Below are 70220 nucleotides of genomic sequence, written 5' to 3'. Positions count from 1 at the left end.
TTTTATACAAGAGATTTAGATAGAATATAAGACATGTAAAAAGTCTTATAAGTGAAGTTGAGAGTAATTAAAGAATGATATCACTAGTTCGCTCTTAAAGAGGGCATTTTGGATTTCTAAGGTATCAATATCTTTTTATTGATTTTAAGAGCTCTTTCTTTTCTTTTCTTGATTTTTTTAATATACTCCTTTCTTAGACATGGCTTTAAATAAAGATAAAGGTTTGAAAGTGATTGAAAAATTTAGAGGTAACAACTTCGATCATTGGAAAAAAAAAATGAAGCTTTTGTTGGCTTTATTGGACCTTTGAAACATTGTATATGAAAAAGAAGAGCCTCGAAGTAACAATGTTGATGTCATGGTGAAGAAAGAGTACAAACATTATGAAAGAAAGACTTTTGGCATAATTTCATCAAATTTGGATGATGCCAGCTTTTCACATGTAATTGCTTGCAATAGACCAATGGAAGTATGAAAGACTTTTTATAATATCTATGAGAGTAGAAACCTTACCAACATTCTATGGACAAAGAGGAAGTACTCAATGGTAAAGATGGAAGAAGAAGATGACCTCATGGCTTATGTCAACAAGATAAAAGTACTTGCAAATCAATTAGTAGATGTTGACAAGCTAGTTGATATTAAGGACATTGTTTTGACATTACTTATGAGCCTCTAAGAGTCTTATAACTACTTTATTTTGGCATTGGATTCTATCAACATGAAAGATCTTACCATGAATTATATCACATGAAGGCTTCTCTATGAAGTGACTAAAAAGAAAGAAAAAGAGCTCTAAAGTGATGATTTAGTTCTATTTTCAAGAGAAGGCAAAGGTAGTTATTTTCATCAATATGATAATTCAAAAAAAAACTTGAGAAATTATAATATTTATGAAAAATCAGGTCACTTTGCTAGAAATTATTATAAAGCTAAGAAATAAAATAGAGAGAATACAAATAATGCTTGCGATAACTGTTAGGGACATAGTCCTTAGAACCTTCTAGAGACAAGTTTCTAGAACCTTCTAGAAGTAAGTCTCTGGAACCTTCTAGAAGCTTTCTAGTTGGTAGAAGTTACTTGAGAAGCTTCCTAGTTGGTGGAAGTTGCTTGAGAAGCTTCCTAGTTGGTAGAAGTTGCTTGAGAAGCTTCTTAATTGGTAGAAGTTGCTTGAGAAGCTTCTTAGTTGGTGGAAGTCGCTTGAGAAGCTTCCTAGTTGGTAGAAGTTGTTTGAGAAGCTTCCTAAATAGGAGTATATATTGGAATCGAGGCTGAAGAGTTCTTCAGTCTCGACAACACATCTTTTGGAGCTCTAGCTCACCTCTCTGGTGTTCTTGTATTTATCTGATTAATCTAGTTCTTGTCAGTTCTTCTTGAACTTCTTGTTAGATCTAGAGCATATATTTCTGTGTCCGTGACAGTTTGTTGAGACTGAACTCACCTCAGATATCAGAGCTAGTTTCTTCTTCATTAGAGTGTGGATTACCCCTCTACTTGAAGGTGTACTAGCATTTTAGAGGTTGCGGATTACCCTCCTCTAAATTGATACTTCTTTTGTTACAATATTGGAGTCTTATTCTTCTTGGAGAGAGTGGATTATCCCTTTTCTTGAAGCTCTTAAGGCGTTTTAGAGGTTGCGGAGTACCTTCTTCTAAACCAATATTATTTTCTTGTAGAATCATTTCTGTCCTTCCCTTAGAATGGCTGGAGGCCAAGACATTAGTATGACAGAAAGTTCGGAGTTCAAGTTGGATGCTATCATGAATGCCCTCGATACGTTATCGCAAAGAACTGCAAAAATTGAAGGAGTCATGGAAAGGCTTCATAATGATGGAGCATCTGGGATGGCACAATCTAGGTTGTACGAGCCTCAAACTTCTACACTTGGAGAAGCAACTTTGCCTCAAGTTCGACAAGCACCGTTAGTTCTACAACATAAGGAGCCCCGAGTTAGCCTTCTGGGCAAGTTCGATGGTACGCGTTCCAAGTTTCGGGGATTTGTTAATCAAATCAGGTTGATAACAATTTTATAGCCCGAACGCTATCCAACGGAGGAATCACGTGTTGGGCTTGTTGGAAACTCACTTACAGGGCAAGCTCTATCATGGTTTGCTCCTTTGTTTGAGAAACGATCATCCATACTAAACAACTTTGAAACCTTCTTAGAGGTGTTTGCGAAAGCATTTGGTGAACATGACAAGGTTCAATGGGCTACAACAAAGATCCGGTCACTACGACAAGAGATGCGCTCTACATCAGTCTATCCATCGGATTTCAGGTAACTAGCATGCGACATTAATTGGAACAAAGAAGCATTAATGAGTCAATTCTATTGGGGTCTAAGGGATGATGTGAAGGATTTGCTGCTAACTCTTCCTAATCCACGAACGCTCAACAAAGCTATTAACCAAGCTGTGAAGTACGATAACCGCCTATTCCAACGTCGCCAAGACCAACGCTCAAGACAACATATGGTTCGTCATGCCCCAACTATGTCGGTAAGCAGCATGGATTCACATTCAGAAGTAGAAGACATGCAAATTGATGCGGTACGTATCAAATCCCTTACACTAGAAAAAAAAAAAGTGGCATATGGAGGAAGGTCTATGCTTATATTGCGGTGAAGAAGGTGTCACGGCCATAATCATGTAAGCTAATAATTACATATAGAAATAGGTAGAAGTAAGTAAAAGTACATAAAAGTAAGTTAATTCTATAATATTTAATATAGAAGCTTCCTAGAAACTTCCTAGACGCTGCTTTGACTTCATAGGTGTCTTTAATTGACTTTTTGGATTAGAAACGTGGTCAACAAGTTGGCCATGTGCCACACATGTTGTTAGCTTGAAGATCAAGCTAACTATGTGGCCCACACATAGAAAAACTTGCCTTGTAAGTCAAGGCATGTGTCCTACAAAGTCAACACATATTGGAGGTCCTATAGAACGTCGCCACGTAGCTCCTAATTAGATAGTATATATAGAGACAAGAGTGAAGGCTTCTTCACTCTTGTCAACTCCTTTCTTGCTTCTAGTCTAGTTTCAAGGGTCTCTAGTTTTCTTGTCTTTTGGCAATAGCCATTCCAGTTTCTATTTCAATATATATACTTGTTTATATATATTTTGTTACCTCTCTTTGAGTGAAGGCTCGCTTGTCTGAATTATTTTTCATCGAGTTCTTGTCCTTGACAGATTGACAAGAGTGCATTTACAATATCAGAGCTTTGTTTTTTCTTGCGTAAGAGTGGATTACCCCTTTTTCTTGACAAGACATAAGCGTATTGGAAGTTTGCAGATTACCCACTTCTAAACTGATATTGTTCTTAGTATCTTCTTTGTTATCAAGTCTTTCTTTTCTTTTGTCTTGAGCAATATCAAACAAATTTTTCTTCTTAGTGTTATTATGGCAGAGCTTATTGAAATGAAGAGTGCAATGGCACAAATGCAAGAGCAAATGAAAGAGTTAATGCTTGCGATGCATCAACTCAATTCACCAACACAGGAAAGAACAAGAATGGCAGAAAGTGGGGATATAGAGATGATCGGAGCTGCTTCAACATCTACAACAAATCACGTTCCTTCTCCAATTGTACAACACCTTATAAGCACTAGAGAACCAAGAATTACCTTACCCGAGAAATTTGATGGTACAAGATCAAAGTTTCGAGGGTTCATCAATCAAGTACAATTGGCAATTGAACTTCAACCGCAAAGCTATCCAACTCCAGGATCACAAGTCAGGTTTATTGGCACTCTACTTTCTGGTTCTGCATTATCGTGGTTTTCGTCTTTTCTTGAACAACGAAATCCAATATTGGACAATTTGGAAGCTTTTTTGGCAGAGTTTCGATCTATGTATGGTGAACACGATGCAACTCGTGTTGCAACAAATAAGATCCGAATTTTGCGACAAGAAAATCGCTCAGTAACAGTATATGCTTCATAATTTTGACAACTTGCAATTGACATCAAGTAGGATGATGCTGCACTCATCAGTCAATTTCTTTATGGATTGCAATACGAAGTAAAGAAATTGATGCTCAACTTACCTGATCCTCAAAATTTGAGTCAAGCAATCGATTTTGCGGTAAAATGTGATAATCGACTTTTCAAATTTCGATCCGAGAATCATTCACGAGAACCTCAATGTTATTACTCAATGGCAACATCAACATCTTTGCCAAATGTACATTCGGAAGTAGAAGACATGCAAATTGACGCGGTACGTTTTAAACCCCTAACTGAGCAAGAAAAGATTCGTCGTCGTCAAGAAGGATTATGTTTATATTGCGGAGAACCTAAGCACACTGCTCAACATTGTCCAAAGAAACGACGCAACTATAAAATGAGGGGTACGACGGTCAAAGAAGACAACATGTCGGAAAACGGATTCGTCCAGCTACAATAGGGACCGTGCAGCTGGAACCTTGTACAATTCCTAATGAAGGACCTATCTTCTCCTCAGAACCCTCTCCTTATTTTATAATAGACTTATATTTAGGACCTAAGAATTACAAAGCCTCTGCTTTATTAGATTCGGGAGCCTCAGCATGTTTTTTAGATGAACAATTTGTTAAAAGTCGTAAAATACCCTTTGTACAGAAACCTAAACCAGTACATGTAGAAGTCATAGATGGTCGTCCCTTGTCTTCTGGAGATGTCACTCATGAAACTCATCCTATAAAAGTAACAATAGACGGTCATGATAGCTACATAGCTTTTAACATAATTAAATTCCCGTCCAATCTAGTTATTTTAGGTTTATCCTGGCTAGAAAAATATAACCGTCGAATAGATTGGAATTTGCGTAAACTTGACTTTTTCCAAAGCGTTATTAATAGTTCTACCAACCAAGTAAAAAATTATAAGTCTGGTATAGTAAAACCCGTACTGATAGGTGCAAAAGCATTTATACACGCAGCAAAAGAAGGATCAACTTTTGCTATTTATGCTGCACCTATTTCTGAAAACGTAAAGACTTCAAGTGGCATTCCAAGTCAATATCAGGAGTATCAAGACGTTTTTGAGAAAAAAAATGTAGATATTCTTCCTGAACATCGCCCATATGATTGTTCAATCGATCTCAAGGAAGGAACTCAGCCACCATTTGGACCAATTTACAGTTTATCGCAAGATGAGATGGCTGAACTCAAGACATATATTGACGAGAATTTAGCGAAGAATTTCATACGCCATTCAAAATCTCCAGTAGGAGCTCCAATTCTATTCGTAAAGAAAAAAGATGGATCTTTACGAATGTGTGTTGATTATCGAAGACTCAACAAGATCACAATCAAGAACAGGTATCCATTACCTTTGATATCAAGACTCCTTGACCAGTTGAATCAAGCTAAGATCTATACAAAAATAGATCTAAGAGGAGCATATAATCTAGTATGGATCAAAGAAGGAGATGAATGGAAGACTGCGTTTCGAACCAAGTATGGACATTTCGAATATAATGTCATGCCCTTTGGACTCACAAATGCACCAGCTGCTTTTCAACATCTCATGAATGATGTATTTCATGAATTCTTAGACAATTTTATCGTCTGCTATCTAGACGATATCCTGATCTATTCTAAGAACGTCGAAGCACATGAAATACATGTTCGTCAAGTATTACAAAAACTTAGAGATGCAGGATTGTATGCCAAGATGGAAAAGTGTGTATTTCACACTACTCAAGTTGACTTTTTAGGATACATAATTTCAAATGATGGTCTCATGATGGATTCTAAGAAAGTCCAAACAATCATGGATTGGAAGATTCCAAGGACAGTAAGAGATGTCCAATGTTTCTTGGGATTTGCCAATTACTATCGGATCTTCATCAAAGATTTCTCACGAGTTGCAGCTCCACTTACACGCTTGACTAGTAAAGATAAATTCCAATGGAATCAAGAAGCGGAAGCAGCATTTGAAGCCTTGAAGACATCGTTTGTCTCTGCACCAGTCTTATATCGTGTTGACTTTTCCAAGGCATTTTTTATGGAAACAGATGCATCAGATTTTGCCTTAGGTGCAGTTTTATCACAAATGGGAATAGATGACAAACTTCATCCGATAGCTTTTCATTCAAGAAAATTCTCAACAACCGAGATCAATTATGAGATCCACGATAAAGAACTTCTTGCGATCGTGGATTCCTTTCAAGAATGACATCATTATCTAGAAGGCGCTTCTAGTCCAGTCACTGTGTATACAGATCACAAGAACCTCGAGTATTTCATGTCAGCACGCATGTTGAATCGGCGTCAAGCTCGTTGGAGTATGTCTTTGTCAAGATTCGAGTTCATTATCACTTATCGGCTAGAAAAACAACAAGGTTTGTTTGATGCCCTATCTAGACGTTCTTATTTTGCACCAAAAGAAGGAGATGCAGCTTTTGAGCAACAAAGAATGGTCCTCTTGAAACCGGAGCAATTTCATCTCCGAGCAATGAAATCAACATTGACTGTTGATTCAACTTTTCTCAAGCAAATCCAGTCCAGTATGTCCTCAGACCCTCTTGTTTATGATATCGAGAATAATTCTTCCAAGTCTCATGATCCTTCTAAGTTCGAGTTTAAGAATAATCTATTATATTTTGAAGGACGCCTATATGTTCCAGAAGGAGAAGCACGTTTACGTGTTCTTCAAGCACGTCATGACTTTCCAGCAGTAGGGCACTTTGGATATAATAAGACTTTGGAACTCATATCAAGAGATTTTTGGTGGCCACAAATGTGGAAGTCAGTCAAAGACTTTGTACAATCATGTGATATTTGTTCAAGATCAAAAATTCCTCATCATCGACCTTACGGACTTCTTCAGCCATTACCTATCCCAGAACAACCATGGTCTTCTGTTTCTATGGATTTCATCACAGATCTTCCAAGCTCAAGATCTTATGATTCTATATTTGTGATAGTAGATCGTTTCACCAAGATGGCACATTTTGTGCCATGTACAAAATCTATCACAGGTGAAGAAACAGCTAAGCTTTTCATTGATAATATCTATCGCTATCATGGATTACCTAAAGATATCATATCAAATAGGGGAACTCAATTTGTGTCAAGATTTTGGAGGACCCTTTTCAAGATTTTAAAAGTGGACATAAAGCTATCTTCGGCTTTCCATCCTCAAACTGATGGACAAACAGAGCGCGTAAACCAAGTCTTGGAGCAATATTTAAGGTGTACTATCAACTATCAACAAGATGATTGGACAACCTTTCTGCCATTGGCAGAGTTTGCTTATAATAATACGGTACATTCTTCCACGCAATAAACACCTTTCTTTGCCAATTATGGCTATCATCCACGACTTGATACTTTTGATTTTTCAAAAGTTGATAATCCTGCAGCAGAAGATATGGCAAATCGGTTGTCAGAGTTACATGCAATAATGAAGACGCAATTGAAGGAAGCTCAAGAATGACAAAAGATAAACGCAGATCTATATCGTAAGGAGCAACCACAAATCAACGTGGGTGATAAGGTATGGCTACTTCATCGCAATATCAAGACTACTCGACCTTGTGACAAGTTGGACTATCGTAGGCTTGGCCCCTTTTCTGTTTCTGAACAGATCAACCCAGTTGCATATCGGTTACATCTACCGGAGTCAATGAAGATCCATCATGTATTCCATGTGTCTCTTCTTGAACCATATAAAACAGTGGATATACAAGGAAGAAGACAAATGCCACTGCCTCCTATAGAAGTAGATAATAATGAAGAATTTGAGGTGGAAGAGATATTAGACTCAAGGCGGCGTTGAAATAAGCTGAAATATCTTGTTCATTAGCGCGGATATGATATTAGTGAACGCACATAGGAGCCATCCAGGAATCTAGGAAATGCATCAGCTAAAGTCAAAGTTTTTCATCAACGACATCCATCAAAACCAAGATGAAAATCTCTCTTATAAAAGAAACAAGATTGAGGCAAGATAACATTCAATTTCCTATCCTTGTTTGTAACTTCTTTGCATTTGTGACGCTAATTAGATGGAGAGCCAACAACCAGCGGATTCAACTCAAGAACCTTCGTTTGCTGACCTGCCGGACGAGACATTACGATTGTCACAACCTTCAAGATGACGCAATCGAGATAAAGATCTTCAAGAACGACATGTTCTTCCTCGAACAGATGGTGAGATACAACGCGTTTGGTATCACGATTTGGGAAGGGACTCTCGATTTTTGGTGATTTTGCTAGAGGTAGGAACAACTCCTGATGGTGTTCCGAATATTCTATTCGAAGGAAGTTACGAAGGCCTCAACAATGATCAAATAACTGGGTGGTCTTCCCGCCCTGGTATGGGACACTACCGATGGTTGAGAGGCCCTATCAATCATCTTCGAAGAGAACAGAGATCAGAGTATGTGGCGAATACAATTCGTCGCATCATAGATTTCCTCAACATATGATGACCGCTCCTCGTGGAATTCGTCTCTAGAAGGCGGGGTAATGTCACAGCCATAATCATTTAAGCTAATAATTACATATAGAAATAGGTAGAAGTAAGTAAAAGTAGATAAAAGTAAGTTAATTCTATAATATTTAATATAGAAGCTTCCTAGAAACTTCCTAGACGCTGCTTTGACTTCATAGGTGTCTTTAATTGACTTTTTGGATTAGAAACGTGGTCAACAAGTTGGCCATGTGCCACACATGTTGTTAGCTTGAAGATCAAGCTAACTATGTGGCCCACACATAGAAAAACTTGCCTTGTAAGTCAAGGCATGTGTCCTACAAAGTCAACACATATTGAAGGTCCTATAGAACGTCGCCACGTAGCTCCTAATTAGATAGTATATATAGAGACAAGAGTGAAGGCTTCTTCACTCTTGTCAACTCCTTTCTTGCTTCTAGTCTAGTTTCAAGGGTCTCTAGGTTTCTTGTCTTTTGGCAATAGCCATTCCAGTTTCTATTTCAATATATATACTTGTTTATATATATTTTGTTACCTCTCTTTGAGTGAAGGCTCGCTTGTCTGAATTATTTTTCATCGAGTTCTTGTCCTTGACAGAAGGCCACAAAGTTGAAAACTGCTCCAAGAAGCAAAATCGACGCATTGTCAGGACCAGCGGCATGTTTCTTCAGAAAAACAAGAATGCCCAGCCACAATAGGAACCGTGGGACTGGACAGTGAAATATTGCAACAACAATCAGGATTCTTTCTTTCTGCTCAACCTGCCCTTTGTTTTACAATCCCTTTATTTATTGGCCCTCAAAAACTGAGAACCTTAGTATTATTAGATTCAGGAACATCTGCTTGTTTCTTAGACGAAGAATTTGCGAAGCGTCATAAGATCCCTTTAGTACAAAAATCCAAACCTGTTCATGTTGAGGTCATAGATGGGCAACCTTTATTGTCTGGTAGTGTCACCTATGAATCAGAACCTATAGAAGTGATGTTTAAGGGCCATAGTAGCCATATTATTTTCAATATTATTAGAATCCTATCAAATCCTATTATTCTTGGTCTTTCCTGGTTGAAAAAGCATAACCCATCCATAGATTGGAGGTTGCGGAAGATGACCTTCCCACAAAATTATCCAAGAGCAAGCCTAGTAGAAAACCTCGAATAGAAAAATCCTTATTCATTGAAGCAAGAGCGTTTATAAGATCATCCAAGGAAGGCACACCATTTGACATTTATGCGGCTCCAACTATCGGAGAGAAGATCTCGACAGCAAGTATACTGAAGCAATATAAGGATTTTAAAGACGTGTTTCAAAACAAGAATGCCGACATGCTATCGAAACACCGACCATATGATTGCGCCATAGACTTGAAGGAAGGAGCACAACTGTCTTTTGGCCCAATCTACAATCTATCGCAGACGGAGTTGGCGGAGTTGCGGAAGTACATTGACGAGAATCTAGCCAAGAACTTCATCCATCATTCAAAATCGTCAGCTGGGGCACCCATCTTATTTGTGAAGAAGAAAGATGGTTCGTTGCGGATGTGCGTGGACTATCGAGGCCTCAACAAGATAACAAAGAAGAATCGTTACCCATTAGCCTTGATTTTTGGTCTCTTAGAACAACTTGGACGTGCAAGGATCTTTACAAAAATTGATCTAAAGGGAGCTTACAACCTTGTACGAATCAAAGAAGGAGATGAATAGAAGACAGCGTTCCGTACAAGGTATGGCCATTTTGAATATAATGTCATGCCCTTTGGTCTTACTAATGCTCCAGCAGTCTTCCAATATATGATGAACAATATTTTTCGGGAGTACCTTGATGATTTTGTTGTCATCTACTTAGATGATATTATGATATTCTCCAAAAATGAGGAAGAGCATGAAAAGCACGTTTGTTTGGTCTTAGAGAAACTACGCAAGCGAAGACTATATGCCAAGTTAGAGAAGTGTTTATTTCAATAAATGGGGATGGAATTTTTGGGATTCGTTGCGACTACGGAAGGCTTAAAGATGGACCCTAAGAAAGTGGAAGCAATCATGTCCTGGGAGGTTCCGAAGACGGTTAGAGACGTACAATGCTTTCTTGGCTTTGCTAACTTCTATCGAATCTTCATCAAGAATTACTCTCAAGTTGCTACTCCTCTCACTCGATTAACATGTAAGGATAAGCTGAAATGGGGACCTCTAGTAGAGAAGGCATTTCAAGACCTCAAGACGGCATTTACTATGGCTCCAATCTTGATATATCAAGACTTTACAAAGGCCTTCTATTTAGAAACTGATGCTTCGGATTTTGCTTTGGGAGTTGTACTTTCACAAATGAGAGAAGACAAGAAGCTCCATCCAGTTGCATTTTATTCTCGAAAGTTCTCTGTTGTTGAAATCAATTATGAGATCTACGATAATGAACTTCTTGCTATAGTGGATTCTTTCCAAGAATGGCGTCACTTTCTTGAAGGAGCTGCACACCCAGTGACCATATACACTGATCACAAGAATTTGGAGTATTTCATGTCGGCTCGAGTTCTAAATCGACATCAAGCTCGGTGGAATATGTTGCTATCCAGATTCGATTTTGTTATCACTTATCGACTTGGAAAGCAACAAGGACTATCTGATGCCTTATTGAGGAGATCGTATCTTGTACCAAAGGCTGGATGGGCAGTGTTTGATCAACAATATATGATGTTGTTGAAGCCAGAGCAATTTTGGCTTTGCGCTACTATTGTGCCAATTGATGCTGACTTCCTAAACCAGGTACGTGCCGTAACCATTGAAGATCCAGTAGCCATTGATATCAAGCAGCGTACCAATGACGACAAGTTCAAGGTAGAGGGAGATCTTTTATACTTTAAGGAGCGGTTGTATATTCCAAAAGGACCAGCACGACTCCGAGTTCTTCAATCTCGCCACGATTTTCCAGCTACGGGACATTTTGGATTCAACAAGACCTTGGAGCTTATTTCTCGAGATTTTTGGTGGCCCCAAATGTAGAAGGATGTGAAAGATTTTATCCTCTCCTACGATATTTGTTCAAGATTTAAGAATCCTCAACATCACGCTTATGGACTTTTACAACAATTACTGATTCCACGTCGACTATGGTCTTCAGTTTCCGTGGACTTCATCATGAACCTGCCATCATCAAACTCATTTGACAGCATCTTTGTCGTGGTAGATCGGCTTACAAAGATAGCACACTTTGTTCCTTGCAAGAAGACATCGTCCAGTAAAGTCACAACAAGGCTCTTTCTCGATAATGTGTATCGATATCATGGACTACCAGATGATATCGTATCAGATCGAGGAACCCAATTCATATCAAAGTTTTGGAGATCTCTTTTTGAGATACTGAAGGTGGATATCAAGCTTTCTTCGGCTTTTCATCCTCAAACTGACGGCCAAACGGAACGGGTGAACCAAGTCTTGGAACAATACTTACAATGCAGCATCAACTATGAGCAAGACAATTAGACCACATATCTGCCGCTAGCCGAGTTTGCATATAACAACTCCCTCCATTCGTCGACTCAATATACACCATTCTTTGCTAACTATGGGTATCATCCAAAGCTTGATTTATTGAGTCCGTCAACAAATAACAATCCAGTAGGTGAAGGATTTGCGAAGCAACTATTAGAGCTTCAAACTACGTTGAAGCTTCAATTATAATCCGCTCAAGAATCCTACAAGGCGTCTACAGATAGATTTTGGAATCAAGCACATACTTTCAATATTAGAAATAAAGCATGGCTTCTTCGATGGAATATCAAGACCAAGCGACCATGTGATAAGTTGGACTATCGAAGATTGGGACCATTTATCATCTAGGAGCAAATCAATCCAGTGGCGTATCGTCTGGAATTATCGGCTTCTATGAAGGTACATCCAGTCTTTCATGTTTCTCTGTTGGAGCCTTATCGAGAGTCATCTTTTCTTAGAAGAGTACAATGTCCGCCACCTAGTATTAAGATCGAGAACCACGAGGAATACGAGGTCGAAAAGGTGTTGGATTCACGGCAAAGGTGGGGCAAGTTGGAGTATCTTGTTCATTGGTACGGCTATGATATTAATGAACAAACGTGGGAACCAGATGAAAATCTTGTTAATGTACGACAAAAGGTACAAGAGTTTCATCAACAACATCCTCATAAACCTAAGCCGGTTCGACGATAGCTTCCTTCTGAAGCTTGCTCATCCAAGAATATAAGAAAGGGGGAGAGCATCACCAAAACTCGTAGTTGATAAAGTAGAATTTTTTCAATAGCCTTCTGATATGGATAGCCAAGAGATAGATACTATGCCAGCCAGATTATCTCAATCGACTAGCTCACAAAGGCGACCCCGAGATGAAGAACCGCCTATACCACGACGACGACAGAGGATACCGAGTAACCGATCACTGGTGATTGTATTTGAATTTGAGCCTGCTTACGATGGTCAGCCAAAAGGCATGTTTGCAAGACAATTTCACAATAAAGACACGAAAGTTCATGCTTGGTCAGAAATCGAAGGCATAGGCCTCTACAGTTGGCTTCAAGGGTCGATGAACCACTTACCTCGTGAACAATAGTTGGAGTTCATAGCAAACGTTATACGACAGATCTTCATTTTCTTGCATTGATATTGATTAACAATAATATTGCTTCTCAGAGACCTCAAAGCTAAAGGAGGGAGTGATGTTAGGAACATAGTCCTTAGAACCTTCTAGAGTCAAATTTCTAGAACATTCTAGAAGCTTTCTAGTTAGTGGAAGTTACTTGAAAAGCTTCCTAGTTGGTGGAAGTTATTTGAGAAGCTTCTTAGTTAGTAGAAGTTGCTTGAGAAGCTTCCTAGTTGGTGGAAGTTGCTTGAGAAGCTTCTTAGTTGGTGGAAGTTGCTTAGGAAGCTTCTTAGTTGATGGAAGTCACTTGAGAAGCTTCCTAGTTGGTAGAAGTTGCTTGAGAAGCTTCCTAAATAGGAGTATATATTGGAATCGAGGCTGAAGAGTTCTTCAGTCTCGACAACACATCTCTTGGAGCTCTAGCTCACCTCTCTGGTGTTGTTCTTGTATTCATCTGATTAATCTAGTTCTTGCCAGTTCTTCTTGAACTTCTTGTTAGATCTCGAGCCTGTATTTTTGTGTCCGTGACAATAACTTTGATGGAGATGACTATGCTTTCATGGAAGATGAAGGAGCTTCTATGGCTACTATGTCTAAGTAGATTATAGATTTGGATACTACTAAGTATATGAAACCATACAAATATTTATTTGACACTTATGAAGAAATTCTAACAATCAAAGTTTGGTTGAGAGACAATGGCATTGTATAAGCCATTAGAATTGAATCCATTATTTTGGAGATTATTAAGAAGGATTAAATAAAAAAGATGAGGTTGAAGGAAGTCTTATATGTACCAAAAGTAAAGAAGATCCTCCTTTTGATAAGCAAACTTATATCACATGGTTGTAAGATTCAATTTGATAAGAATGGATGTTTTGTGAAGACATTGGATAGATAATATGTTGCCAAAGGCCTTAGAAATGGCAACCTCTAATTTATCAATTGTAAAAAGGTGGATGAAGTAGAAGTAGCATCATTTGCTGATTTTTCACAAGATCAAGACAAGTTTGAAATTTGGCATCAAAAACTTAATTATTTGAATGCCAAAAGCATGAAAGAGCTCCAATCCATGATAAATGGCTAAGATCTTGGTCAATTCAACCACAATGCCTTGATTTTTACTTCTGAAGGTTGTATACAAGGCAAAAAATAAAGGACTTTATTTCTAAGAAGAATTGCAATACACGCTACTAAATTGTAAAAAATTGTGTATTTTAATATTTATCGACCAATGAAGATACCATTAATTGGAATAATAAGGTACTTTCTGACATTTATTAATGGTTTTTTTAAAAAAATATAGATTTATATCATTAAAATTAAAAGTGAATGTTTTTCAAGATTTAAGGAGTTTAAGGCTTGTAGAAAAATAATGTGAGTTTAAGCTCAAAGAGTTATGCATGGATAATAGAAGTGAGTACATGTGAAAATATTTTGATGAATTCTTGAAAATTCAAGGTGTTGCAAAATAATCCTCTATTCCTTACATTCCACAATAAAATAGAGTTGTTGAAAAAGAAAATCACACTATTATAGAGATGATAAGAAATATGATTCATACACAAAATCTTAGGCATGAATATTAAGTGGAAGCAGTTGTAAATGTAATATATACAAAGAATAGGTGCTCAACAAGTGCACTTATATCAATGATTCTACAAGAAGCTTGGAATGGTAAGAAACCTTATATTTTATACATGAATTTTTTTGGATGTATTACCTATGAAAAGGTACCATATTATATGAGGTCCAAACTTAATGAAAAAGGTAAAAAATATGTATTTGTTGAATATTGTGAAGGTACCAAGGCATATAGGTTTATGTATTTAGAAACCAAAAAGATCATCAACAGTTGTGATGTAGAGTTTTTGAAGTATAAAAGTGCTTATGAGCACTTAAAGATGTATTCAAGTAAGAATAATGGTATATTTATTGAAACATCTTGAAATTCAACAAAAGAAGTAAAAGTAGTTCATGACGTTGATGATGGTAGAAATTCATATCAAGATGAAGAGCTAAAATAGATAAATCATAGTATGCCTATAATTACTAAAAATAGTACTAAAGATAATAAAGATGTTGAAGATGATGATGATGATGATGATGATGAGTACCAACCTTTGAATGTGAAGAAGCAAGTTTTAAAAAAGAAAAAGCTTACAAGAAACTTTAGAGTGAAAAAAGCTGAAGCTTCATCAAGTGAAAAGAGATATCCTTTAAGAGATAGAAAACAACTTGGTGTATGGTAGAAAAATACATCTTTCTTCAAGTAAGTGAAGAACATGCCAATGTTGCACTTCTTACTAATTTGTTGAATTTTTGTAATAGAATGAAGTCCACGAATGCTATGAAGTAGGAGAATGCTATAGAAAAAGAATACAAATTACTTATAAAAAATGGAACATAGGAATTGACTCAATTTCTATCAAATCAATCTTTAATTGGATATAAGTGGGTGTTTAGAACCAAAAGGGATACAATGGATAATGTTATGAAATATAAATATAGATTGATTGCCAAAGACTATTCATAAATTTTTGGTATTGATTTCAATGAGACATTTGCTTTCATGGCCAAATTCACAACCATTAGAACCATTGTTATAATTGAGATAGCAATAGACTTTGAGATACATCAAATAGATGTAAAGATGGATTTCTTAAATAGAAATCTAAAACAAGACATCTATATAGATCAATGTCAAGGATTTATAGAATAACGAAAGTAACAACTTATTTGTAAGTTGAAGAAAGTCTTGTATGGACTCAAGCAATCTCTAAGGGCTTGATATCAACACATTGTTACATTCTTTGTAAATGAAGGATTTAGAAGGAGTGAATCTGATTATTCCTTGCATGTGATGCAATCAAAAGAATTCATATTGATTGTCATCTTTTATGTTGATGATTTGATCATCTTAATGAATACTATGAAAATGATTGATTGGTTGAAGGCAAAGTTAAAAAAAGGAATATGAGATGAGTGATTTGAAAGAGCTTCATTATTTTTTAGAAGTGGAGTTTGTCAGAGATTATACTAAGAAAACCATTACAATGAGCCAAAGCAAGTACATTAAAGAAGTGTTGAAACAATTCAACATAGTAGAATGTAAGCCTATGGGAACACCTTTGAGGCTAATTTCAAGTTGATGAAGTTCACATATGAAGAGTTTGCTAAAGTTGAAGGTCAAATGTAAGGTGTTCCATATAAGATACTAGTAGATTCATTTAGGTATGTAATGGTTGGCATAAAAATGGATCTTACATATGTAGTGAGTATTATGAGCTAATACATGTCAAAGACTAATCCATTGGACAACCATCAAAAGAATCATGAGGTACTTAAAAGATACTTTGAATTTCAAATTGTGCCTTGGAGGTGATAACATTACTTTGCATGGTTATTGTGATGTGGATTGGATTGGAGATGCAAATGATAGAAAGTCAACAATAGAATATGTATTCTTTGTTGGAATAAGAGCTATCTCATGGAATTACAAGAAAAAACCTATAGTTATAAGATCAACAATTGAGGCAGAATACATGGTAGCAAATCATGGTGGAATGGAGGTAATATAGCTAAGATAATTTTTAGAATACATTGGAGTAGTATAAATGGAAGTAACTTCAATAGAATGCAATAGTCAAGGATGTCTTACATTTGTAAAGAATCTAAAGTATTATTCAAAGACCAAGCATATTGACATTCAACATCACTTTATAAGAGAGGAGATTAATATGTAAGTGATTGATATAAAGTATTAAACAAAAAAAGACATGCTTACTAATTTATTGATAAAAGTACTAGTAAATGATAGACCTCACATGTTGATAAAGACATTGAAAGCCTTTGAATAATAGAAAAATAGGAGTATTAAAGTATATAAGTAAATATGAAAGTAGAATAATTAATATTATAAAAGATATTATTTTAAATAAGTTACTATTAATTAAAAGATTGGCCCTTGGTATGTAAGAAGGCCAAGAGATAAAGTAGATGAATGAACAAAGGATCTTAAGAATATAGAGAACATACTAAAGACATATTTTTATAGTAGATAAGATAACAATAGATAGTCTTGGTAGAATGTTGGATAGATGTATTCATCAAAGAGTAGAAGTTGTCTATTAGGGCAGCATCCACCACTTATAAATAATGGGTGTTGGAAGTGAGAGATATCTTACTCCATACTCTCTTTGTATGCAACATTGCGAATAATTATTAATAAGTTTTTCATTCATCTACAAAATTTCTTCCAATCTTAGTAAACTTGCTTATTATATAAAAATTCTTATAATAAAAATCTAAATAATAAATAATAATAAAATATGATATTTTTTGCTAAAAGCTCTTAAATATTAATATTTAGAAGTTTATTCCAAGAGCAAACAAAATCAAAATTTGACATTTTTTGAGTCATTTCTATGTAAAACTTGTCGAAAGAAGTTAATGGTATTATTAATTTGATAATTGAAGGTCATTTAGAGCATTAAATTGGCATATATTCAATATTTTTTTTTTAAGTTCAATTTTAATATATCTCTTTTCAACATTTTATATTTTTGACTTTGGTGCAATCTTATTTTATTGTCACTAATTTTGTGACTCATGACCATCAACCATAGGTGGATGAGTTGTTCTAGTTCACTTGTGAATTTTGCTTATATGTCATTGGAATGAGGATCTAATTTGGATTATTGGTTTTTTTCTCTAATACCTTCTTTTAGTTGTAGGCATTGGTTTTGAAGGTTTTTAATATTATCTTATTTTGTATTATGCGTAGTCTATATATATAGCCATATTGTAGGAATGAAGTCAAATTAATAGTTAGAAATATTCTTTTGTTTGTACGAAGTAGACAATGCTTGTTGATTTTGTTGTGATATAGAGTTGATTCCCAATGCCCTACAAAGGTTGGTGGTAATAGCAAGTATAAGTACATATAAAGATTGTTCTTAAACCATTAAGTAGTTGCAAGTATTCAAATAGTCTTTTTTATGGTGTAGATTTGAATTTGATATTAATCTTCTTTACTAAATTACTTGAAAAGTGACCATGTTAAAGACTTGATGCTTGTGAAGAATACTAAAGAGCCTTTTTTAGCATGTTATAGCATTAGATACAATCAAGAGGCTTTGACTTTTGAGTGTAGGTACATTTCATAAGATAGATGACAATCTCTACAATATAATATGAGATTTGTTCTCAAGATAAGCCAGAAGTATTTCCTAACCAAATTGAAAGCTCAAATTTCAAACTTTAATAAAAGAAAAATGACAGTCATTTTTAATTTTTAATAATTAGTATTCATTTGAGCTAATGACAAAGATAAGAACTTAAAGAATGTAATTTGAGTAGTAATATGTGGTTCAAAAAAAGATGGCATAATAGAAATGAAAAAATATGTATATTCAAGAAGAAATTTAAATAATTAATGCACAAGACAAGAAAACTAAAGATCCTTGAAACTAAACTAGAAACAAGAAAGGAATTGATAAGAGTGAAGAAGGCCTCATGCTTGCTTTTATATTTACTATTTAATTAAGAAACTATAAGGTGACATTCTATTGGGCATTTAATATGTGCCCAACTTGCAAGTCAAGTTTCTAATATGTGCACCACATGTCCAACTTATATGAAAAGTGGCCAACTTATAAAATAAGTAGTCAACATGTGCAATGCATGGCCAACTTTTGAGCCAACTTTTTAATCTATTAGTCACCTACAAACACTTAGGAAGTCAAATTTCCATCTATGAAGCTTCTATTAAACTTATCCTTAAGATATTATCAAATTTATCTACTTCCACCTAATTCCTCTTATTTAAGTAAATAATAGTATAAATATATATGATTGTAACAAATTGTGATAGAAGTACCATATGAAATAAGTCTTTTATCCTTTTCCAATTAATTAGAGGTTAATTAGATAGGATGGTTGAGTTTGATTCATGTTGATTGTTTATACATTGTATATAGAATAATTGCTAAATTCAAGTATATTAAGCTCTTTTTCAACAAATACTTAAAATTTGAAAAAATATATAGTTTTTTATACAGGTTCAAAATTATTTTGTTATTTTTACCTTTATAGTTGGTAATATACTAAGTCATGATGATTTTGGAATTTAAGATACATAGATATTAATGATAGAATGATAACTAAAAAACAAATCAATTCTAAAATAGTTATGGCTTTGGATGTCAACTTATTATATTTTTTATAAATGATAATATAACAGATTCACATTGTTTAAGTGTTACCTCTATATACTACTTTTAATTGTTTAATTCTAAAAAAATGAAGAAAAAAAAAAAAAAAAAAAAAAAAACAAGATAATAATCAAATCTTTTTATATGGCAAATAATTACATATGTTCTTTAAAAAAAAATGTTTAAAATAGAATTTTTGTTTCTAATCTCTACCTAACTAACCTTTAATTTTGCTAGATTAAATGTAGTGTTAGATTTAAATACCATAGATCAACAAATAGATGAGGTGTTGGAACTACCACACTTCGGTAAATAGATAATTCAAGAAGAATAGGAGTTTAGATCCAATTTATCTTTAAAACTAAAGTAGCTTAATAATTGAAATATATACATATCAATCTCAAATAATAAATCAAATATATCAAAACAGTAGTGAATTGTGGTTACATTAGCAATACCCAAAATTATATGCTGCAAAAGATATTCATTTTATGAAAAGATAAATACTGTAAGTATTAAGCCACTTCTTATTTTAAAATATATATGCAATTATATCAATCAATAATGTATACATTGTCATACACATAAACATTAAGTTGTCCACTATATGCATTAAATTAAAAGAATTATTAGAGATTTTGATAATTCTACCAATCATTAAAAAAACAAAAGAAATTCCATTTTTTGATGTTAAACTCAGTATTATTTTGCTACGTTAGCTCTTTAATTCTTCTTGTTCAAGACTCTTACCACATGAAAGTGATTCTCACCACATGCATGCATCATATCATATGATGAAGAGATTACCTTAATAAATTGTTGCATTTCAAAATGCACAACATACCAACAGCAATGAGTTCAACAAATTTGTTGACAACCAAGAGTAAATCAATAGTGGATGACAATTAAAGAAAAACAAAAGAACAATTCACTAAACAAAAACGCAAAAACACTTCGAAGCCACGTCATCTGCACACCACAATTCTTTTTGAAACACTTTTATTACAAAGTTTGAAGACATACCAACTCCCAACAACTAAGGATAAATGACGCGACTGCTTCCTGCCCAAGGTTTATTGCCCGATATGAAATCAAATAGTGAAAGCTAACAGAAATAACAAATCAACAAAAAAAAACCATGCCAATACAAATTTCAAAGTCTGCAAGAAAAAATTAAAACATAACAACGAGAATCATACAGCGTGAAACCTGAACAGTACAAGCACCATGAAATAATCCAAAATCAGAAATTTAATCAACAATTTAAATTCTTACACGTAATCCATAAACGCGATTAAAAGTCGACACATACCAAAGCCGAAAAGAGTGCTCGTCACCCAGCCACTACCCTAACCAACAGCAGAAGAGGCTGTGTCAAACTGGAATAAAACCACCATTTGCACTCTACAAACCAAAATTACACATATATACTCCAACTCCAGGTGCAAGACTCAAGGATTGGTATCTCCACACGTACGAGTCACACCAGAAATAACCGATACAAATATCACCAAACCTCCAACTCAAGAGTTCTTCCCAACAAAGAGTAATAACGCGATACTCGGTGGAGCTCGGAAGTTCCAGCTTGCGATCCTGTGACCGCTCCCTCCCCTCTTCAGGTTCAACTTCCCAACAACCCCAGCAAAATAGACCTTTCTCTTCGAACGGATGATGGAAAACCAGCGACAGTTCGAACTCCCTTCGTTCACTCTGCTGTCCAGCTTTGCTCCACGATCTCGCGTACCCTCCGGTTGTACTCACGCCGATTCTCGCTGTACATGCGGGCAGCCTCCGAGTTCGCTGGTGAATTCGGGTTTGGGTCGCACAGCAAAGACTGCATCAAAGCCGTGTATTAGATAATCTCGCTCTACGCATCGTTGTCGTCGACGTATTCAGCCGCAAATGCCAAAGAAGACGCCGACCAATCTCAAGCTGACTATGCGACGGCCACATTCAGAAATGTTTCCCCTGCCCAACACCAACTACTCTGCCATGCCTCCTATCAATCTGTTGCAACTCGCACAACACTCGCATCTCACCAACAAACTACCAAACACAACTATCTCTACAATAAGCACATTGAAGCCGGTTCTATTACTCCGATACTTCGAATACCTTCCAACACCCCTCTCACGTTCCTGGTCGCACCACTACGTCTCAACCGAATCAACCGACTTACAATGTCACGGACACCTGCTGGCATCACGATCACTCACCTGAATCGAAGTCAAAATCGCTGCCACGTCGTAGATCGGGCTCCACTGATTTTGCAGGATATCTAAGCAGATGCTACCGTCCGCATATACTGTTTGCCACAAACACCACCGCATAAACACAGAGACGCGCGCTGTGTCCCTCTCGGCTCCACGCCCAGGGACTCCAAACGTCCTCAACACAAGCGCTAGACAACCAACAGAAAAAAGCACTCTCCACAAGTACGAACAATGACTCACACAAACGAAACAACATACCAGAAATATGAAATGGATCCAAACTAAAATGAATAACTCCTTCGTGAATCAACAACAGCTAAAATCCTAATCCACTCTCCACAAGTACACCCTCACACATTCCGTATTCAGGTGGACCAGTCTCAACCACTCTACCTCCACGACCCCTAATATTCACAGGAAATGCTTACTGTTAGGGTGAAACATCTTTGAGACAAAGCGCACTGTGGGAGGCTTATTCGGGTAATCCTCAGTAAATTGCAACGTCAACTTGAACGTTCCTGGGGAGGAACAACCAACAGTAACGCGCGCACATGAGACATAGCACACACCAACCCTCAAATCTCGGTAGCCAGAAACTTTAAAATAACTGTCCACTCCTACACTGCCAACAACTTTCGCTACACCGCAAAATGGCCCAAACCTACAACACAAACAACCAGGCAATCGGCAGCAACACAGTGCGAGAGACGATCCGCCAAAACAGAACGGCGCGCGTAACATCCAACGCTGATGCAGTTTCTATCTCACCAACACACTCTATCAACAATTTTCCAAACCACAAGTCCTCCAAATTCCTACACCGCTAAGTCAACGTGGTGTAGCCATACCTCCATCCCACGGGGTGTCATCAGGACTGCAAAAGAAAGAGACAAAAAAGAAAAACAACACGGGGACTACATTAGCTTCTGTTCCAATGCGTAATCTCACGACCACCAATTTCCACAACTGTTTGATGCAAGCACGAAGACGATCACATCGTGGCCTCAAACACCTGGACCTAGTGCCCGATCCATTCACACTGACGAAAAGCACCCTACGCATCCGAAAATTTACCAGCTCAAGCCATAATTGCAAAAACGCTCATAACAAGACCCTCAAACTTAATTTTGCACTGATTCTACAAAATGACGTTCGCCCTGTCATACATAAGATTGGCGGCAACGAGCATGCCATGCATATTTCGAAGAAATACAGTCCACCCTCTCGCGCTGTCGCGCATGCAATTCACTCTCACACTTTCACCACCAACAAGAGCTTCGTACCACTCGACCGCCAACCGCAACTACCTCGACCCTATCATTTAGACTTCGAAGCCTCGCTCAGCTGCCATCTTCACATCTGCTGCTATTCCTCTCCTGTGACAACGAAGACTGCCGCACGAAAAATATTTCCAAGATCCTCAACGCAACAGCTCCAGTTGATCCTCGATGCAAATTCACACATCGAACCATACGAGCACAAGCACCGCCTGCCTCGCACGCCTCAACAAGAAGCTCTCCGTGCTACAAACTCACGAACCCTAGATGTTCACAACCGCCCGCATGTTCAACGCCCATCCCCCAACAGCCACCCCGTCCAAAGAGAAAAAACGAAACTAAACTACGATGAACCATCACAAACAACCACCGCCCTCGATTGTCCCTCCGACCACGCACGCACAACAGAGACACCAAAATTCAAAGAACAAAGCCGCCCGCGTCACCGATTCTCACTCCGCAGGCACAGTAAAACAGGAGTGAAGCAACTCGCAAAAAAACCACAAAATGCGCAGACCAGAATAAACAAAAGAAGAGGGAAGGAGAAAAGACAGAATGAAAGAAGGAACGGAGAAAACCGACACCGCCATGCAAATCTCCGCGCCCCACGAATTTCGCATTCATACCGACACAATTGAGCATGCAGAACGAAAATCGGGGAGGAGTTTGGGTACCCGAATATGACAGCATTCCACAACATGATGTTGTTGTCCTGCGGGGCGCCGCTGATGCCGGCCGGAGGATCATGCTGCAGGCGCTTGAAGTCGCGCATCAAACGCTTCCTGGATGGGGTCGACATGGCGCCCGGCCCTCCACGCTGCGCTCCACCGCGACACGCACCGATCTGGCAGTGGCGATGGCGGGGAAGACCACGGCGTGCGGAGGATCGGCGTAGCGCGAAGGAGGACGCGCGAGTGCGCGAGGCCGAAGAAACCCTCGCACTTCGAGGGACCTCGGGTGCGCTGCTTGTGAGCGTGCTTGTCTGTGTCTGTCTCCCTCCCTCCCCCCCCCCCCCTCCCTGCCCTGCCCTGCCCTGCCCTGCCCTGTCCGTCCCCTGCCCCTTCCCTCTCTTTGCCCTTCTTCTCGCTCGTCGTCTGACCCCCTTCCTTCGTCTTCTTCCCTCCCTCTTTTATCCCGTCCACATACCATGGCCGTTGCCGCCGTCACACCGCGGCACCCACCAACTGTGCCTATCCTTGGGCTGCTGGTGATTCACGACGTGGGCACCACCGTTCGCTACCCGGGCAATGCCCATGCTGGGCCATGGCTGCCATGTCTCCTGCTTCGTGTCGGTAAGAGGAGGTACACGTGGCGATTTTGCAGTGTGTGATTGGTCTCCTAGGCATGGTATGTATTTAGGAGTCTAAGCTGTTGTATTTTCAAAGGTGGTTTTCTGTGCTGTCAACTTTCGTGTTTACTTTCAATTGAGCAAGGAATTGTTTCAATAAATTAACATCTGTAACAAGCTGAGGATGCAACTGTTATTGGGCTCTTATTTAGGCTTTGTGCCTGAACTACCATTAAGCCTAAATAAGAGCCCTTTGGAAGTGCCGGTTTAAGATTATTTGGGACTTTCAGGAAAGTCATGATTTCAGTTTGTGCTTGTGAAGTATTTTTAGTTTGGTGCTTGTAATGTGGAAATACCTTAAACTATATCATGCATGTAACCAGCTCATAGACCTTGTTAGAAGCCGCACTTGCACAAATCCAAAAACTACCATTTTTCCTATAAAAAGATTCCAAATCCATCCCAAGTCCACCAATGATTGGCAAAATTTACAAGGATGAAGTTAGTGGTTTAATGTGATGGAGATGGTAGTATAGTATATTTTTATGGATGGTTTTGGCCAAGTCCATGCATTGGTTCAAGGGTTCAAAGTGTAAAGTTCTTTGAAATTTTATATCAATTAAACCATTTGTAATTTATTCTTTTGGAGCTCATCACAATTTTATTTTTTTACTAAAAAAAAATCCAAAAAAAACCCCCCTAAGATAGTTGAAAAACCTCAAGTTGTTCCTTTAAGGTATTTTGATGTTATGTAGTAAATATCACATAGGAAATATCATGAAATCAAATCAATTCTTTCTTTTAAGCATTAAATTTTCTATCTACATTCTTTTTAAAAATCTAAACCAAAAAAAAATGATATTTTTGTCAAAATTGCATCTTTTCTTATTTAATTCAATACTATTATCTTCTTTAAGAATAATGTATTGGTAATTTTTTTATTTAGTTTTTATAAATTTTTAAAAGAAAAAAAAATACAATTATTTAACTTTGAAAATGCTTATTTTTTAAAAAATTCTAACAAATACCAGAATAACCACCCTAAACCTACATCATGATCCTAACCAACACTAACAAATATCAACAAATCCAACAAATACTAAAAAATTTTATCCTTAAAAAATTCTAATAAGGCTTTTTACTAATGACTTGTTTACAACAATTATAATAATTTAATAAATACAAACAGAAAAAGAAAAAGAAAGAAAGAACCACAATCACATACCATATCACCTTACCAATGGTCACCCACAAAAAAATAAGGTTCACTTTTAGTTTTTCTCATTCACAGCAATCCAACTGTTGAACTGTCACAACTGCTCCTCTGAAGTTACGTCATCCAAACTCCCCAATCACTGCTACGCTCGTCAATTGATTCGTTGCCACTGATTCCTCTTACTTCCTATTTCGATGATCCTAAGATTTCCGGGAATCTAACATCAGGCGACTACTACCTTCAGAAATTCCGCACCGACATTCACAATATCCAACAGACTGATCGAAGAAAATCCAACACCCTCCAGCAATGAACCGAATCATGATCGATGGCTAATTCCATCTGTATTAAGCACTAGTACAATACCCTATCCAGGCTCTGGAGAACAACTAGCGGCGTTCACATCAGGAGAAAGCGGTAAGCTTGCGCAGCAATTCTCAACATTCAAATCACAATTTTGAACTTGTGCAATGTTTGGATTCAATGCTGATCTAACGAGTACGTCCGTAGTACCACTAGAATCATGCTCAATCTCTTGATCTGCTCGTCTGTTCCAATCTTGCGCTAAGAAAAGAACAAAATCAACAACAAAATTTCACAGCGCCCTCCGCTCTCCTTCTCTTGCTGGATCTGCTGTCTGTCCGCCTCCTCACGAAAAAAGTCTCCCGTCCCATGAACTCCCTCGCGCTGTGGATGCCGCTGACAGACCGCGTCCACCGCGAGCGTGTATCATCGATACCCTTCGAAGACCTCGTCTATCGCTACCCTGAATCACCGAGACCCCTCACAGACCTAGTTGTGGAGCTTAGCTGGTTGTGTAAAGATGCCGTAGCTGAATTGGTATCGAGCTGGTACTGGATGAACAGATAGTTCTAATGGCTCCTCACACCAGAAAAATGTAATAATTCCTAAAGTTTTAACCCTGTCATATGGTTTTCTTTTTTCTTTTTTAAAACTCTCCACTCTACACCACTCCTACCAATATTTTAGGGCCATGAGGCGAAGACCGAGGCCGTGTGGTGACATTTTCCTTATCTGAACAACGCCATCGCCCGTGCCTTCACCTTCAAAGCTTGCTTGCTGGACCCACTCACACAGTGTGAGCATGGACGAATTCATGCTCTGAACACTAGTGTTGGGTTATTTCGGATGAGTGAGAAACTCTGCTTCGATACGGGAAAACGTGCTGATGCACGGGACTGATGTCGTTCGCGTTGTGTGAGAAACTCCGAGACCAGTTTGCAGCGATGGCGATACTGCAGTCTCTTCTCCTCTCGAAGAACTCTCGTATGATCACTTGCAGTGTCCGTGCGCATTCACTGAGGAGCTTTCAGGGATCGAAACACGCGCTTGTTCTCAACAATTCTTCTCAATTTGTCCTTCGTAATCAAGCCCGACTTTCCCTGTCCAATGATGTCTCCTGCTCCGCATCGACTTCGTCCTCTGAACCTTTGGACGTTATTCCAATGCGCTCGGAGCAATTAGTGCTGTATAGACGCGCTGGGTGTGTGTTGGGATTAGGGGCAGTTGCAGGGACAATGCTGGCGTTCCCGGAGCACGCTCATGCTGCGGAGATTGCATTGAATCCGGATGCGTGGTCTTCGATCCTGGCTTCGGAGCCCAAGAATGCCTTGTCACTGCCCACTTGGGTCATACATGTGGCGAGCGTAGCGGAATGGTTCGTGCTTCTTCCTTTTCTCCTCAAGCTGTCAAGAAATTCAGGAAATTGCTTGTAGATGACTGCCAGGTTGATGTTACAGTGGCTTTGGCTTTGATTTCGTGCTCTTGGACTCAAACAGTGTGTGCGCGATGTCTAGTAGGTTTTGATGAGACTTGAAGACATCTTTTGATACGTAGTTATCATAAAACTATCTCCAAAGCTCAGATGGTGATGCTTTAGGGTTTTGGATTATCGACGCTGGGAGTCGCTTTACATGAGAATTTGCACAACAATGCTAGCGTAAAAGTCCATTATAGTGGGAATGCGACTCCTCTATTAGCAGCCACGGCTAATGAGGTTACTTTTGAAGCTGTGTTAAATGTTTGTTGCCAATTTGTTTTGATTTGTGTATGGAACTAATGCTATAGAGTTGGGAGTGGCAGCCGCATGCTATTGTTATGAAAGATGCTTGAGAGTTTAATTGGTTCCCGTGCGGTTCAGGGCTCGTTTCGTGGGACGGAGCTCACTCAACGCTCTCTCTCTAACCACCCGGTTTGTTCATGTGACCTGCATTGTCGACTAACGAGAATCCACATCCCTTAAATGTGGACCTACCCTTGCTTTACGGACTCCTCTGTTTTAGCTTGTACTTCAGTTTTTAGTGTTTATAGTGTGTTTTTGTTTTTGTTTTTGTTTTTTTTCCCTCCTCTCGTGCACCGTCGGAGTCGATCATTATAGGAATCTTGCTTGGCGGCGTCTCAATTACCGTTCAGCCACAACGTGAGTTTACAGGAATCGATAAGGTGGACAGCTCTTATCTGCGCAGTTTGATATTTCGCAGTCTGCTATTCCCTTCGGTTAATCGCTTTGTTGTAATGGTAGTGTGGGGCTATTTCGCGTGGCTATCGTTTTGATTCTCGCTCGTCGGGTGGAGAGTCTTCATGAGTATATTTGATGCGGAGTAGTTCACAGGTGACCTTTATGGTCTCCGTCCTTCGCACAACAGCTGCACCTTCGCCGTCGTCGTCAGCACTTGAGTATGCATGATTTGTGGCTCACTAAACGCCTTTTGAAAGTTCGCCTCAGCAGTATTACTCTAAGAGTGCATTTAGTGAGCAAGCCAATCTGTTTATGTTCTTGGATGGAATGCTGTTCGTAGGATTACGGCAATGGCGTTGGTCTGGCGTTACGGTGACACTCCTGGCAACTCTACTTGGAAAGGCCTTTCATGGGGAATGGTACATCCAGCAACTCAAGTTTCTCGAGTCCTCTCAATTTGAAATTCTAGCAGTTTGTATGGTTTGTAGCTCAATTCCTACTTTAATGAACATGTTGCAAGATACACCTAAATGAGCTGTCAGGGAGTATAAGCTTTTGCTCTAACCTCTTATTTCAGTTTGTATGAATGTAATGCTTCATGAAAGTTTCTAGCTACGCTGCCTTTACTGTTTCCGAAACTTTATGTTGTAGTGCTATGTGACCTTATGAGGAGCTTGTCGGGTGATTTTCAATTCCTGTCAGGTTCCTTTATTAGGCGGAGCCATGTGCGCATGCACTTGGCACTTCTTCTATAATGCTCAGTCTTTGGAGGTACAAAAAATTCTTAACCAGGAATGAAATTGTTTCGCATTCATGTGTGGAACCTTGGGCTTCTCGTTTATTTCACCTCCATGATTAGTTAAAACTGTTAGTTTCTAATGATCTTTCTCAAGTCAGGTCATGCGAATCGTTTTGTTGAAGAGAAACGGTCTTTGTGAGAATTTTATTTAGTAAATACGCAAGCTTATCAGCGCGTGTCGGGTGCAATTGTATTACTTCCGTGCTTTGGGGGGGGGGGTTCTCCTTGTCTTGATCATTTCATTTTAGGTGTTATGAAACGCTCCTAGCGGCAAGCAGAAAACATGCGCTTGAATTATTTTTTTAGACTTTCTACTTGTTGACCTGTAGACGTATTCACAAGTTTGTATTCTTCATTTTCAGATTCTGGTGGTTCTACAAGCTGCACTCACTGTACTAGGAAATTTTACGATGTGGGCTGCTGCATATCGGATCTATTGTTCTTCCAAGGAGCAATCGAAGTCGCCTTAGGTTGGACCTTCGTTTTGGAAGGGCATATAGGTGTCTTGAATGTTTAGTTGCTTTGCAACCAGGACTAGTGGTGCCTCAGGAGTAATTTCGATTGGCGAATGGTCTTATACCAGTTCCCTGAATGTGGCCTCCATGTAATATATTATACCCAACATGGCAGATGTGAATTTTAGTCTCGGCTCATTTAATCCTCATCTGCAGATGGGTATTTTCACTTTTGCATCTACATTTGATATTCACATTGGGTCAATATCTCGCCTTTGAAGTCTTTCTGTCCAAATCATCTCCAATGGTTTGAGTACCCCAGATACATGAACAGAGTGGATGTAATGCATATTGTGTAGGTTAAACGGACACAGTTGTCGATGAGGAGCCAAAAAAAGGATATCAGTTGATGTACAAACTTTTGATTGTTTTTACAGTGTTGTGAATGTTCTGAAAGTTAGCAGTGCATGAATTTTTCTACATAAGGAACAGGACTCTCGCGGTGTAGCTTCTCAGTGGTTTACAGCCTCAGTTCAGAATATACAGAATCTTCTGATGCGCGGAGAACCTTAATGGCATGCTGATCAATGACCAAATGCTATGCACCCTGTGCCGACTTCCTCTGGTCAGGATCCCAGTAAAGCTTGGGATGCAAAATAAATGAGTAGGAAGGGATGAACCTACGTAATCGGGACAAATGTAGTTGTAGATAAACGGGACGAGCGGCTGGCATTCCCGACATGCTGAGATAAGGCCTCAACTGAACATTTTGGGACTCTCATTCTATACCACCAGCAACCAATCCCTTGGGTGCCAATGCATTGCTATCCTTTTACCCCCGAGGCAGCCTTGTGCACTCGTTTCATCTCAACCACACCTGTAAGCTCTACTCCTGTAGGATCCAAGAACTCTGCACTTTATTTGCCCTCTTTTAGGTCACTTGAATTAATGTCTTTGAGAGTGCAATTCTCATCCAAAACGGTCTGCAAAGAATCGGAACGCACAGCCCTTTCCACTAAGTGAGAACCTTAAGTAAATTTGATGCCCTGTCCTGGCACTGAAATTGGGTGGCATCATCGAACAGTTACCGTGCACAGTTGCGCGAAGAGGAGCGCAAGTCCCTTGATATTTGTTGTAAATACATGAATGAGGCAAAAATAAAAAAATAAAAAAAATTAGAAGAGGAAAAGAGGTGGGGAATTTGAAATCAATTTACAAGAAATACTAGAAACGATTTGCAATAGAATGGGTGGCCATGGCCCATGGTCAGTCCTATGTGCGGACGGCCACGACCCATTCTCAGCGATCCGTCTGCTCTTCTAGCGCATGAGGAATCTTCACCGTGTTCCTCACCCATCATCGGATTCATCCATTATTGACACTTTGCTTGGTCCCAGGAGCTCCTCCACATTAATCCCCCGGGTGTGGCTGAATCTGGGGTGCAATCACTTCTTGAGGGGCGTGGCATTTCGGTTGACACGGTAGTCTTGAGGGGGTTTAGATGTGAGAGGCGCTAGCATTGTTTCTCTTCTCTTCGTACTTGAGGGGTTCGCTAGCTTTGTCATCGTAGATTCAGTTTTAGAGGGAGTTTGAGTGGAATTGGGAAGTAAGGGAAGGCACGATGATGAAGAGGGCAGTGTCGCAGCTGGGAGGCACGGTGCGACGCACCCTCGCGCAGCAGAGCAGCAATGCCTTGCGAGAGACGTCACGACGGTGCTATGCGGATGATGCCGCAAATCTGAAAAAGACCATGTTGTATGATTACCATGTGGAGAATGGAGGCAAGATGGTACCCTTCGCAGGATGGGCGATGCCTATCCAGTACAAGGACAGCATCATGGATTCTACTATCAATTGCCGGACTAACGGCAGTTTGTTCGATGTGTCGCATATGTGTGGGCTGAGCTTGAAAGGCCCAGATGCCATTGATTTCTTGGAGACGCTTGTTGTCGCCGACATCAAAGGCCTCGCCAATGGTACCGGCACGCTCTCCGTCTTTACGAACGAGAATGGTGGAGTGATCGATGACACTGTCATCACAAAGGTATTGTGCTTGCGTCCGCATCTGACTGTTACAGCTGATATACTTCTTAAGTTATTGCGTCGTAAATGCACTTCGAATTCTTTGCGTGCAATTCAGTCATTGGAGTCTATGGGTTGCTCTGACGAATTTTTGCTGAGCTCGCTGTTTGAGGATTTTGGTTCCAGGTGACAGATGACCACATCTACCTGGTTGTCAATGCCGGGTGCCGGGACAAGGATTTAGCCCATCTCGAGAAGTATTTGAAGCCCTTTCTGGCCTCAGGGAAGTCGGTCGGGTGGCACATTCACGATGAGCGCTCCCTGTTGGCTTTGCAGGGTCCTCTGGCGGGCGAAGTTCTGCAAAAACTCACCAAGGAGGATCTCAGCAAGATGTATTTCAGTGACTTCAAGATTATTGACATCAATGGCTCCGAGTGCTTCCTTACCCGCACAGGGTATGTCCTCAACACTCCTAGAACTGCGTTGAGTGCTCAGAAGTTCTGTTACTTCGTCCAATTTTAGACGAGCACATTTCATTTTTGCAGTATGCTGTAAGGAGTACTCTGAAGTGTGTTTCACTTCTTCAATTGGAGTTTCCCTCGATTGGTGGTTCATTCTTTAAATCTGGAATTGTTAATCAAACGAACGGACAGCATAATACTATACAGCCAAAATGCGGATTCTACTGAACCATTTCGGATTCGGGGTCATTCTTTAACGCATTGCTCTGCGGATGCAGTTACACAGGTGAAGATGGTTTCGAAATTTCAGTGCCAGATGAATCTGCGCTGGATTTGACCAAGGCCATCATGGATAAGGCTCCGGGGAAGCTCCGCTTAACAGGACTGGGAGCTAGGGACAGTCTTCGTCTTGAAGCTGGTCTGTGCTTATACGGCAACGACCTAGAGCAGCACATCAGTCCCATTGAAGCAGGACTTGCATGGACTGTAGGCAAGAGACGCCGAGCAGAAGGCAACTTTTTGGGAGCTGAACCAATCCTACGTCAAATCAAGGATGGTGTGTCTAGGCGTAGAGTTGGTTTCATCTCTACTGGTGCACCAGCACGAGCTCACAGCGAGATTCTCGACCTTGAGGGAAAGAACATCGGGGAGATCACCAGTGGTGGATTCAGCCCTTGCTTGAAGAAGAACATATCCATGGGCTACATTGCAACCGGGCATCACAAGAACAACACCCAGGTCAAGGTCACAGTGCGATCCAAGTCATACGACGCCGTAGTCACCAAGATGCCGTTCGTGCCCTCCAAGTACTACAAGCCACCACAATAATCTGATTCTGTCAAATCCGCTGCAACTCTCGCCAACCTTCCTACGCACACTCTTCACACTATTAGTATGCAGGAGTTGGAAAGTAGAGTTGGACAAGAGGTGTATATATTCCTCAAACAGGAAGCCTTGCAAATTTGCATTTAGTTGCCCTGGGGAGAGAAGGCTTCTAGTTGCTTCGTTTGTATGAAGAACAGTATTGTAACTTACAAATTGCATTTGCTTCGATCTGAACAGAGTCAATGGTCTAGCTTTCGAGTTTGTTTGGTTAAGCACGTAGTACAAGATTTTAAAACGGCTCTCTTGGTTCCTGCCATGCTTTTCACCTGCTTGAATTCCATACAGTCAACCTGTGGCATACACATGTCATCTTCAAGGGCCCAACTGTCCACCGTCACAGCGTTATCTGTTTTTGGCCAGCAGTGTCAATTCATGAACTCTTATCCGTGCCCGTGTGGAGGATGACAATAGATCACCCCAAACAGTCCCAGGACTCGAGTATTTCTTCTTCATCCTCCTCATCCATGTCCTTTCATGTCTTGTCTTTCCTGTTCACCTTTTCCCTCCTTTAATGAGTTCTGAATTTCAAAATAGCGAAGGATTTACATATGTTTCCACATGCTCGAAGCTGTAGCAAGAACAGATTGGGTAGAGGGTTTTCCTTCAAAAGGACCAATGCGCAGTACCACCTGTTGTTCATTAAGGACACAGACGCTTTAGGCTTGGAGATAACAATTGGCTATCATATATACAACGCATCTAACTACTGTCACATTCACATTTTTTCGAATGATCGAGACCGATCTTAACATTGAAGAAGGGAAAGTATTCTGATCATCTTCGAAGGTAGAATTGTGATTTTATTTCCCCATTCTTAATTTATATTCGTTAAGTAGTTCAGTTACAATTTTACCACAGTCAAGAAAGTCAGCATCGCAGAAGTGATATGTTATAGATGTGAAGTAAAATCGGATTAAGTAATACAAATGTTGTCCGTAGATAATAAAAAGTATTGTACATGTTGTGTGTATTACATTGAAATGATTCTTAACATATATTATTGCTTACTTGTAATAGTAATGATAAGTTACCATTTGCTTTAACAATCTTAAAATTTATGTACTTAACATTGTGTATCTATTTATTTTTAAAAAATTAGTATCAATACCATAATAATTTGCTTTAATAATGTATCTTTTAATTTTAAGTTAGAATTCATATGGAATTTTTAAAATAAAATTAGAAAATATACTATTTTTTTAAAAATGTTGTTTTTAATATATAAATCTATGATTTATTTATTTCTAGTCATATTATATTTAATACAATTTAGTATTATTTTAATTTTTTTCTTTCATTTTAAACCCTTCTTTCAATTTTAAATATCAATAATAGTGTTCAATATTCTTATTTTAAAACATCAAATTATTCTAATTTATATTTTTTATCAACTAAAACAACTTGAGTTAAACACATCTAATATTTTTAAGAAAATAATCTCATTTAATATAATCTAAAATTAATAATCTTTATAATTATAATTAAAACCATCAACAAACAATTGACAAAATAAACTCTTTGGTCTAGCATATTCAAGCAATGGTCTTAAATGTTCACAAATGCTTTGAATCTTGATAATTTACACAACATCAAACTTATGTATATATATATATATATATATATATGTGCTAGCATTAGGGAGGATCAACCATAAAAATCCCAAAATCATATGAATTCTTATATCTTTTTAAATCATTACTAATGTTAATAGTGGTCCACATTTAATATAAGTCCCTGCCCATTTGAGAGACCAGTTTATATCACCTCAAGAATGTTCTTGGGATGCTTTAATATACCCCTACTCACTTTAAATTTCATATTTTAAACTCGGCCCCCATGCCCACCTGCAACCCCACTGCAGCCAACCGCAATCTCCACAACCTCTGCCGCTTGTTGCTTGCTAGGATCTACATTGTCGCTGTGCGCAACCCGCTCACTAACTTGGTCGCACCATAACAAGAAATCTTTTTAATAAAAGAGGTGGTATTCTATTTTGCCTCATAGAGGTGGATGATATCTTTTAATATAAGAGGTGGATATCCTCTATTTCATCTCCTAGAGATAGTTGTATCAAATTTGATATGAGCTTATATCCTTCGAAATCAGTGCTGAAATCATGATATCCACTTGTTTTTTTATTAATAAGTTTGACCCCCTTCTGGAGTGGAAGTCAACAACAATCCGCATTCGACGTCGTCGTGGTCCTTATTTCTATTTCTAAAGAATCCTCACTCGCACCAGGAATGCCATGGAATCGTGGTGGCCGTGTGGCTCCGATTGGGCCCGGTTGTGCACAATCCTCACAACCCCACCATGCCACAAATCCGTGAAGATTGCACAATGTATGAACCTTGATTTATTCCTAGACTTTGGAACAAAGCTGCCTCTGATTGTGGGTCCAATCAGTTCGCCCCGCTTGCCACCCCGCTTTCCGCTGCATCATCTGCATTTAAGCACAGATTTCTATCATTCAAGCGTGATTTCCAGTTGTCGGAAATGTTTTCTAGCGATTAGGGGTGTGGAGCGAGGTGGGTTTGTGTTTGTTTGTGTTTGTGTTTTTTGTTTTTTGTTTTTTGTTTTTTTTTTGTTTTGTTTTTTTTTTTTTTTTTTTTTTTTTTTGGAGGAAGGGTTGCTTGGTATGGCATCAGTGAGAGCTGCTGAAGTGGGTGGAGGGGGAGCAGCAGCAGCGAGCGTTGTTTGGAACGCTGAGAAGTCCAGGTTTGCTACGGAGGATGGACTGGCTTATTTGGACTATGTCATGTTGAATCCGGCCGTGGGAGCAGGCCAAAGCGCGGCCGAGCCTGCCAAAGAAGTGATGGATTTGGTGCACACCTATGTTCCTGTTTCGAAACGAGGGCTGGGGTTGGCAGGAGAGCTTTGCAAGGCGGCTTTCGCTCATGCCAGAAAGCATAAGCTGCTCGTGCAACCAACGTGCAGCTACATCTCAGTACGTTTCTTGCTAAGAATTTTTTCGATTATCAGTTCAATTGTGAATTCGACAGTCCATTCGAGGTACTCGAGGAATAGTTGTGTCTAAATATGTTTTGTTGGAGTTTCTAGCTAAATATGGAGAAATTGGGTTGAATTGCCTGTAAAGGAAGCGGTTCTATGTATGTGACCCCCCAAGTTTTTAGCTCTGAATTTGCCGGAGGTTAGGGTTTCACGCGTCGAATCAACCTGATTCTCAAGAGCAACTTTCACCTGGAACTGAGTAAATGCATGGAGGCTCTCATTTGTTTGTCAATTCGTGGCTAATTTGTGGTTTTAGTTACTGATCTGCTGCCACTGTCTTTTGTCTTTTTCTTTTTTGTGCAGGATACATTCATTCCTCGCCATCCAGAGTGGTGGGATGTTGTGGTTCCTGAATGCTTGCCATCAGATCATGAAAAACCAGTTGGTCATATGTAGGTTCCATGCAGCGTTCAGGTTTATAATGTGCATATCATATCGTTTTGTGCATTTCACCTTCTTGTTTATCGCTCCAATGGTTTCCTGCTTATGATGTTGTAAATCTTCTGTAAACTTTCGGCGAACTCTTTGCTTCTCGATGCTTCTTTCCTATCATTCATGTATAACGTGAATTATCGTTATAATCTCTATAATTGTTCTTGTCCTATCTCGTTTTGTGTGCTCATTGTTTTACCTGCTACTTGTGCATGTCTGTTTTCTCATTAGTTGTATTGTGATTGATTGTTGTGGGACGAGGGTTCATTGTTGAGGACTCCTCACTGGAATCTACTTCAAGTTCTGGAATTCACGTCAACTATGAGTGTTGCTTAGTGATCCACATCCTCCTTGCTCGATCAAGCGTTTTATTGTTGTTATAATTGCTGTTTGGAGTCGGGGATCTAGATTTTGAACCGGGAATGCACATCTCATTGTCTATAAAAATGGCCGTGGAATTGTGGGTATGTGATGAACATGAAGTTCTTGGGGCCGTCTTTCTTGTGTCTTTAGGCATCACCAGGAAACTAGCTAAAAAGGTTTGGCTCTAATGGAACATTTTGTGGGAACACATCTATGTTGCCTCTGCTTGCTGTGAAGAGTTTATTAATTCTTTAGTAGATAGTTCCTCTATTCATGGTTTATTGGAATGCACGATTCTTTCAGCTAGATTATTATCAACTTTGCAACAGATATCTATTCCTGATGATGAGCGAAATTCTTTGGACAACTTGGCAGACATACTTGCTATCTGCAGGCTTGCTTTTTAAAAAACCAGGGCTCCTACATCACACTGGCTTTGGTTCACTTTCTTGTTCATTGACTTTATTGGCCTAATTCTGTATCGCACTTAAATGAGATGTACTTACACCACAGTGGTAGACTTTCCTGTATGTTGGTTAAAGCTTAAAATGAATCAACAACCAAGTACATGTTCTTTTTGTCCACAACTTTTTGCTGAGAGAAAGTAAAAAATGTGGTTTTTTTAAGTACAGAGTAAAAGTCTTTTTTGGATATGCTGTGTATTCTTATTCTACTTTCCAAGATGAGCATTGGAATTACATACCGCAATGTTACATCACAAATTTTAGGCTTATTAGTGCAATAAATTATGACTAGTGTTACGATTGTTGATAAACCAAGTTGCAGATAGGAGGTAAAAGTATATTTTGATATCCCTTCTTCTGCCCACTCCTACAAGAATGTCTATATATAAATAAACAATGAGCCATCGTGTTAATATTACAAGGTGAATATTTAAATAGCTTTTTAATCATTATCTTACGACTTGGTTAGTAGCTATTAAGTAATTTGATGCTGAAAAATAAATATCAACTTAGTTCTCTAAATATGTAAATTCCTTACAATAGACTGGTGGTATCTACGAAATCAAATCATATATCATTGTAGTCCCTTGCAGAATAGGAAAGTATAATAATAATAATCATAATAATCTTGAACTAAAGTTATCTTTTTTCACAAAGAACGGATCACAAATGAAGTAATTTCGTGCAGATAAAACCTAGGATTTCAATGCTAGGTTAGGTAAATAGGCAATTTTAAAATCAAAATTTATTAACTACAAATCAAAGTAATAAAAAATCGTAGCTGCAAATATTGCATTTCCATCTTGTAAAGTAAAAATATTAATGCGGAAATTCTAAATATATATGTGGTTTTAACCGAATCTTAATATTGAAGTTTTAATATTATAACTCAGAAACATGGTTTTATATTAAAAAAAAATTAAAATGGGAAAGCGTTAACTGAAATTCCGAATTTTTTAATAATTTTTTATTGTTTGTAACTAAACAGATAGAAATATGATTCAACTTTTAAAATCGCAATTGGCATCTAGTTTTTACAGGTATAATTATTATTGTAAAAACGATTTTTTGTTAAAACAAATTCATACATTCTAAACAAAACTTAAATGCATACGCTTCCAATACAGTTTAATTTCTCCATATTTTGATAATAGAATAAACAATGCAATTTTATCGGAACAAATTATAATAAATTTTAAACTAAACCAATCATTAAACTTGGTATTAAGGATAAGGAACGGAACTTATCATTTCTAGTTTAAAAGCCTTGAATTTTTAATATTATACTCTTTGTATGAACATCAGTGTTATGATCAAATTATGCATTTGAGTATGCATAAATAACATATCTTTACAAAATCAATTTTAGGTGTCCAATGTCAGGTCCATATGTCAATTACACAATGAATACGTTTTATTTGTAATCAAATATAGATACATATGTCTTAATATCAGTATGCACATACAACCTTTAGAGAAGTAAATAAATTTTTTTATGTGCAAATAAAGATATCATAAACTTTAATAAAACTATATTAAAAATTGATTAGAATTTATTTTAAATTAAAAAATAAAATAAACGTATTAATAAAGCATAATTTTTTTTAGCACAGCACATACAGTATAAGTTAATGATAATAATAATAAATATATATATATATATATATCTCTGTACCATTTTATTTTACTTCCTTTCATCTCCAAAATAAGTTGAAATAACTTATTTCCATACACACTCAATTTTTCACAGAATCCAAACGGAACACGAATTACGACTTACATACACAAGATGTGTTAACATTCATGACCAACACAGTTCCATCATCAAAGCAAAGCAAAAGGTAAAAATAACAACTTCAAAAAGTTATCTTCATTCGCGGTTCTAGAGTTGCAAATGGCGCAGAAAGTATGCCTGAAGGTGCAACCAATCAAGCGTTTAAGAGCGATAAAAAGTGCAATCTTCAAAGGAGGAATTTCCTGATATCATTAAATAAATAACATGATGTGTAAAAATATGTCATCAAAAAAGGGAATTGCAGTGCAGCTTGATGGTTGGATATCCGTGGGAGACAAGGCAAAGCTGTGCAGCGGGGACACATGCAGGTGAAGCAGTTGATCCCACTGAACCCTCCTGATGAGAAGAAAGGAGTAGCTGCACCACCTGCAACCCTCCCTCCCTCTCCTCCATTTCCTTATCTAGGCTTCATTGCGTCGGTTTCTACCCCACTACGCTACTCAATTCCTGCCCTTTCGACTCCTAGTACATGTCTGAAGCTTCTGCGGCCTCAAGTGTCTGCACGTGTCTAGCAATGCAGTTCCTAGGGGCCTACGACGACGACGATCTGTTAACTCCTGACACAATGCTGCAGTTGTGCAGTCAATCTATACTGAACTCTGTGTTTGATTGTCCAAAATCATGGAGTTTAGTCGCAATCCATAGTGATGAGATGACCTAGACGGGCGTTGCTAGAAATGGGAGCAAATACCCAACAGTTTCTCCTCCCATTCCAGGATGTTGCATTCTGGACGTGTTATTTTTATGCGATTAATAGTACGCCGTCCGCCTGGGAGCTGGAATCCTACTCGGTTCTACTCTCTGTCGATTAGGTTTGAGATTGTGTGTGGAAATTGCTCTTGGGAGAAGCCAGTACTTGGATGACTCCATTCCCATCTTCGACTAATTCCTATGTCTTCCAAACAATACATAAATCGATATTGTGTTGTATTTTTTGGTACTAAAGGGTCTAGTGATGTCGCCTCTGCAGCAGAAAGTTAATATTTCTCGATCACAGAGATTTGCGAGCTCGGACCTTAACATTTGAAATGAGGTGATTTCGAAGGTCGTTGCTGGGTGATGTTGGCAGCGCAGAGCCCTTAATGACAGTACATCAGGTACATGAGGTGGTTGCTCGCTGAATGACATCAGATATCGATCAAGAAGAAAAAGCTGGCCGCTGCAGATTTAAGAATCTCGACGTTGTATAGACGCTCACTGAACTTGGACCCAGACGCCGTAGCTTGGAATTTGTTGATGGAGAGCGTGGAGCATGTACCACGAAGGAGGTGCCACATTTGCATTTAGTGGACCTTTTGTACTGATGCTATACACATTGCTCGAGAGCTGCATGGGAGGGGAGATAGCAAGCTTCACTTGCCGTTGGCCTTGAGAATATGAATGTGTAGTAAACGGAGAGCTGGTGAGAGTAAGTCCGACCATGCCTTGCACAGGTCCTGGTATAGACACTTGCACATCGAAAGGTGCGCCGTAGGATATGGTAATTGGATTGGATACGAACAAAGGTTTAATGCTGTCGTGTATTGGATCCATGTACGCGGGTTGGAAAGCTTCTACCCTGAGTTCGGTTGGAAACTCTCCGACGAATGTATAATGTATGTGGCAGTTACTGCCAGCCACGAGAACGCGTCCGTCAGGGAGGAGATTTGCGGTTGAATGGTACACTCGAGGAATAGTCGACGCCGGCTGAACTTGAAACGACCAGGAATCAGGATCGTAGATGACGGGATTTAAGACGGGGTTGGAGGCTGCATTGTCCCACCCTTGAGCACCGTTTTGCGCTCCATTAATTATCAAAATCTGACCCGCAAAGAGACCAAGTTCAACACTCTGAGCAACGTTAAAAGATAAGAATACAAATTATTACTATGGCAAGACAGCAAAGATTGTTCGTATACCTGGCTGTTTGGCAACATAACCATGTCACCCATATTGCGTCGGATCGGCATGTCTTGCATGCTCCAGCCTGGATTGGTATCCCACACGGTAATCCTTCCGCAAGTTTGAGACGCAGGATATTGCGCAGTAACGTTCCCTGGCGCCATGATGCTCGCGCCCCCACAAACCAATACCTCGGGTGCGCTCGTTCCGCCATTTTCAAGCGCAAACATCACACTAGACCCGGCGCACGGATAGTTCCTAGGCTCTCCGGGGATACTGGGGAATGTCTTGACAATCGTATTAGTGTTATAGTCCAAAATCAAGGAATCGCGATCTGCGAATATGTACAGAGTGCCGTCGGGTAGAAGATGTATAAACGGATACCAGTTGAAGTAATTCTTCGATTCAAGTAGTGGGAGGGTGAAGATGCCCAGGCCATTGCTGGGAATGAACTCGTATGTTGGTGAGTACTGACCCCCGAGCACAAACATTCTTCCGTCGGGGAGCAGCTGGTTGGACGCGTACCATCTCCCGGCTTGCAACAGATCGGTGGAGGATTCCACCCAATCGCAAGACCCATCAGATCCACAAGGTGTGAGCCATCGGACTCGCTGGACGCCATCGTTGTAGCCCCCCGTTTGCATCAATGTGCCGTTCGGCAAGAACTGCCCAGAGCTGCACCAGGTGTCGGTTATCACCAGCAGTGGCCGCACGGAGTTATCAATGGGGTTGAACATCAGCGAGTGCGATGTGCAGTCGTGTTGAGAACTCATATCACGCTGGTTGTCGCGACACAGGCCGTTCGCAAGGCTGATCAACGAGGGACCGATATCAGTTCTATCCAGGAAGAGCACCTGTCCAGTGTGAGTCACCGCTGTGTGCATGCTTGCGATTCCCACGTTTTTATGCAGCAGCGCCCATGTCGCAGTTCCAGGTGATGGTGAAGTCTGAGCTGGGGAAGCGAATGGCTGTTGTGCCTCACCTTTTTGCACCAGCAGTAGCCATACAAGCAGCACCCAAATCTCCCTCCTCAAAGATAAATCCGCTTTCGCGGTCTGAAGCTTCATCTCGAACTGCATTGTCTCTTGCATGCAGTTATGTGTACAGACCTACCAAACCCATCCAAGCAGAAGAGGCCTGCAAAACACGAATGATCTTGTGTTCAGTAACTCACAATTGGCTACGCTCTCCCATGTTGACGCATTATAGCTACCACGATGATGCACTCATCCAGGCAATACACAATCAAAACAACTAGACTACATTGGGAGCTCCAATATGGTATCATGTTCTAGCAATTGTGGTTCATCAGAGAGCGTTACGGAAATCGAAATACAGATCCTGATCAGCGGAACCTTCGGCACACCCTCATTGTAACATTAAAAGCAATCCAATTGTGTGACAGAATAGAAAGAAAAAGAAAGCCTTCTTTCTTGGGCAGACATATTCAATAAATCGATACTTAAATTCACAGAGCTTACCAGGGAAAAGCTGCAACTCAGCTGATCGGCTTGAGTAGCCGCAGCACATGACAATGCTGTGTAGTCTTTAGTGGGCAGAAAGCAACTTCGAAAGGGAAGAAAGAACCATCTGCAACTTGATGTTCCACGGTCTTAGTGAAGACACAGCTGCAGCGACTAGGAAGATACTTATGTGGCTTCGCAATCGATCTCTTACACAAGCCTTAAAAGAAGGATGAAAGCTCCGGCCAGCTGGAAAACTCATCGAATTGAAAACTTGTTCCGCAAACATACTGCGCGTGATCGACCTCATTGATAGAATCGACCTCCCTCTCTCTGTCTTCCCTTCAACAGAGTCCTCATCCGTACGCCAACTTATCTGAGCTCACAATGGTATTGCAGTGGCCCATATGTTAGATTTTACATGCGCTGCATTGGAAAGATCTCGTTCCATGTGATAAGTACCCCCTCATTTATATTTTGCCCACCTCTCCACATCGCATGAATAGCAGCTGGTCCATTTCAACTGCCACACGCCAGCTCCACCTGTCTTGGCACTCGCAGCAGGGTATCGCTCTAAACCCAATTGCGTCTCTGTTAACAAGAACATTCCACTCGTGACCTTACTGTACACCATCGTTGGCAACTCAGATGCACATGCAGAAAAAAAATCCTGCACAATCTGAACACATTCTGCATCACCGCTAAATCCCAAATTTCATTGAAGAATTGTAGTTCAGTAAATGCCTTTTTCTCCTGGATCCAGTGGTCATCATAGGCCTCCCGCTTTAACCAGCTGGTGCTGCAACCGATTCTGAGCTACAGTGCTCCAGCCACCCATTACCTACCACAGATTCATGCAGTCAGAGAATGGGCTTCTTAATTGATCCCTGCTTATTTTAAAACCTTTAAAACCCTACTACCAATGGTTGGGACCAGAAAACTTCCAGCGAGCCAGAGGTGCGAAATCATCAGGTAATGCATACAAATGAAGGATTTTCAACTGTCGATGCATGAGCGATGGAATTCCACCATCATGAAGGCTCACACGAGGGACATGTGCCAGAGGAAATAATTATGTACTGTCTGCGCAGCTCCACTGCATCGAAATCTGAGTTTGTACTGTGATATATCTGACAATTGCATTGGCCCTTCAGTGTAAACACCAGCAATCCTACCAGCACATGCTGAGACAGCAACTTAACTATCTTTAAAACTCCTACGCTTCCATGACGTAACCAGCCCACATTTACAACGTACCAAATACTACTAAGGACTCTTAAGACTTGGGAGGACGAAACCCAACAGTAGCACTTACAACCCCCCTGCCCCATTTATTGCCAGTTGTGTGACGTTCATTCACTTCTAGTGCAGATCCGGAGGAGCGCATTATGATGAGTAGGTCGTGCAATGTGAGCGAGTTACCCACAGATTTGCAGGTTCAGGTCTTGGCAAAACTTTCATGTATGGGCATCATACTGCCTCACAGCACTGTGCAAGGTATGCAAACTTCTCATCAGCAATGATCTCTCTCTCTCTCTCTCGAAGATCCGAGAGCTTCTGGTCATCTCACGACTCACTCTGTCCACTCGGGTTTAACTGCCAAGACGACGCACTAGAAAAGTATGAGGTTGCGACACCACATCACAGCGTCAGAAACGACGCATCATCTCCCCAACTTTCAAAAAAAATGATGGGGCCGCTGCGGTCACGACAGGACGTTGTCGACGGCGACTGAATGAGCCCTGAAAGCTTGAATGATGACCCAATAAAAGGACATTCGTTGTAATCACCGCAACGCAAAATCGGCATGCGCGCACAGTTACAACTCACAAATGTGAACAATGACTTTATCCCTGTCTCCTGGACGAGTGTCTAATCATCGATATAGTTTGTACCCTCTTGTTGTTAGATGAATACGTTCATTCGACTTCCTACATACCAATGTAAATCATAATCAGTGATATATAAAGTAGTGTACAAAGCAAAGCTAAATCATTCTTTTACAGTGAGCAAAACACTCGTAAGCAGAGAGTCTAGCAATCCGCTTTGTCGTGTCTTGAAGACAAATCTTGTAAAAAGGATCTGAAAAATTGCACAGTAAATGTAGTCACATTCAGTGTTGCATAGTGTGATCATTGTTCATGCGTGTGTAAACCCAACAGGTTATGGCCCTCTACGACGATAATAAGCGGCGCTTCATGTCACAATGCTACAATTGTTATTTTGTATCAATATTCTACTCTATTTTACATTTCTAATTTTCTTGCTCAGCTTCTAATTACTTATTTATATTAATTTGGATTTTTTTAGTGTATAAACTAGTTGTTCTTCCTCACTCTTACCGGGTTATTACTTCAACTCTTAACTTGCAATCACTTTGGTTCTTCATTTGCTATTCATTTGTTAATTTGTTACTCTCTTCAAAACCAACTTCTTTTATTCACTTGGTTTTGATTACTCTCCAAATTCATGGAAAAACAAGACAAATTTGGAATTTCAATTTTTGACTTTGATCAATTTTTTCTGCAAAAATTTTACATGGGAATTTTATTACAGGGTAAAAAAGTTTACATAGTTGTCACTGGCATAGAATGTTGGCTTGTAAAGGTTGCTACACAAAATAATTCCAAAATCCAGAAACAAATTGATGTTTTCGATCAAAAAAATGCAGATGCAATATATGCTTATTACTTTCTATATATCAACATATATCATTTCAAAATTGACTAGTTGTTTGATTGCTAAAAGTATGTGGATGAAGCTATGTATAAGAAACCTTCAACAAAGTGCCAAGAACATCTTTGAATTACAAGGAAAATTTTATGTTTATAAAATATTCCAAAATAATGATATTATTACTTATATCTAGACATTAAGAATATGGCTTTGTTACTAAAAGATTTATAGCATAAAATGCCAAAGAACATAATTATTTCAAAAATAATGTCGACTCTTCCATTGAATTGTAATAGTATATTTGTAGCTATAATGTTGCTTCTTCACAAAGTACCTCTAATCACCTAAAGATCCCACCAAAGCAATGTTACTTACACAAAAACATTACAAAAAAGAACTTAACAAGCCTTTGTGAATTCTTGAGTCCATCTATGCACTAAATTGTGTTAGGTCACAACTCTATAGTATAGCGTAACCTTGCACCATAATGCTTACTTGCATTGCTTCATGAACACCAATCGCTATGATATATGTAATTTTGCATCTCATTCTCTAAAAGAGATGCTTTGTTACCTCAAGCCTATTCCATTGTATAGTGTCAAGTCACCAGTTTGATGTCACTCATCAAGAATTAACTAAAAAGACGTCTCTTGTCTCTTAAGTCACATCTTGACCTACTTAAGCTACTTTTTTCTTTGAAATGCCTATAGCATGTGACTTATATGCCACTTAAGGACCTAGAACACATTGGAATTCAAGTATTCCTCAGCTCATCTTACACCCTTGATGAGGTTTAGCTCAAGGTGAGGAAGATGGCCCTTCTAATTGCTTCATTGCTATTGCATCTTGGACTCATCTTAGGCATCATGAATTCTTACCTCATACTTAGCTCGTGCAAATATAAAAATTAGGTCCTTTGGATTCTTATGCTATTGTATTATAATTGTTTATAGTATGTAAAAATTATCTAAAATATATAATATATTTATAAGTGTTGATGTACTTTAGAATAGTTAATATGTTAATTTAAAGAGAATTGATGTAAGAAAATTTATTTTGAAGTTTACTTATGTTAATTATAGTGGTTAAATTATATAAGATTTAGATATTTAGTATAAAACTTAAGGAGATGATTGGAGCTCAAAGATGAAGATCTAAATCTCTAAGAAACTTATTTGGAAGGATGAAAGCAAGGTATGGATGGATGAAGGCAAAAGAAAAAGATCTTCATTCCTATTGATTAAACGCCATGTCCAAAAGGCATTTAGTAGGTTGTCTACGACCATAACAAGGATTTTGGTGACTTCAGAAAGAACATTTGAGAATCAAAAGTAAGAATTATAAGATTTAAGATTTCGGCTACAATTTGTATATAAATTTTGGAGGATTTGGAGTTAGGATAATGAAGTTACAGCCATTTGTAGTTAAAGTATCTTTTTAAGACATATTATTTCTCTTTTGAGCATATAAGGAGTTTTATGATAGAATTTAGAGATTGAAAGATAAAACTTTAAATGTGATTTTTAAGATCTACATCTATTATGAAAGAATTTTTGTATTTGGAGTTTATATGAAGAAGTTACAAAGTATTGAAGATAGCACATGTAATTCAAAAGTATTAAATGAATCATTTTGTTGATAGTAATGGTTGGAGCCATATCTTGAGTTTTGAGATGAATTTTTGGCTCAAAACCTTTTAAAATTATGTGTTATTAGATTAAAAAGTTATATATCAAATTTTATAGTGTTTAAGTACTTAGTTTTTGTCATATGAAGAAAATTGCACATAAGTGTATATAAGCAAGGTGTCAAGGACAAAGACTCGATGAGGGAAAATATACACCAAAAGGCTATCTCGATATAATAAGTCAAAATATAAACAAGTAGGTATATTAAAAGGAAACTGGAATGGCTATTGCCACAAGACAAGAAACTAAAGACTCTTGAACCTGGACTAGAAGCAAGAAAGGAGTTGACAAGAGTGAAGAAGCCTTCACTCTTGTCTCTATATATATTATCTAACTAGGGGCTATGTGGCGACGTTCTATAGGACCTCCAATATGTCTTGACTTTGTAGGACACATGCCTTGACTTACAAGGCAAGTTTTTCTATGTGTGGGCCACATAGTTAGCTTAATCTTCAAGCTAACAACATGTGTGGCACATGGCCAACTTGTTGACCACGTTTCTAATCCAAAAAGTCAATTAAAGACACCTATGAAGTCAAAGTAGTGTCTAGGAAGTTTTTAGGAAACTTCTATATTAAATATTATAGAATTAACTTACTTTTATCTACTTTTACTTACTTCTACCTATTTCTATATGTAATTATTAGCTTACATGATTATGGCCGTGACATTACCCCCCCTTCTAGAGACGAGTTCCACGAGGAGCAGTCATCATATGTTGAGGAAATCTATGATGCGACGAATTGTATTCGCCACATACTCTGATCTCTGTTCTCTTCGAAGATGATTGATAGGGCCTCTCAACCATCAGTAGTGTCCCATACCAGGGCGGGAAGACCACCCAGTTATTTGATCATTGTTGAGGCCTTCGTAACTTCCTTCGAATAGAATATTCGGAACACCATCAGGAGTTGTTCCTACCTCTAGCAAAATCACCAAACATCGAGAGTCCCTTCCCAAATCATGATACCAAACGCGTTGTATCTCACCATCTGTTCGAGGAAGAACATGTCGTTCTTGAAGATCTTCATCTCAATTGCATCGTCTTGAAGGTTGTGACAATCGTAATGTCTCGTCCGGCAGGTCAGCAAATCAAGGTTCTTGAGTTGAATCCGCTGGTTGTTGGCTCTCCCTCTAATTAGCATCACAAATGCAAAGAAGTTACAAACAAGGATAGGAAATTGAATGTTATCTTGCCTCAATCTTGTTTCTTTTATAAGAGAGATTTTCATCTTGGTTTTGATGGATGTCGTTGATGAAAAACTTTGACTTTAGCTGATGCATTTCCTAGATTCCTGGATGGCTCCCATGTGCGTTCACTAATATCATATCCGCGCTAATGAACAAGATATTTCAGCTTATTTCAACGCCGCCTTGAGTCTAATATCTCTTCTACCTCAAATTCTTCATTATTATCTACTTCTATAGGAGGCAGTGGCATTTGTCTTCTTCTTTGTATATCCACTGTTTTATATGGTTCAAGAAGAGACACGTGTAATACAGGATGGATCTTCATTGACTCCGGTAGATGTAACCGATATGCAACTGGGTTGATCTGTTCAGAAACAGAAAAGGGGCCAAGCCTACGATAGTCCAACTTGTCACAAGGTCGAGTAGTCTTGATATTGCGATGAAGTAGCCATACCTTATCACCCACGTTGATTTGTGGTTGCTCCTTACGATATAGATCTGCGTTTATCTTTTGTCGTTCTTGAGCTTCCTTCAATTGCGTCTTCGTTATTGCATGTAACTCTGACAACCGATTTGCCATATCTTCTGCTGCAGGATTATCAACTTTTGAAAAATCAAAAGTATCAAGTCGTGGATGATAGCCATAATTGGCAAAGAAAGGTGTTTGTTGCGTGGAAGAATGTACCGTATTATTATAAGCAAACTCTGCCAATGGCAGAAGGGTTGTCCAATCATCTTGTTGGTAGTTGATAGTACACCTTAAATATTGCTCCAAGACTTGGTTTACGCGCTCTGTTTGTCCATCAGTTTGAGGATGGAAAGCCGAAGATAGCTTTATGTCCACTTTTAAAATCTTGAAAAGGATCCTCCAAAATCTTGACACAAATTGAGTTCCCCTATCTGATATGATATCTTTACGTAATCCATGATAGCGATAGATATTATCAATGAAAAGCTTAGCTGTTTCTTCACCTGTGATAGATTTTGTACATGGCACAAAATGTGCCATCTTGGGGAAACGATCTACTATCACAAATATAGAATCATAAGATCTTGAGCTTGGAAGATCTATGATGAAATCCATAGAAACAGAAGACCATGGTTGTTCTGGGATAGGTAATGGCTAAAGAAGTCCGTAAGGTCGATGACGAGGAATTTTTGATCTTGAACAAATATCACATGATTGTACAAAGTCTTTGACTGACTTCCATATTTGTGGCCACCAAAAATCTCTTGATATGAGTTCCAAAGTCTTATTATATCCAAAGTGCCCTACTGCTGGAAAGTCATGACGTGCTTGAAGAACACGTAAACGTGCTTCTCCTTCTGGAACATATAGGCGTCCTTCAAAATATAATAGATTATTCTTGAACTCGAACTTAGAAGGATTATGAGACTTGGAAGAATTATTCTTGATATCATAAACAAGAGGGTCTGAGGACATACTGGACTGGATTTGCTTGAGAAAAGTTGAATCAACCGTCAATGTTGATTTCATTGCTCGGAGATGAAATTGCTCCGGTTTCAAGAGGACCGTTCTTTGTTGCTCAAAAGCTGCATCTCCTTCTTTTGGTGCAAAATAAGAACGTCTAGATAGGGCATCAGACAAACCTTGTTGTTTTTCTAGCCGATAAGTGATAATGAACTCGAATCTTGACAAAGACATACTCCAACGAGCTTGACGCCGATTCAACACGCGTGCTCACATGAAATACTCGAGGTTCTTGTGATCTGTATACACAGTGACTGGACTAGAAGCGCCTTCTAGATAATGACGCCATTCTTGAAAGGAATCCACGATCGCAAGAAGTTCTTTATCGTGGATCTCATAATTCATCTCGGCTGTTGAGAATTTTCTTGAATGAAAAGCTATCGGATGAAGTTTGTCATCTATTCCCATTTGTGATAAAATTGCACCTAAGGCAAAATCTGATGCATCTGTTTCCATAAAAAATGCCTTGGAAAAGTCAACACGATATAAGACTGGTGCAGAGACAAACGATGTCTTCAAAGCTTCAAATGCTGCTTCCGCTTCTTGATTCTATTGGAATTTATCTTTACTAGTCAAGCGTGTAAGTGGAGCTGCAACTCGTGAGAAATCTTTGATGAAGATCCGATAGTAATTGGCAAATCCCAAGAAACATTGGACATCTCTTACTGTCCTTGGAATCTTCCAATCCATGATTGTTTGGACTTTCTTAGAATCCATCATAAGACCATCATTTGAAATGATGTATCCTAAAAAGTCAACTTGAGTAGTGTGAAATACACACTTTTCCATCTTGGCATACAATCCTGCATCTCTAAGTTTTTGTAATACTTGACGAACATGTATTTCATGTGCTTCGACGTTCTTAGAATAGATCAGGATATCGTCTAGATAGCAGACGACAAAATTGTCTAAGAATTCACGAAATACATCATTTATGAGATGTTGAAAAGCAGTTGGTGCATTCGTGAGTCCAAAGGGCATGACATTATATTCGAAATGTCCATACTTGGTTCGAAACGCAGTCTTCCATTCATCTCCTTCTTTGATCCATACTAGATTATATGCTCCTCTTAGATCTATTTTTGTATAGATCTTAGCTTGATTCAACTGGTCAAGGAGTCTTGATATCAAAGGTAATGGATACCTGTTCTTGATTGTGATCTTGTTGAGTCCTCGATAATCAACACACATTCGTAAAGATCCATCTTTTTTCTTTACGAATAGAATTGGAGCTCCTACTGGAGTTTTTGAATGGCGTATGAAATTCTTCGCTAAATTCTCGTCAATATATGTCTTGAGTTCAGCCATCTCATCTTGCGATAAACTGTAAATTGGTCCAAATGGTGGCTGAGTTCCTTCCTTGAGGTCGATTGAACAATCATATGGGCGATGCTCAGGAAGAATATCTGCATTCTTTTTCTCAAAAACGTCTTGATACTCCTGATATTGGCTTGGAATGCCAATCAAAGTCTTTACGTTTTCAGAAATAGGTGCAGCATAAATAGCAAAAATTGATCCTTCTTTTGCTGCGTGTATAAATGCTTTTGCACCTATCACTACGGGTTTTACTATACTAGACATATAATTTTTTACTTGGTTGGTAGAACTATTAATAACGCTTTGGAAAAAGTCAAGTTTACGCAAATTCCAATCTATTCGAGGATTATATTTTTCTAGCCAGGATAAACCTAAAATAACTGGATTGGATGGGGATTCAATTATGTTAAAAGCTATGTAGCTATCATGACCGTCTATTGTTACTTTTATAGGATGAGTTTCATGAGTGACATCTCTAGAAGACAAGGGACGACCATCTATGACTTCTACATGTACTGGTTTAGGTTTCTGTACAAAGGGTATTTTACGACTTTTAACAAATTGTTCATCTAAAAAACATGCTGAGGCTCCCGAATCTAATAAAGCAGAGGCTTTGTAATTCTTAGGTCCTAAATATAAGTCTATTATAAAACAAGGAGAGGGTTCTGAGGAGAGGATAGGACCTTCATTAGGAATTGTACAAGGTTCCAGCTGCACGGTCCCTATTGTAGCTGGACGAATCCGTTTTCCGACATGTTGTCTTCTTTGACCGTCGTACCCCTCATTTTATAGTTGCGTCGTTTCTTTGGACAATGTTGAGCAGTGTACTTAGGTGCTCCGCAATATAAACATAATCCTTCTTGACGACGACGAATCTTTTCTTGCTCAGTTAGGGGTTTAAAACGTACCACGTCAATTTGCATGTCTTCTACTTCTGAATGTACGTTTGGCAAAGATGTTGATGTTGCCATTGAGTAATAACGTTGAGGTTCCCGTGAATGATTCTCGGATCGAAATTCGAAAAGTCGATTATCACATTTTATCGCAAAATCGATTGCTTGACTCAAAGTTTGAGGATCAGGTAAGTTGAGCATCAATTTCTTTACTTCGTATTGTAATCCATAAAGAAATTGACTGATGAGTGCAGCATCATCCCACTTGATGTCAATTGCAAGTTATCGAAATTGTGAAGCATATACTGTTACTGAGCAATTTTCTTGTCGCAGAATTCGGATCTTATTTGTTGCAACACGAGTTGCATCGTGTTCACCATACATAGATCGAAACTCTGCCAAAAAAGCTTCCAAATTGTCCAATATTGGATTTCGTTGTTCAAGAAAAGACGAAAACCACGATAATGCAGAACCAGAAAGTAGAGTGCCAATAAACCTGACTTGTGATCCTGGAGTTGGATAGCTTTGCGGTTGAAGTTCAATTACCAATTGTACTTGATTGATGAACCCTCAAAACTTTGATCTTGTACCATCAAATTTCTCGGGTAAGGCAATTCTTGGTTCTCTAGTGCTTATAGGGTGTTGTATAATTGGAGAAGGAACGTGATTTGTTGTAGATGTTGAAGCAGCTCCAATCATCTCTATATCTCCACTTTCTGCTATTCTTGTTCTTTCTTGTGTTGGTGAATTGAGTTGATGCATCGCAAGCATTAACTCCCTCATTTGCTCTTGCATTTGTGCCATTGCACTCTTCATTTCAACAAGCTCTGCCATAATGATACTAAGAAGAAAAATTTGTTTGATATTGCTCAAGACAAAAGAAAAGAAAGACTTGATAACAAAGAAGATACTAAGAACAATATCAGTTTAGAAGTGGGTAATCCGCAAACTTCTAATATGCTTATGTCTTGTCAAGAGAAAGGGGTAATCCACTCTTACTCAAGAAAAATAAAGCTCTGATATTGTAAGTGTACTCTTGTCAATCTGTCAAGGACAAAGACTCGATGAGGGAAAATATACACCAAAAGGCTATCTCGATATAATAAGTCAAAATATAAACAAGTAGGTATATTAAAAGGAAACTGGAATGGCTATTGCCACAAGACAAGAAACTAAAGACTCTTGAACCTGGACTAGAAGCAAGAAAGGAGTTGACAAGAGTGAAGAAACCTTCACTCTTGTCTCTATATATATTATCTAACTAGAGGCTACGTGGCGACGTTCTATAGGACCTCCAAAATGTGTTGACTTTGTAGGACACATGCCTTGACTTACAAGGCAAGTTTTTCTACGTGTGGGCCACATAGTTAGCTTGATCTTCAAGCTAACAACATGTGTGGCACATGGCCAACTTGTTGACCACGTTTCTAATCCAAAAAGTCAATTAAAGACACCTATGAAGTCAAAGCAGCGTCTAGGAAGTTTCTAGGAAACTTCTATATTAAATATTATAGAATTAACTTACTTTTATCTACTTTTACTTACTTCTACCTATTTCTATATGTAATTATTAGCTTACATGATTATGGCCGTGACACAAGGATTTGAAGTTACTGTTAGGGTTTTGGCGATATATCAAGATCTATAATAAATTTGAAGTTGAAATTTATTGTAATAGTTTTTAAAAGTACATTAGTACTTCATATAAAATTTTGGTTTTTCTAGATGGTCCAATCGTGAGATATGAGTTGTTGAAGTTTAAGAAAAATTCACCTTAAGAATGTGCAAGGTTTTATAATATTTTTATTACATTTTTGGTGACCTTTGGTACTTAGAACTTGTATATTGATGTATTTGCTCCTATAGGAATAATTTTATATATAGACTTGATATTTTTTTTAAATCTAAAGGCTTAGTTGAGCAATTAGTGACACCCAAAAGCCCAACTCTTTCTTAAGGCAAATTCTCTCTACCATAACTATATCTTCCTCTACTTTGGAGAATTAATGTCATCATTGACATATTGGCCTCTTTTATGAGCTAAGATTTCTTGTTGAAGTAGAATTCATTCTTCTTCAAGATACTTTAGTACTATTTGCATCCTTTGCCTAGGTAGTGTAAGGATTGTCTTTTTTACCTAATCTCACTTTTGTTTCTTGACTCAGAACTTTAGACTTTTATTCACATGAATAAAATAGAATGCTACTCCTTTCTTATATAATATCTAATCACTCTCAACTTTCACAAATTCCTTTCAACTATTAGGTAAGAAAGTCCAATCTTTTGGTTGTGGATTTTAAGAACTTATCCCCCTTTTTAGACTTGCCAAGGCCATTGAATTCCTTGGCTAAGACTTGCCTTGCCTTACTACTTTTCTTTATTGTGTAGAGGTGATTTGCAATCATCCAAAAAGAAATCCATTTATAAAAGGCCAACCATTTAAGCATGGTTGCTCAGAGTCTTGTATTTGCCTCATACAAGCTTCTTAAGGTTGTTCTCTACAAAGGCATCTAAAATTGGAATTCTTTCAAAATTTTCATCTATTGAGAAACTTACACCATGATCCTTTGATGCTTATATTATCAAGTTTTTCAAGTCTTAGTTCTTTAATTTCCATATTTTTTCTACATTATGAATCTTGAACTTTGTAAATTTTTTTGCTAACTTGTATCTACTTTTGGTGCTTTACATAGAATCTTCTTTGTGACCGTCTTCCTATAACTTAGAATAAAGATGCCTTCATCTTTAGGTCCACTGCATAACTTCCTATTTGCAATTAATAACTTCAATTCTTCAACTACTTCCACATGGATCTCACCTTTTTGTAGTCGCCTACTTTTATATTAAAAGTGGTAACCAATTCTTGTACATATCTCAAGTTTCTTTCATTAATCTACTAATTTTTTTTGGAAAGGAAGGAGGATAGTTTTTGAAGATACACAAGTATTGAACTCTCTTGACATCAATTTGTTTTTTATCAAATATTGCTGATATTTGACCTATAGTTTGGTTCTACACCTCTTCTTAAAATAGAATACATGTATTTTCTTTGTAAAAATCTTTTCCATCATCTACAAATTTTTTAAGAACACTCACATAGATAACTAGATGCCACTTCAATCTCTTCAAAATATTTAACACATAAACATTCTTGTGCAATATCTTTTCAAATGCATACAATTGTGTCCACTTTTGGATCTACTTAGGAGTAAAATGTGCATAATAAGTGAGGTTATTCATGTTTAATCATAATTTTTTTTTATTTTTTTTTTTTATTTTTTTTTTTTAATATTGCACATCTTATCTATGCTTATTGGCTTGTTACTTATATCTACTCTGGGCTGCTTTCAATCTCATTTTGGCAATATTCACGATGATCTTCTTTTATGCTATCTACCTCATCCTTTTAATTAAGTAGGATCCAAAAGTGTTCTTGTCACTATACTTGACTCTAATCAAATCAATGGGCTGAAGTGTATTAAAGCCCTGAATTACTTAGAAAAGTATGTTATGTAAGATTCATTCTAATTACTACTATAACTAAACTCGACTATGGATAGCTATTTCATCCAATCTTCATAGTCGCTTGCCACATGGTATCTTAGATACATTGAAAGAATACCATTTATTCTTTCAGTTTGGCCATCCTTTTATAGATGTCAAGTTGTAAGTATGATTTTGGATCCCAATTTCTTCATAATATACTACTAAAACTAAATTATAAAGCACACATCTTTGTCACTCATGATCAAAATTTGCACACCATACAAAGAGAACTAAGAATTTAAAAATGACTTATTATTATTTGTATGATAATTTCTAGCTCATCCTTGAAATCGTTTAAAAACATAGCTATTGCTATGAACTTAGTTGTCTTAATAAACCTATCAAATATGACTAGTATAGCATTGACTTCATTATACTTTTGTAAATCTATTATGAAATCCATCAAAATATCTCTATAAAGTAGAGAAAAAATTAGTAATGGCTCTAAAAGTCTTTACTTTGCTTGTGTGGAGTATTTATTCTTTTGACACACCAAACACCTTTTAATATATTATTCCATGTCTATCCTTATAGAAGTTGAGCAATGAAATGGTACTACATACCTCAATGTGGGCTTCATATCTCTATGTCCCTCACATAGAGAGTTGTCTATTTCAAACATAACTTCCTTCTTCTACTTATCTTTTGGAATATAGAATCACATTTACTTGAACCAAATAAATTAATCCCTTATTAGAAAGACTTCTGTAAGTCTTATCTATTTCCTTGTGGTTTTAATTTAAGAAAATTCTTTCTTGATTTTCAATACATCCTCATTTAATCTATAGGTTTTTTTTACATCTTTGATAAAGAAGGAATCATTATAATATACTATTATCCTAAGTATCATTATATCATGGAGCTTTTTTTCTATAAACTTTTCTTTCCTACTTAACATATCTGATACTTAATTGTCTTTTTTTTGGTTTGTGAATCAATTCAATGTCCATTCAAACAATGACATCAAACCACTTCAATTCTTTAGGAGAGGCTTGCATTTTTGATGTGAAGTAATTAAAAAAGATATTATCAATATGAACCTTTATCTTTCTACTACCTATATAGTGCTTCCAAGTTTTCAATCAATGAAAAACTACAAATAATTCTTTCTTGTGAGTAGGCTATCTCAATTGTCTCCCACTCACCTTATTTTTTTTAAATTCTAGAGGTCTTTTTTTCTTTCATCAAGATTCCATCAATTACAAAATTGCTTGGATTTGTATAAACTTCAAACTTCTTATCAAATTATAGATAGAACAACAATCCACTTAAAATTAATACTTCCTTGATCTCTCAAAAGGATTTTTCGTAGCTTGAGTCCCACTTTATGGATTTACTATCCTTCTTCAAATAGCTCAAAAGGAGATTAACAACCTTAAAGAAGTTTCTTATGAACTTTTTGTAATAATTTGTTAATTCTAAGAAAGACCATAGGCCATTCTGAGTCTTGAGTACCTTCTAAGCTTTGATTGCTTGTATCTTTTTTGGAGTTGGTTTCAATCTCTTGTCATTGAAAATGTGTCCTAGAAACTTCAACTCTTCCAAGTAAAAGATATTCTTCTCTCTATTAGCATAAAATTGGTTTTCTCACAGCTTCTTTAAGATGATCTTCAAGTGCACTTTATAATCTTTTATTCTTAGAAAATACTAAAATATCATTAATGTACACTACCATAAACTTGTTTCTTTCTCTGTAAATAATCAAATTCATTAGTGTGGTAAATATTATTAGAAAATTACATAATTCAAAAGGCATAACCACAAACTTGTAAGAACCATATTTGGTTCTATAAACCATCTTTTTTATATCCTCCTAGAAAATCCTTATCTATTAGTAGCCACATTTAAGCTCAATCCAGCTAAAACACTTACTACTACTCAATATATCCAACAAGTCATCATCTCGCAATGGCAAGTAATTGTTTTTGATGGTGATCTTATTCAAGGCTCTATAATAAATACATATCATCATCTTTCCATCTTTTTTGTTCACAAAAAGGATTAGAGCTCCAAATGGAGATTTGATTTATCTAATGTAGTTCTTTTCAAGAACTCTTTGAGTTGTTGATAGAATTTCTTTAATTCAAGGTAGTTCAATTGATAAAGTATCCTACTCAAGAGTTGCAAATCTGAAACTATATCAATCTTGTGATCGACTATTCTATTGGATAGAAGTTCTTTCAATAACTCAATCATCAAGACATCATCAAACTCCAATATAAGATTTTGCACAAGCTTTGCAGAATGTAAAGTTATCCTTCTCTACTCCTCATTATTGTAAAGATTACTACTTATAAATTCATAATCAAAGTTGCTACTTCTTATGTACAAGAGGAATTGTTCTCTTTCTAATTCATGCTAAGCAATTATAGTGATCCTTTATTTGTGTAACATTAGATGATTCGTGAAGAATAAGTCTAATACTTTCCAATTCTCTTCTATTATGATTATTCTTATCTTAGGCTTCAATCAAAATTTTACTTTATAAAATCCTATGAAAATATTTTTTAATACTATGTCTATATTATTGAGACTATATATTATTAAGTCTTCTTAAAATTTCTTGCTTCCAAGCTTAAACTTCACAACCTTCACAAATAAGCAGGTTATCTTTCTTTCTTAGGCAAACAACATCTTTACTTCCTCAATTGATTCTTAAGTTAGTTCAAATCTTTTAATATATTCTTCATTCATAAATAATTTCGTTGTCCTTATAGCAATCAACATTGAAACCTTAGTATTCTTAACTTTAGAATTTACATAGACAAGCTTCTTGTGCAAATTGACAAAGGTGAGTCTTCCTTTGAAACTACCTTCTTTTGCCTAGAATTATATACTAAGATTCATAATTCCAAAGTTTTGACTAATCTGAGTCTTACACAATAAAAGAATCTTAGAAATTTCACTTACTTTCCTAATAACTTCTTCATTCTTATAGTTGTTGGTATAGTATTTTCTTTGTTGGCACCTAAAACAAGTCATTATTGTGTTTTTTTTTTTGTCTTCTTTGAATTATTTCTTTGACTTTCTTTTGCCTTGGCCTTGGAAAATTGAAGACTTACTTCTTCAAATTTACTTTTAAAGAATGATATTATATTATGTATTATCCTATTTGGAAAAGTAGTAGGAATCTGGTTGTAGAAGGTGGAATTGTGTTTTATAAATATCTAAGAATCTTAATATATTTCATCCTTATAAGAAGAATATAATTTAAATTTAAATTTAAAAGTACTTAAATCTAATATAAAAAGTTCAAAAATACTATTCTTAATAATCTCAACTATATTTAAATTCCAATTGTATTATTACTTTTATAATTAGATAATTTTGAATTTTCTTTGTAAATCCAAATCTTAATCAGCAAGCTTTAGCAAGTTATAGATCTGAATCTAACTATCTACTTGAAGGAAAATTTTACAAACAAATGCTACTATAAGTATTCTATGTGCTTAAAATAATTCATCTCAATCCAACTTATAGATCATGAGAATACGTCCAAAAACCACATTGATGTTACTTGGCCACCAACTTGAAAGTTGATACAAATGTTTCAATAGTGATTTCTCTTTTTTTAATTATTAACTTCAACTCAAAATTGGTGCATAGCTTGGTCTTTAAGTCTTCTAAGACCATGCCAAATTTCACTTTGATCCAATTGATAGATCTTTAGATATCATAGAAATCCTATCCAATCCCAAACTACCAACTTTTGATAACTTCTTGTATTAAAATCTAGATATCTTTCAACCACACCGTTAGATTATTACAAAATTTTACATACACTTAGCACACTTAATTAACCAAGCATTGTTGAATTTTTAATTATAGATGTGAGATTAATTTTATGAATTAGCTGAGAGTGCTAGCCCTAATTGTATTGCATAAATTCCAAGTCACCAATACAAACTTTGACTTTCAAAAAAAATTACAAAGTCAAACAAAATCTTATAAAAATAAGTCTTATGTCTCTGAAAGAAGCTCTAAGCTATCTCTTCAATTCTAATTGCCGATCTTCAAATGTCTTTTTATTTTTCCCTCGGTAATCATTTTAGTGGCTTAAGGGCTGATTTCAATCATGTCTCATAAACGGTTGACTCCTAGATATCAATCTAATCTATCTTTCACACTTTTTAGTCCAATCCTACCTTTAATTTAATCCTAGTATCAACTATGTTCAAGATATTTAAATTGTACATTCATATTATATTTTTATCATATAGTCGTATTATAATATGAAAATAGATGTCATTTATTACTCTAAAAGGGCTTTGCTCTCCCTTGAAAGTTAGGTTTCTCTTTCCAAGTCCAAATCATCATGATTGATTTGCTTTAGCTAGCCTTCTATACTTCCATCTCTAATTGTGATGCTAAAGCAATTGCATTCTTTACATTGGAGGAGATGATTTTTCTTTCAAAAAATTCTTTTTAATCGTTACACTCAATTTATTGTAGAAAAAAAGCATTAAGCATTTCTTGTAGTTTAGCTATGTATGCCAATTGATTTTTGAAGTTATCAACATACTTTAAAAGAGAGGATTTACTTGCTTCTTACTTGAGCTTGAGCAATTGCAACCTTTTAATAAAGTTTTTTTTTACTTGCTCTCAAATTTTTCTATGAGCCTCTCACAAACTTTTTTCCAAGTAGTTTCTTTAATATGGTTTGAATTGGCTTTGATTTCTCTGTCTAACCAATCCAATGCACTTCTTTATAGTAAAGCCAACAAAGTTTTGATTTTATCCATATCGTTTTCAATGTCATTAACTAAATGTTAGTGCTCCAATTCCTTAAGAAACTTCTTTGTGGTTCTCTTGTGCTTTATGACTCTCCACTTCTATAGTTGATTTATTTTAGCACATATACTAAAATTAGTAAAAATTCAAAGTTTTTCTTTTGTCTGTAAGTTAAAATTATATGTGGTATTAGAGTGTGTAAGACAAATAAAGTTTAGAGACCACAAGACTCTGATATCACATATAATGTTGTCTATTCATAGGGTACCTCTAATCACCTAAAAATTCCACCAAGATAATATTACTTACAAAAAAACATTGCAGAAAAGAATCTAACCAACCTCTATAAATTCTTGAGTCTATCTAAACACTGAACTGTATTAGATCACAACTCTTGGGGGTAATGCAACCTTAGGATGTAATGCCTACTTGTGCTGCATTGCAATCACTAGCCACCATGATACACATATCATTACATTTTATCTCTTGGAAGGAATATACAATCACCTCGAGCCTATTCTATTATAGAGGGTCGGATCACCAATCTAATATCACTCATTATGAGTTGACTAAGGAGATGTCTCTTGTCTCTCAAATCACCTCCTAATCTACCTAAGCTACTTTGTCCTTCGAGATGCCTAAGCCACATGACTTATGCTTCACTTAAGCAATTAGAACATACTAGAATTAAAGTATTTCTTAGCTTACCTCAAACCCTCATATGAGATTTATCTTAAGATGAAGAAGATGGCCCTTCTAACCACTCTGTTACTACTATGCCTTGGATTCTCCTTGGGCATTGAAGAATCGTTAGTTGACACTTAGCTCAAGCAAGTGCAAAGGTCAAGTCTTTCAAATCCTTACAATAACTTAGGCTAATGTCTTGAAAGATTAATAGATTATTCTTATTTTATAAAAATGTCTAGTTTAGCACAAAAACCTCCTTCAATTATAAGGTGATTAAAATAGTCTTCATGGTGTTGTTTTTTTATCCAAAGATAAGCTCCAAAAGTTATTTAGTTGAACTACCCTAATCAACATTAAAAATTCATTTAGTATATTTGCAATCTCAAAAGCCATACTTGATGTTTTAATTATATCAACAAAAACCATTGGTTTGCTAATTATTCTAAATTAAAGAAAAAAATAATAAATAATATTTTTTATCACCACATTTTATCACGAAGGCCAACATTTTAGAGAGTTTATATTATCATTTTATTTTAGATAATGGTAGCATTATTATACATGAAAAACTACAAACTAACTCTAATTAGGAGAGTTCTGATTTTGCATTCATCACTTTTAGTTCATCATCTCATACATATTCTTTTAGCTCTAATGACAACTTTTGGTATGTAGACTCTACATGCAACAAATATGTGACAAATTGATGTGATTGGTTTGATACCTTTGCACCTATCTTTGAAGGTCAATGGTCCATAACAAGAGTCAACAACCACACTCTATGTACTTAAGGTCGCAAAACCATTTGTATTATCTAATAAGTTATTAATGCTTCTTTATATAGATTATTAAATAAAGTTATTTTTATTCCATTACTTGTTTAAAATATATTTTTTTTTAGAATTGTGTTTGAAGATGGAACTTCTTTCATCACTATTTTTGGATTTTATAAAAAAAAATTAAAATTTGGTGATACAATTCTTAAAAGAAAATAAGTTAACCAGCACTATCAACTTCTCATTGAAGTTATTTGGTTAAACTTCTCATCAACCTCATCCAAATCTAGTCTCTTTATAAAAGTATCAACAATATTTTTATTATTTTTAAATACTACCTTCTACTAGTGTTATATTCTAATAATTTTGATTGCAATATATTAATCTTTGGAACAAGAAAATGACACATGTTAATATTACAACAATCAAGAAAATATTTAACCATAATTCTTTTTTTAATTTTATTCTTGGAAATAAAATGGTAACTTCTTTTTTGCATTATAGTTGTATGCTTTGGAAGTACATCAAATAAATAGACTATTTATTGGCTTTAATCAAAATTATTGACTTAAATCAAAATCAAAGTTTTGGGAGGATTTTTGTATAGAGACATATCAAAGAATTGAACGTTCTATCCATTTTTGGTTCTTAATATTTTTTTTTTGTTACTAAAAGATGATACAAATTTATATTAATTCTTTTAATTTTTTTAAAAAAACTAAAAATATTAATCATTTTTTTACAAACCATCAACTTCATCTATTGTGACTTATTTACTTCTATAAAGTATTTTCAAATTAATTAGGAATCAAAATATTATGATTCGAATTTCAATATATATATATATATATATATATATATATATATATAGGTCCAAAGTTATTAATATAATAATATATATTTTAAATACAACTATCAATTCACAAATTATTGTTCAAATTCATTTCAAAAAGTGGTTTGGTTATAAACCTTTAGATTTTTATTACAAAATATTTGGATCACTTGCATATATATATATATATATATATATATATATATATATATATATATATATATATCAATAAAATAAAATAAAATAAATAAAACATGGAGCAAAAAGTATCTCAATGGTATTTGGTAGCTACTTTATGACTACTAAAGTATAGCATTTCTAAAATCCCATGCTAAATAACATTATTGAGAGCTCCAATGTTATATTGATTATAACATTAAGAAGATTTAATTCTAATACTTTCTTACTTTTCATCCCTTGCCATTTTTATTAGTATATTTTGATTTGATTCCTTCTTCAATGACCTCATATAAAATAAATTTTGCTCCAAAAACATTGCTATTATGACTCATCTAATCCAATTCAATCTAAATTATTTTATAACAATAAAAATTTAAACTCCTCCAAAGTAACATAAATTATTCTTCTTTATTTAAGTTTGTTTTAAATTTTTTGGACAATCCAACATAAGATTTCTCTCTCCCCTCCCTCCTTCTATCAATGTTATTATTCTATTTTCAACATTTTAAATACTACATCTTCATCTACATCAAATATTTGTATTCATTCATCTTCTAAGTCAATTGTGTGTCTTGTGGCTATCCATGAGTCTTTTCAAAAACCACAAACATGTTGAAAAGCTCTTACTTTCAATAATATTGCTCAATGGTTGGTGGTTATGTAAGTTGAATAAACCTCCTTGCTCAAAAATCACACTTGGAATCTAGAATCACTTCTACTTACACAAAAGCCATCTATTATAAGTATATTTATAAAATTAAATATAATTCTAATAAGGAATTATAAAAATAAAAAGCCTAGCTTGTAGCAAAAATATTTATTTAAAAACTTGATACAAATTAATTAAGACATTCAATCCAATAGTTAAACATCACTCTATTTGCATCCTTCTTGCTATTGTTGTTGCTTAAGATATTGATATCAAGAAGTTGGATATTGGTACAACCTTCTTAAATGATGATTTATAAAAAGAAATATATATACATCAAATACAAGGCTTTGAACAATCTACTTCAACCCAATTATTTTGGTGATTAGAAAAGAGTATCTATAGCCTTAAGAATAGTCTTTGCCAATAGAACAAAAAAATTGATATCTTTTTAAAATAATTTAATTTTTTTTTCTTAATTGCTAACCCTTGTATATACTTCTATTACAAGACCTCTCTTTATACTATTTTTGGCATCTATGTGGATGACTTCCAATACATTCCAGCTCACAACCAAATTGTTGATATTTTCACAAAGGCTCTCCAGCAAGATTGACTTGTTCAACTACATTTTTTACCTAGTGTCACAACTTTCAACAGCGGTCGAGTGGAAGTAATATTATTACATTTGGCTGTAGAAAGTCGACGTGAACAAGTGGGAGTATTGGATGAATACGTTCTTCCTATTTTACAATTGCACAATTAATGTAGTCACGTGCAAAATAACATGAATTTTAAAAAGGGAGGTACATTACACGCAATGACATGACTTGGCCCACCGACATGAGGGGGTTGGACAGGGGAAATTGGCTGCAATGGCGACAAAGCCGGATGGCGCATTCAAGAAGGAAGACATACGAAAATGGAGAGTGCTTCACCAGTGGTGACGAGAAAGGATACCAACAGGACGCGGCCAGACTGCAAAGCTGACCTAACGAATTTTAGCATGTATATATGAAGGAAATACTCTTAACATCAAGTTCTTCTCAGGAACCCAGTGATGGATCCAGAAGTCTCATGGAAGAAACTCGTGAATCAAAGAATGTAAATCGAAAACAGAATAAACCAAAAATAGTTTCCTTGCTAAAAGATATTAACTATGGTACAGAAAGTTTAAAGAATAATGCGACGAATTCATTGCAACTGCCATTTGGCCGATGCTGGAAAATTGGGCCAACGATCAACAGGCTGGGGTGTCTCCTACAAATTGTGCTGCAGACTCGGCCTTGATTCGATTTATCCTCATTGTACCTAGCAAATACTCTGGAAGCTCGTGTGCGCTTTTGGCCTGTAACAAACACGGTAAGAAAATCGAGATTAGTACGAAACAAGATGTTGGTCAGGTCTTACATACAAGGAAAAATCGATGAGCCCCTACAAATGTTTAATTAAGAGTAAAGAGTTGAGAAAGACTGGAATGAGAATGCACACCTCAATGAGGATTGCAAGGTCCACAACGAGGCTTGTCACATAACCCAGAGCTAATCCTACCACACTCCGTGCCACTGATGACGACCCAATATCCACGTCAATCTGGAGACAATTCAATAGGTTAGAGAAACCAGTTCTGTAAAAATCAGAAGCAGGTGAGACTCGATACCAGAGTAATATTTTTCATTGCGTTTGGAAAAACACTAAAAAGGAGACCCTAATAAAAGCTTGGTAGAGCATTTAGCTTCCATACAGAAAATGTAGTGGATTGAAGTACCTCAAGGAAATTGTCTTTACGCAAGTAATTGCAAGTAACAGCTTTACCCAGCAGACAAGCTTTTGTACCAACAGCACGTTTCACCATCCAGTAACCCTGGAGAAGAAACGGAACGTTAGGACCTTGACACTGCACGCATTATAGAACTTAACGGTGTATGAAACCAGAAGAGGCAGGACAAGCAGCATTGTGAACAAATTCCGTGGCAGGATACAGCATGGGCATGGTAAGGCAAGGACAATAAAAAGATGACATGAAAGAAATCTGTAGCCATGATGTTGTATTATAATGATAATAGTTTTGGCAAAGCTGGCCATACCTCTACAATACTGGGGATGAGTTTGAATCGAGAATTCCGAAAAGCATCATCCCCATTAGCAAACTGATCAAGGAGTGATCCTGGTTGAATTGGTCTGTCAGCAACGAAGTACATAACCAGGCTATAATTGGGCTTCGCAGGAACCTGTCAATACAAACACATTGGTTAGAATCTTCAATAGCGACACAAGCATGGCAAGAGCTGGTTGCTTCTGATTAAGTATAAAGACCTGCAAAATTTGAAGGGACAGGCTCTAAGGAAGCAAATTAGCATGATTTTTTAGGCATTCCACAAATTCAGTCGTGCAACTGATACTTGGTCTCCCTCAGAGAGTGAGTCAAAATTACCTGTAGATTGATTACAAGGATAAATGGCGCTTTCCTTCCCGCTACAGACTGGTACACAAGAAAAGAAAACGCAGCCCAGATGAGGTAACTTCTTTTCACATAGGTGTCACGCGCAGTATGAAGAAGGCTGGAGTCCAGCGTTAAAATGCCTCGATAAAGGATTCACATGCCAAGGAAATTCACTCTTAAGCTTACCTGCACACAGCAGCTAGATTGCAAAGCAATGTGGTCGATCCTGTGATCGGACTTCAGCCAATCCACAGCAAGCAGATTCAGAAGAGGTTCTCCACCAGATATCTGATAAAAAAATCCGCGAATTTCAGTACAGGCTGCAATTTAGAGACTAGCTGTCTGATCAGAATACATCCGCAAACGTCGTAGCGAATAGACTATGGCGTAAAAGTTTCAAGTGAAGATTAGAAAAAAGACAGCAATGCGAACCTTTAGATTGTCGTCATTGTATGTTACACCACGAACCATGAATCCCTTTCCCCCAGGATCAGACCATCCACTACATTCTTGATCATTTACAGTTCTCTTCAATGATGAATAGAACATATTAGGATCCAGCTCCAAGGATGACGCATTCCAATCAAGTTCTTGGCTACATCTAGTTGCTGCAAAACGTGACTTAATATGAGACTTCTAGAACCAGGGAACAAGTCGGAAAAGAAGTAAAAATGGCAGACGAGCACAATGAATGAACCCCCAAAAATTAAATAGAATCATTTTTCTCTTTCGGGCTCTAACAAAAACCCACAAGAAACTTCAGGAAGGAAGACTTACATGGTAACTTCTTAGCAGACAAACCGAGTACAACGCCCCAAGAAAGTCCTTTAAATTTTTGGCCCGCTGTCTGTATATGAATATAAACAAAGTTCATTAGGTTGGAGATTTGTGGCTAAAAGACCAGTGACAAGCCAGCTACTAACGGGAGCGAGTGGCTCCAGGTCATGCAGCAGACGAAAGTGTAAGAAAAACTGCGGTTGAGGTGAAGCAGTTGAATTCCCTTCCACAATCTGGATTACTCAAGAAAACAAAACTCAGTGGCTATCAGGGATAATGCAACTTTATCTAGGGAAAAGAAGTGCTGTCATGACTGAAAGAAATAAACACAAGCAACGGACATACCGGATGTTTGCTGACTAGCCCGTTTTCTTCATCGCCTTCGTCTTCATCTTCTTCGTCATCAGGATCATCAGCCATAATTGCATCATAAAACTCTTCTTTAGACTCACGTATGGCCGATTCTCTTGGAGACTTCATCAAAATTGGAGAGGCTACCTCTAGCGCAGGATCAGATACGTTGAGCACCATGTTTACCTCTTTCATCAGCCTCTTTTTGGCTTGGACTTCCTCAATGACGAGCTCGGGATTTGCACCAAACAGTTCTCTCAAGCCTAAGTTCACAGGCCCAACGAAACTCAAATAACCAAATAACTTAAAAGTAACACACAATTGGTGAAAAAATCATCCAGCAAGGCCAAAAATAGTGAGAAGCTGACCTGCTATTCGGCAAAGCAGAATGAAGGGAATAGTCTTTTGAAATTTGGAGTAGTGACATCGCTTCCATCGGCCCCATCCAGTGGACTTCACTTCCACTACTTGTGTGACCAGCGACCGAGGAGACCCAGAACCAGGCCTAGGTGGCAAGGGAGTTATCTCCCAGATACCCGCTGCATGTCCCAACAGTGTTTGATCAATATAACACATGGTATGTAAGAGAGGCTCCGCACATTTCTAAACTGATACAGTGTCACAAGTCAAGATAGTGCGAGATGCCAACTGCAATAAACATACATCGCTTGAACATGATTCACACAGAGTGTTGACGAAGTTAAGGCTTACGACTCAGGTCAATCCGCTGGAAACCAGGTTTGGCTGGCCGACTTTTGTGAGTGGTTGAAACCTGTGTAATAGCTGCAACCAACCCAATTGTTACAATTGGAACCGAAGTTCTCAGGAGAAAACCCTTTTTTGTTCCTGGCAAATAAGTTACAGAAACTAGCAGCTCTCTCTGTGATTTCGATGTAAGAACATAGCCAAAACCGTGCATCTTAATGTGAACAGTCGCACAGTGAACTCATGAAAGTGCTAACCCACGAATACTTATGTGAACTACAGTTTATGAACCAACTTGACACTGCCACAAAGTTTTAGGGCAAAAACTTATTCATCATATTTATATGTCCACGGAAAGTACTCACAGTAGGATCCATCCTGGTCGCGCCGCCAGTACCTTGAGAAAAGAAAGTCTCGCCTACCATGAAACCTGCACCATTCAACCTGGTATTTAGATCACCTGGTATTCCGACCATGTAAACAAGATACACTAGTAAATCCAGACGAGACGTTACCGCAAGTCAACCAGCCTTGACATAAACGCCGTTGTACGGAATAAAACACTGCATTGATGAAAAAAAATGATTTCATTTGAAAACCACGGCAATGAGGTTCAGAATCATGCCTCTTGAAATACTTGGGGTCTAATGAGCCATAAACGATGTCTGAATGCCCATCAATTTGCTCCACGAGTTCCACGTTGCCGGTCAGAGTATCCCATCTGTGGAGTACAAGCCATGAAGATGTTCCTGAGATTTCAGAACTAATTGCAGCACCCTTTGCTATTTACCAAGAGATTTAACTGCAATCCCTCTAAGCTGACCTCTTTCAAGTTGAGCCATTGAACTAGTCCTTCATACAGGTATTTTGCGACTATGTCTCTTAAGTATGATACTGTTATCAGCCCTGCTCGAAGTGTTATTACAAGCAATACATCCACAATGCTTAACGATTAAATTAATTACGTAAATTTCATTTTCCATTCGAGTAACTGCAGTGATAAACAGAAAGCTACTAAAAAACTTACTGGTATCGAAGGACACTGTCCAAGCTCATAATCTGCTCGAAAATTGCTTCAGGAGTGGCTTCTATCACACCAACCGCCTTCATTATTGTACCTTTCTCAGCCTGAATACATGAAAGACAGGTATGGTAAAATTTGATAAGCACTTAAATGATTAGCAGTCGACTCCAAGAAGAAACGTGAATAAAATACACCAGCACACTAAGAGGGAAGCTCAGATTACCTTGGAGGCTGTAATGTCTTCAAAGATTCGAAGTCCTGTTTAACCGAGACATCCCAAATAAATCAGTAAGAAGGCTGCTTCTTAAGCATACTCAATTGCACTTCTCAAAAATTTCACAAAAAATGTGCACATGCACATAAGGTAGCAGAAGATGCTGTTAGTAGAATTTAGACCTGCTTAGCGACTCAGATTATTAAGAATTTCACAATAGTAGTCAGAATTCAACACCATCAATTCATTGACAAAACATTGGCATGGTTACTCTTGATGCTAACTCGAGCAAAGTCAGAGTCAAATAAATAACGCTGTCCAATACTAATGATTGTGACACGTGAATCGATTGGGATCAAAGATTATCACCATTGACAGTGCAGAAGCATCTCCAATCAGCATGTTCAAACGTATCTCCCTCCCGATGGTTGTAATATCCTTCTGAATCAAGTTCCTGCGGCGAAACTATCGATGGCCGCCTCAATGGCCCTATACTCAGAGAAAAGTGCAGATGATATTTAGAAGACAGAATTTCAATCGATGAAGAAACGAGACTAAGCAATAATTCAGCTCTCAAATCATCACGCAAAAGAAAGATGAAACTTTGTGCGACATTACCTTTGCCAATTGTGATAAGCTTGCCAATGCCTCTTGTGACGGACCTTGCATGTGTTCGAGGCCTATTTATATCAAATCTATCAAAAAGACAATAATTATTAGGGGTACTATGGAAGTTATTCACGTTTACAATTCCTGTCTGAACAGTCAAGCAACTAGTTATGATGAAGTCGCAGCCAGAATTTGTCGAAATCCAAACCCAAAGTTTGACGCTAAAACTTACTCATCGTCGCCGTTGATGATTCTGCGGCCGGTGCCAATCCGCTCACTAGAGAAACTAGCCTGCATAAAGAAAACGAATATTCTCACCCATGTAAGAAATTGATTTTCACATGCTGAACGAACAAGTTATTAAAAGCTTCGACCAATAGGAGTAGCAGAGAGGAGGAACATGACGAAGCCTATCAAGTGTAAAGAGAGGTAGTTTACCTCTTCTTTGGCATGCTTGAAAGCAGACACCCATTTGACAACTTCCTCGGCAGTGTTACATGCAAACTGCTCAACAGAAACAGGCGTGTGATTAAATGACCAATCGTCCGTAATTCTTTTAAACCAACCTGAGCGACTTCAGACATACTGGGCAATTGCTCAAAAGAAATGTCAAAACTTGTCTGATACCGCGAAGTCAGTAACAGCTATTTACCTCTCCTTGCCTGCTGTGGTCCAGGCGATTGAAAATCCGCATAACATACAGAGCCTGCAAAATTAATCAACGGGCTATCAGACAGAGAATAATGACTAAAAGCTCGGAGGCTTCAACATATTATATTCACTCACATCACAGCTCACATAGGGATATTCGGGGCCGTTACGAAACACAACAAAACACATAAGCTCAATGTTTAAAGCATACCCTTCCTTGGTAAATTTGACGTCCCACTTCCTCCACCATCAAATGAGTTCCAACAATACCACTTCTGATAGGAACCTGGAGAGCAGAAACACGAAGAAATACTCACTGATACACGTCTCGATGAAAAACGTCTACATTGTTATGATTCTACATCCCAGTATGGGTTGAAGCAGCTCAGATTCCTACAATTAGTTTCAATTACGAAGCAAGTCCAACTGAAAGCTTATTATCCAATTCACAGACCTGTCCATCAAAGAAGCAGGGTGGTACCGTAGAACATCAAATACCGAGTCCCGGTTGTGCTATCAGTGACCCTAAATAAGGTCCCTTATTTGGAAACTGAATGCAGAAAATGATATTGGTCACGTTCAGCTTTTAAACAGGGAAAAAGGGTAGCAGATGGGAAGCGAGGACATACAGCGCGTGGGTACTCGACAGGGTTGCGCTTGAACATGGTCACGTAATGTCCCTTGATGACCAGAAACCGCTCGGTGCAGAACTGGTAACCTAACGAATTTGTTCCGACATGATAGACCCATCCAGCGTATGCTGGAACTCCCCTGTCACTCTCCCCGTCCGAATCCATGAGTGCATCTCGATTCAACTCAATCTCTGCCTCGACCTCTCCCTCGACGTCTCGACCCCGCTTCTTGCTCCGCCTGTACCCGTCTGCTTTGCGTATAATTGCACCGTTGCGTTTCTCCTTCAAGGATTTGCTCAGCCATCGTGCACCTGGAATTCCGCCACAAGGTCCACATCCTTTCCTCCTCAATCGGGGCGAGGACGGAGAGGGTGGGCAAGACACCCCCTCAAGTGGTTCGTACGACGCCA

At 37.5% G+C, this 70220-nt stretch overlaps 6 protein-coding genes across 10 annotated transcripts in view; 3 read left to right on the top strand and 3 right to left on the bottom strand.

The window, feature by feature from the left end:
- Positions 1-20474: 20474 nt before the first annotated feature.
- LOC112289753 (ubiquitin-conjugating enzyme E2 2) lies at positions 20475-23674 on the bottom strand. Of its 2 annotated transcripts, XM_024535264.3 has the most exons (5): positions 23406-23674; positions 22303-22328; positions 21883-21972; positions 21458-21546; positions 20475-21075 (listed from the first exon to the last, which is right to left on the bottom strand). In XM_024535264.3, exons 1-5 carry the CDS (start codon positions 23528-23530, stop codon positions 20947-20949), a joined length of 459 nt encoding a protein of 152 aa, XP_024391032.1. In that variant the 5' UTR covers positions 23531-23674; the 3' UTR covers positions 20475-20946. The 2 variants fall into 2 exon arrangements, with proteins under 2 accessions (XP_024391032.1, XP_024391033.1); XM_024535265.3 differs by lacking the exon at positions 22303-22328.
- A 2587-nt stretch (positions 23675-26261) lies between these two features.
- On the top strand, positions 26262-29209 carry LOC112289170 (uncharacterized). 2 transcript variants are annotated; one of them, XM_090254713.1, is made up of 5 exons: positions 26262-26913; positions 27397-27447; positions 28055-28133; positions 28417-28485; positions 28876-29209. In XM_090254713.1, exons 1-5 carry the CDS (start codon positions 26438-26440, stop codon positions 28981-28983), a joined length of 783 nt encoding a protein of 260 aa, XP_090110839.1. In that variant the 5' UTR covers positions 26262-26437; the 3' UTR covers positions 28984-29209. The 2 variants fall into 2 exon arrangements, with proteins under 2 accessions (XP_090110839.1, XP_024389924.1); XM_024534156.3 differs by lacking the exon at positions 27397-27447.
- Positions 29210-30418: 1209 nt separating this feature from the next.
- On the top strand, positions 30419-32504 carry LOC112289169 (aminomethyltransferase, mitochondrial). The gene is made up of 3 exons (XM_024534155.3): positions 30419-31012; positions 31177-31445; positions 31730-32504. The coding sequence occupies exons 1-3, from the start codon at positions 30590-30592 to the stop codon at positions 32277-32279; spliced, it is 1242 nt and encodes a 413-aa protein (XP_024389923.1). The 5' UTR covers positions 30419-30589; the 3' UTR covers positions 32280-32504.
- Positions 32505-34526: 2022 nt separating this feature from the next.
- LOC112289342 (acetyltransferase At1g77540) lies at positions 34527-35950 on the top strand. 3 transcript variants are annotated; one of them, XM_024534492.3, is made up of 3 exons: positions 34527-34864; positions 35021-35283; positions 35652-35950. In XM_024534492.3, the coding sequence occupies exons 1-3, from the start codon at positions 34585-34587 to the stop codon at positions 35742-35744; spliced, it is 636 nt and encodes a 211-aa protein (XP_024390260.1). In that variant the 5' UTR covers positions 34527-34584; the 3' UTR covers positions 35745-35950. The 3 variants fall into 3 exon arrangements, with proteins under 3 accessions (XP_024390260.1, XP_024390259.1, XP_073393628.1); XM_024534491.3 differs by having other exon boundaries at positions 35018-35283; XM_073537527.2 differs by having other exon boundaries at positions 34537-34678; positions 35018-35283.
- Positions 35951-38555: 2605 nt separating this feature from the next.
- LOC112289305 (aldehyde oxidase GLOX) lies at positions 38556-42674 on the bottom strand. Its single transcript, XM_024534428.3, has 4 exons — positions 42491-42674; positions 41765-42337; positions 40301-41420; positions 38556-40202 (listed from the first exon to the last, which is right to left on the bottom strand). Exons 3-4 carry the CDS (start codon positions 41372-41374, stop codon positions 39597-39599), a joined length of 1680 nt encoding a protein of 559 aa, XP_024390196.1. The 5' UTR covers positions 41375-41420; positions 41765-42337; positions 42491-42674; the 3' UTR covers positions 38556-39596.
- A 20674-nt stretch (positions 42675-63348) lies between these two features.
- The window catches only part of LOC112290020 (protein ENHANCED DISEASE RESISTANCE 2), a 7737-nt gene continuing 865 nt past the window's right edge, over positions 63349-70220 (bottom strand). The window contains exons 1-22 of the mRNA XM_024535892.3: positions 69808-70220; positions 69390-69464; positions 69180-69233; positions 68966-69031; positions 68760-68818; positions 68537-68613; positions 68288-68407; positions 67928-67962; positions 67708-67808; positions 67306-67401; positions 67046-67110; positions 66687-66758; positions 66344-66514; positions 65970-66238; positions 65625-65694; positions 65280-65455; positions 65034-65135; positions 64839-64886; positions 64492-64635; positions 64173-64268; positions 63896-63997; positions 63349-63752 (exon numbers count right to left, since the gene is read on the bottom strand). The exon at positions 69808-70220 is cut by the window's right edge and continues 865 nt beyond it. Coding sequence (XP_024391660.1) covers positions 63645-63752; positions 63896-63997; positions 64173-64268; positions 64492-64635; positions 64839-64886; positions 65034-65135; positions 65280-65455; positions 65625-65694; positions 65970-66238; positions 66344-66514; positions 66687-66758; positions 67046-67110; positions 67306-67401; positions 67708-67808; positions 67928-67962; positions 68288-68407; positions 68537-68613; positions 68760-68818; positions 68966-69031; positions 69180-69233; positions 69390-69464; positions 69808-70220 — 2519 coding nt within the window. The 3' untranslated portion in view covers positions 63349-63644. The remainder of the gene's footprint in view (positions 63753-63895; positions 63998-64172; positions 64269-64491; positions 64636-64838; positions 64887-65033; positions 65136-65279; positions 65456-65624; positions 65695-65969; positions 66239-66343; positions 66515-66686; positions 66759-67045; positions 67111-67305; positions 67402-67707; positions 67809-67927; positions 67963-68287; positions 68408-68536; positions 68614-68759; positions 68819-68965; positions 69032-69179; positions 69234-69389; positions 69465-69807) is intronic.

This window comes from Physcomitrium patens, chromosome 12, assembly GCF_059467195.1.
Source record: "Physcomitrium patens ecotype Gransden chromosome 12, ASM5946719v1, whole genome shotgun sequence".
Taxonomy (NCBI): Eukaryota; Viridiplantae; Streptophyta; class Bryopsida; order Funariales; family Funariaceae; genus Physcomitrium; species Physcomitrium patens.
Note: the sequence above shows the minus strand (reverse complement) of the source record. Positions and strands in the feature narration are given on the sequence as shown.

What these genes read in the sequence shown, in the direction of transcription:
- LOC112289753 (XM_024535264.3), bottom strand. Translation starts at nt 23,530, where the DNA reads ATGTCGACCCCATCCAGGAAGCGTTTGATGCGCGACTTCAAGCGCCTG. An exon ending in AAAGATGTTTCACCCTAACA is followed by an intron (nt 21,547 to 21,882) that starts GTAAGCATTTCC and finishes TGTGGCAAACAG; the next exon opens with TATATGCGGACGGTAGCATC. An exon ending in CGATTTTGACTTCGATTCAG is followed by an intron (nt 21,076 to 21,457) that starts GTGAGTGATCGT and finishes GCTTTGATGCAG; the next exon opens with TCTTTGCTGTGCGACCCAAA.
- LOC112289170 (XM_090254713.1), top strand. Translation starts at nt 26,438, where the DNA reads ATGTCGTTCGCGTTGTGTGAGAAACTCCGAGACCAGTTTGCAGCGATG. An exon ending in GTGGCGAGCGTAGCGGAATG is followed by an intron (nt 26,914 to 27,396) that starts GTTCGTGCTTCT and finishes CGTGCGGTTCAG; the next exon opens with GGCTCGTTTCGTGGGACGGA. An exon ending in AAGGCCTTTCATGGGGAATG is followed by an intron (nt 28,134 to 28,416) that starts GTACATCCAGCA and finishes AATTCCTGTCAG; the next exon opens with GTTCCTTTATTAGGCGGAGC.
- LOC112289169 (XM_024534155.3), top strand. Translation starts at nt 30,590, where the DNA reads ATGATGAAGAGGGCAGTGTCGCAGCTGGGAGGCACGGTGCGACGCACC. An exon ending in ATGACACTGTCATCACAAAG is followed by an intron (nt 31,013 to 31,176) that starts GTATTGTGCTTG and finishes TTTTGGTTCCAG; the next exon opens with GTGACAGATGACCACATCTA. An exon ending in TGCTTCCTTACCCGCACAGG is followed by an intron (nt 31,446 to 31,729) that starts GTATGTCCTCAA and finishes CTGCGGATGCAG; the next exon opens with TTACACAGGTGAAGATGGTT.
- LOC112289342 (XM_024534491.3), top strand. Translation starts at nt 34,585, where the DNA reads ATGGAATCGTGGTGGCCGTGTGGCTCCGATTGGGCCCGGTTGTGCACA. An exon ending in GATTAGGGGTGTGGAGCGAG is followed by an intron (nt 34,865 to 35,017) that starts GTGGGTTTGTGT and finishes GAGGGGGAGCAG; the next exon opens with CAGCAGCGAGCGTTGTTTGG. An exon ending in CAACGTGCAGCTACATCTCA is followed by an intron (nt 35,284 to 35,651) that starts GTACGTTTCTTG and finishes TTTTTTGTGCAG; the next exon opens with GATACATTCATTCCTCGCCA.
- LOC112289305 (XM_024534428.3), bottom strand. Translation starts at nt 41,374, where the DNA reads ATGCAAGAGACAATGCAGTTCGAGATGAAGCTTCAGACCGCGAAAGCG. An exon ending in TTATGTTGCCAAACAGCCAG is followed by an intron (nt 40,203 to 40,300) that starts GTATACGAACAA and finishes TTTGCGGGTCAG; the next exon opens with ATTTTGATAATTAATGGAGC.